General features: G+C 49.9%; 2 protein-coding genes and 1 non-coding gene across 4 annotated transcripts; all 3 read right to left on the bottom strand.

Annotated features, from left to right (window-relative positions):
- Positions 1 to 25,577: 25,577 nt before the first annotated feature.
- OPTC (opticin) lies at positions 25,578 to 31,514 on the bottom strand. Of its 2 annotated transcripts, XM_007166129.2 has the most exons (7): positions 31,214 to 31,514; positions 30,322 to 30,457; positions 28,637 to 28,795; positions 27,733 to 27,935; positions 26,609 to 26,704; positions 25,930 to 26,121; positions 25,578 to 25,650 (listed from the first exon to the last, which is right to left on the bottom strand). In XM_007166129.2, the coding sequence occupies exons 1-6, from the start codon at positions 31,442 to 31,444 to the stop codon at positions 25,951 to 25,953; spliced, it is 996 nt and encodes a 331-aa protein (XP_007166191.1). In that variant the 5' UTR covers positions 31,445 to 31,514; the 3' UTR covers positions 25,578 to 25,650; positions 25,930 to 25,950. The 2 variants fall into 2 exon arrangements, with proteins under 2 accessions (XP_007166191.1, XP_057383321.1); XM_057527338.1 differs by having other exon boundaries at positions 25,595 to 26,121.
- Positions 31,515 to 32,769: 1,255 nt separating this feature from the next.
- On the bottom strand, positions 32,770 to 32,876 carry LOC114238611 (U6 spliceosomal RNA). Its single transcript, XR_003623932.2, has one exon. It is a non-coding gene; the product is annotated as a U6 spliceosomal RNA (small nuclear RNA).
- Positions 32,877 to 36,530: 3,654 nt separating this feature from the next.
- On the bottom strand, positions 36,531 to 50,862 carry PRELP (proline and arginine rich end leucine rich repeat protein). Its single transcript, XM_007166128.2, has 3 exons — positions 50,693 to 50,862; positions 41,745 to 42,730; positions 36,531 to 39,219 (listed from the first exon to the last, which is right to left on the bottom strand). Exons 1-3 carry the CDS (start codon positions 50,746 to 50,748, stop codon positions 39,044 to 39,046), a joined length of 1,218 nt encoding a protein of 405 aa, XP_007166190.1. The 5' UTR covers positions 50,749 to 50,862; the 3' UTR covers positions 36,531 to 39,043.
- Positions 50,863 to 69,996: the final 19,134 nt, after the last annotated feature.

The raw sequence follows: 69,996 nt of genomic DNA, 5'->3' as shown, positions 1-69,996 counted from the left end.
TATACTGGGCCTCTGAATATGTTTAGGAGGAAATGAGATTGGGTGAATAGCCATATCAATAAACACTCAGTGAATGCCTATTATTTGACAATCACAAAGATAGGACCAAGATGTATAGACTAAAATGACCAAAATGTATAGTCTCAGTCCTTCACAAGTCCATGGTCTTCTAGGAGAAAAATGTATAGACAAACAAATTACAAATGCAATGTGGTAAACATGGCAATGGAAGCATGTGTGTGGTGTAGGCTTTTGCTAGGGTAGAGAAAAAATATAGACTGTGCAAGAAGACACACCTAGGTTCCAATTTCTGCTCCACCATTTAGTTGAATGTCTTGGACAACTTATTTATAAAATGAGGTCAGTGCCCTCCTTACTGGTTTTGTGAGTTTGGGAAATAATATATTTAAATCGCTAAATGTAGTAAGTAGCACCTAGTTGGCACTCAATAAATTATAACTATTAATAAGGGGCATTTAAAAAATTCTTTCTTTCTTTCTTTCCTTCTTTCTTTCTTCCTTCCTTCCTTCCTTCCTTTCTTTTTCTTTCCTTCTTTCCTTTCTTTATTTCTTTCTTTTTCTTTCTTTCTCTCTCTCTTTCTTTCTTTCTTTCTTTCTTTCTTCTTAGCTACAAAAAATAACTCATGATAGAATTGCCCTTTGTAATGTATAAGGCACTTTCATTTTTTTAAAAGATCAATCTCAATTACTTTTTTAAAAGATTTTTCTTAATTTTATTTTTTAATTTTTATTATTATTATTTTTATTTTTACTTTTGGCTGTGTTCAGTCTTCATTGCTGCACGTGGGCTTTCTCTAGTTGTGGCAAGCGGGGACTACCCTTCGTTGCGGTTCACTAGCTTCTCATTCAGTGGCTTCTCGTGTTCCATATGTGATGGAGGGGCTCAGTGGCAGAAGACCGCTGGAGCTTTCAGAGAAGTTCTGAGAAAGGTCGAATAGTTGGACATTGGCTGGATCTGCTGCTGGACTAAGAGAGGAGGAAAGCTGGGGAAGATGGCCTAGAGGTTGTCCAGCTCGAAGGTTCCCTGAGGCATGTGCAGAAACACTCTCAGGCAGCAAGACTGGGAAAGTGCTGCATTGTGGGGAGTGGCCTGAGTCCTGGCCCCAGCACTGCCACTAATCTATGCTACTCATTCATACAACTTCCGGTGCCGCAATGTCTTCACTTGTAAAATGGGGACAAATAATTCCAGCCCTAACCATTTCATAGTATTCTGAACAAGGAACAAGAACCAACTGCAGTTAACGGATATAAAAGAACACTGAAAATTGTAACAAATTCTGAAGGACTAGGAGAGAATTTTGTGTGTTTTTGTTTTTAATTAACTAATTAATTTTTAAGACACTAACCCACTAGTGTGGCAATATGTCATTTATTGTGGACTTGGAGCTCTCTGATCCTGGGTGCTCCAGGTGTATGTCCCCATCTAGACTGCATGGTGGCAGAGAAGACTAAAAATCATACCTTTCCATTTTTCTCCCACCCCTGTCCCACCCCCTCATTCCCCCATTCCCCCACCTCCAGCTGCTCAGCAGGGCAGCTGTGCCGCGGCATCTGCTGAGTGGCTGACTAGTCGATAGCTTGGCTGCATGTATGTCGTAATATCCAGTTTTTCTGTGGATTCATAGTCACTGCCTCTTTTTTGGGGGGCCTGGGGTGGGGGTTGGGTACAGGTGAGCAGCCAGTTTCCATGACAGCGAAAGTTAGAACAGAATGGTACATGCTTCATTTGCAACAACATGGATTTAGGCTAGACTTTAGATAGATTAGGTTAGTTGGAAGGCCCAAGGAAAGAAAAGGGAGAGACCGTGTGAAGTTTTGAGAATTCTCTTCTAAGACTTCTTTTTTTTGATCTTTTTTTTTGGAAGCATTTTACAGTAGATCACAGATATTATAATTTTTTATCCTTAGTTATTTCAGTTTGCATCTCTAAAAATTTAGGGCATTTTTGATGATGAAGGTGGGGTGTGTGTGTGTGTGTGTGTGCAAGTGCAGGCAGCTCATTTTGAGAGGATTTGGACACCGCTCTACCCAGAGTCAGGAGAATGAACCATATATATTCTCCTCACATCCCTCCTGGATTTCACTGGCTGCCATCTCATTCTCAGCCTGGGTTTCCCCAAGCTCTCAGGGAGGGGAGGCACCTGGAGCTGGAGACGGGAGCAGACAGGGAAAGCTGACTCAAGGGAAATTCCCCTGTTTCTCTGTCTCCCATCACAGCCTTTCCCTGAGGCACTAAGTATCCATTGCCAGTGACTCCATAATAATCTCTCACTGAGAAACCTGAACAAAAACGAGTGCTGAGTGTGGTACCCAAATTGCAAATCAATGAATTCTGAATTACATATTGATTTCCCCCATTTTCTTTCAGGGAAGATTCTTTAGAGTAATTGCCTTGCTGGTCTTGTTTTTTTTACCTTTAAATAATCATTCTGATCTTTAAACACTCTAGGGCTGAAAGACTAATAATCCTGTAAGGCAGAGCCCCATCTTCCCCACTCCCAGCCCACCCTCCTCCTGACCCTCCTCCCTCCCCCTCTGGTAACTTTCCTCTCCAAAAATGGAATGTCAGGAAGTGGGAGATGTGGCTCATTAGGAAGGACTGTGCACATCAGCCCACAAGGCTGTGCTGGGCAAAGGGCAGCCGCCCCCACCCCCAGGGGCCCTGGCATGGACGCCTAGTCCCAGAAGGAAGAGCAAGGCATCATCCCTGCAATGTTTAAGATGTAATATATAAACTCTAAAATCCTTTAGGATAACTGACAATATATATCAAAAACATAAATATGTTTAAACTATTTTTTCCCTAGTAATTCTCTATTTTGACAATCAAACCCAAGGTAATAATCCTAAATACACATGCACAAAAGCTTGTTGCAAGAGCAAGGCATCATCCCCAAGGTCAAATAAGAGATGCAAACTAAGCCTCAAGGGGGCTTAACTTCAGTGAGATCCCCCTAGACTGCTCTCTTCACACTCCTTCAGGAAGTCTTTCTTGATCTGCCCCTCCTAAATCTCAGGGTTCTCATCCTCGGATGTGGACCTGCCAGAGCCAGAGGAAAATATTTAGGAAGTCCTGAGCCTTAAAAAGACTATGGTGCTTTCTCAACTGCCCCGACATCCTGATATAGCAGAAAATGAAACATGAATTAAGGCAAGAAACTCCCAAAGAGTTCTGACTTTCCCATAATGCTGACTAGAATGTCAAACATGAAGTCACTCGAATTGTTTTTCCTGTGTCTGCTTTACTGGGTGTCCCGTAAGCGTTGGGGCACTGGGTATGGTGAGAGGGCCAGCTTGTTTCTGAGCAGAGGCTGGAATCCCTGCACCGTTGCCTGGTGGCCTGCGATCCTGGGGGCTTCCCCAGCCTCCCTGGAGAAGCTGTCAGTCCCAGGCTCTAGGCAACAGGGAGAGCTCCCCCACCTCCAGATCCACTTTCTCTCCCCGTGTGTGCCAGCAGCTTCCTGGGCCTCCAGCACTTCCAGTCAGCCACTGGCTCTGGCCGCAGAAAAAGAAAACAGCCAGGTCTCTATTCCTAGAGGAGCAGTCTGGAGGCGAGGCTGTTCCAGGACGAGCATGTTCGCAGAGAAATTTAATTACTGCCTCTCACCAGGCCGAAGGTTCTGTTTCCACAGTGCTTCCCTCTCGAGCGCTCCAGTGTTGGTTACGAGCAGGTCTGTGAGTACCAAGGCGCAGGTGTGGAGAATGGGAAGATGGTGCCAGCCCAGGGGATTTCAAAGTTCCCCCAGGAGGAGAATGCAGACTTTGTGCTTCCTCCTGCCCTGTTTCATTCACCTTTGCTGGAAATTCCTCAGACTTCAGAATGGGCCAAATCTGGGTTTGAATGGCAGAGGATGCATTCATTCACTAAACTCTTATTGAGTACCAGGACTCAGGTAAAGGAGTATGGAGATAAAATAACACAGCCTGTGATCTTAGACACCTGGCTAGGGAGACAGACACATATGCAATTACAATATAGCGTGGTAAGTGCTGTGATAGGTTTATCCACTGACACTCGTAAGAGGGACACCAAACCCCATGTGGGGTCAGGTGGGGTGGAGGTACTGGGGGTCAGGGCTGATTCTGAGCTGATTCTTATGAATGGGTTAGACAAACAGAAAAGGTTGGGGAATGTGGATGGGTGTTCCAAGGTTCCAAGAAGAGGAAATGGCGTAGAGTGAAAAAAGGGAGATTTTCGGGAGCTATGCATTGTCTGGAATGGGATGCCTGGTGCTGAGAGATGATGGGACATGCAGGTAAGCCTGGGGGGTGGGTCACACGGTAAGACCAGGCGTCCAGGTTCTGTGATCTTAGGAAGGTAATGAATAAATGAGCACTATATAAAGCACTATACAGATTGCCAACAAACACATGAAAAGCTGCTCAACATCACTAATCATTAGAGAAATGCAAATCAAAACTACAATGAGGTATCACCTCACACCAGTCAGAATGGCCATCATCAAAAAATCTACAAACAACAAATGCTGGAGAGGGTGTGGAGAAAAGGGAACCCTCTTGCACTGTTGGTGGGAATGTAAATTGATACAGCCACTATGGAGAACAGTATGGAAGTTCCTTAAAAAACTAAAAATAGAACTACCATACAAACCCAGCAATCCCGCTACTGGGCATATACCCTGAGAAAACCATAATTCAAAAAGAGTCATGTACCACAATGTTCATTGTAGCTCTATTTACAATAATCAGGACATGGAAGCAACCTAAGTTGTCCATCGACAGATGAATGGATAAAGAAGATGTGGCACATATATACAATGGAATATTACTCAGCCATAAAAAGAAATGAAATGGAGTTGTTTGTAGTGAGGTGGATGGACCTAGAGTCTGTCATACAGAGTGAAGTCAGTCAGAAAGAGAAAAACAAATACCGTACGCTAACACACATATATGGAATCTAAAAAAAAAAAAAAAAAAAAAAAATGGTTCTGAAGAACCTAGGGGCAGGACAGGAATAAAGACGTAGACATAGAGAATGGACTTGAGGACACGGGGAGTGGGAAGGGGAAGCTGGGACAAAGTGAGAGAGTGGCATGGACATATACACACTACCAAATGTAAAATAGATAGCTAGTGGGAAGCAGCCACATAGCACAGGGAGATCAGCTCAGTGCTTTGTGACCACCTAGAGGGGTGGGATAGGGAGGGTGGGAGGGAGATGCAAGAGGGAGGAGATATGGGGATATATGTATCTGTATAGCTGATTCACTTTGTTATAAAGCAGAAACTAACATACCATTGTAAAGCAATTATACTCAAACAAAGACGTTAAAAAAAAACACTATATAACGTGCTTAACACAGTGTCTAGTATGTGGTTAGCCATCTATACATTTTAGTTGCTATTATTACTGATGAGTTGTATGACCTTGCAACGGTTATTTTAACAGCTAACTCTCATCTTTAGTTTTCACTTCTGTAAAAAGGAATTTAAAAATTCTATTCAATTGTGAGCAGATCGAGGGACTGTCTTCTTGACTTGGACCCCCAGGTGCTACAGCAGTGCCCGGTATACAGACGCTGGTTTCTCTTCCTTCCCTTGCTTTTCCTTCTGCCAGCCCCACTTAGGGCCTAAACACTTGAAAACGGTGGCAGCTATTCGTTTTCCTTTCAGTTCAGCGTACATTTTGCTTTATACTCACCTTCCAAAAATAGATCTGATTCTAAGTTCATCCATCTTTCCACTAAACTCCAGTTGCCATGACATATTTTTAGTCTAACAATGACGTATAGGTTTTTGCCTAACAAATTAGCAATGCATTTTTTAAAAATCCAGTGGAGGTAGGAATACAGAGAAATGGGCACATTTTTATGTTGCTGGTGTAATGTTTAAGATGTAATACATTAACTCTAAAATCCTTTAGGATAAGCTGACAATATATAACAAAAACAAAAATATGTTTAAGCTATTTTTTTCCTCAGTAATTCTCGATTTTGACAATCAAACCCAAGGTAATAATCCTAAATACACACACACAAAAGCTAGTTGCACAAATATTCAATATACTTGTTGCTGCATTATTGTTAGGGAAAGACTGGAAACAATCTGTATGATCAATCCTAAGGGAATGGTTAACTAAATTATGACAGAGCCATCTACCCAAACTTGTGCAATTATGAGGGCCCTGTAGCAGTAAAATTCACAGAGGCTGAAATTAGAATGGCGGTTACTAGGAGCTGTGCGGGGGAGGGAATAGGGAGTTATTGTTGAATGGGTATGGAGTTTTAGTTTGGGAAGATGAAAAGAATCTGGAGATGAATAGTGTTGATGATTGTACAACAATGTGAATGTCCTCAGTGCTATTGAACTATACACTTAAAATGGTTAAACAGTCAATTTTATGTTATGTATACCTTACACAATAAAAAAAATGTGCATTGAAGAAAACTAAAAAGACATTAAAAATTCTCTTTCCTAAAACCCAATTCATTTCAGTAGAACTTGCTTGGAGTTTGGAATATGAAATAGCGAATGAGAACAAGGAGAAAACTTGTTCATTCATTTGTTCTTCCGTATCATGAAACACACACCTATGCACCAGGCACTGTGCTCCGAACAGGGCGCACAGTGGGACAAACATGACAGACCTGGATGCTGACCTATTTTCTCCTCAATAATGATCAGAACTAGGGGCATTGCAGTTCTAGGGGAACCAGTTAAACTATCGGAGATAATATGAACTGTGAGGTCTCATGTGCCCTGATTTTGCACGTTGGGGCTGGAGAGGTGGCTAGGTCCCAGGTGGACAAGGTGGGCACGGACATTTCCAACAAACCCCTCTGTACTGTCCCATCTCCAAGAAAACTCTGCCTCTGGAAGATGGCTGCTTCCAGCTCACTTAGCTTTAGGTTTTGAGTGCAGGTGAGATACATGAATGTAACTGTAGAGGGTTTCTGGGTTGGCGTCATGGTCCCACAGCCATGAGGAGGGCATGGCAGTGTTCATGACTTAGCCAGAGCTGGGGAGAAGGGATGAGGCAGTGCTCTCCCACAGGCCTCGCTCCTGTTCACCAATGCTGCTAGAAAGCGTTTTAGAACATGCCCAGACGCTGGGATGGGGTTAGATACAATAAAAGCAGTGGGCAAGTAGTGCTACTACCATAATTGGGAGGGACTGGGGGTAGCTTAATGCTCCAGACAGCCAATGAGTCTGGTGTCTACTATGTGTCAGGCACAGGGGTTACAGAGGCCACATAGAAAAAGGGTTCAGGGCACAGAGAGTAAAGCTGGGCCATCTAGTTCAAGTCCTGGATCTGCCACTTCAGGCTTAGTCACCCTGGGCAAATTATTTAACCAACTCTGTGACTCAGTTTCCTCATCTGCACAGTGAGGACAATAAGAACATCTACTCTGTGGGTTGTTATGAGGATTAAATGAGTTTACATTTGCAAAATGCTTAAACTAATGTGTGGTGCATGGTAAGCACTATGCAAGTTTCTATTAAATGAGATTCAATAAATTATCAGCCCCGTGGAGCTCATGGAGCAAGAAATTCTTGAAGCCTGAACAGACTCACACCTATTAGCAGTCCTGGCCTCCAAGTGAGGGGCTCTCCACGTCCTCTCTTTCCCTCCCCTCCCCGCTGAGATTCACTTTGCCTCCTCCCATCCAGGCAGGGAGCTTTTCTCCAGATCAGTGAATAAAGTGGGTGTTGGGGGCTGCGGCGCCCCCAGAGGCTGGGAACAGGGTGAAGCCAGGCTGCCTGCTTGGGCTGGCATCCCTTGCCCCTCCTGACTGGCTCCTGGCGAGGGCACGCCAACAGCAGGAGGACGCAGAGGGGGATGGAGTCAGATTAATGTAATCGCTGTATTACCAGCCCCACTCACTCCCTCACTCTTTCCCTTAATGGTGATTGTTATACTTTTTAGAGGCGCAGCTGCCAATGGTTATTGATTCTCCCTGCTGCAGCATTTTAATCAGGGATTTGCAGCTATTGTTAGTAATACAAGCCTCTGTGGATCCCAGGACAGAGGCAGAGCTGGGCATTGGGACCTTTTCAGTCAGGAAGGCAGGGTCCCCAGGGTTCCAGAGTCATACAGAGCACTTAACCCAGAAACATCCTGACTCAGTCTGGTGGCGGGGAAGTGGGGGATGGAAAGAGGGATGGGGCCACCCTGGGCTTCCAGTCATAGATGCTGGTAGGCAGTTCTTTCCAGCTGGGGCCTGGCTGTGCCTGGCTCTGCTGGATATGCCACCAGCCCCCTCCCCTAATCAGAGTGCTCTCTCTTCCCTGCCTCCCTTCATGGCCATGCAGCTTCCTCACCCACACTCCTCCCAGATGGTGTGGGGGGTGAACTGAAGAGTGTCTGGGTGTCTGCAGAGCCAGTAAGAAGCAGTGATGGGGGTGAGGTCGGTGTGGCCACGACACCCTGACCATTTCCCAGGGTTAGGGGTGAGGGTGAGAGTGAATGAACGTTTGTTGTACTCCCACTATGTGTCAGTCATAGCATTAGGAGCTTTGCCCATGGTATTCCCTTTAAAGCTCACATCAGCCTTTCCAATGGCACATATGTTAAAACCATTTTATAGAGCAAACTAAGCTCGGAGAATCAGAGTGACTTGCCAAAGGTCACTCAGCTAGGAAAGGGCAGAGCTGGGATTAGACTCAGGTCTTGTACTTTGTAGGTGAGGAAAACTCCGCTTCAGAGATAGGTGGTGGCAGAATCTTCTAGGTCTTTGATGATGTCAGCCCTGCACAGCCCGACCCTGTCCTGTCCAGGCACTGAGGATGCTCAGTGAGCTTCAGGCTCATCATACACTTGAGCCCAGGAGAGTGGAACCTGTCCCATGTGAGAGCCACCTGCCTAGGCTCGGAGGTTGGGCAACAGCCCTGAGTGGCCGGGAAGAGCCCCCATGGCCCCTGCCCTGGGCTTCAGCTCCGGCTCCTGGTGTGCACCCGAGTTCCCCTCCCCCATTGGTGTGCTGAGGGGAAGGCCATTCTGGTTGGCTGAAGCCTCTGTCCATTACTGCCCTGAGAGCCCTCATGGTCCCAGGGTCCTGCTGCAGGCTGGCACCTGGCACTCTCTCACTACCCAGGATGCCATCCTCTCTCCCGGCTGAATTTGTGCAAACAATTACCCTGCTCTGTGAAGCTCTTATAGCAAGTGCAGCGGGGGAGAGTGGCCAATAAAAGTCAAGTGAAAATCCAATAAATCAAAAAATATTAAACATTATGAAAATGGATTTCCTACACCCGCAAACAATGGATGTCTAACGTGAACATTTTTCAGTTCTACTGAAAATATTAAGCAGGTTAGTTGTTAGCAGTTAAAAATGATTGCAGGCCTTTGTGGTTGACACTGGTGAAATCTGGGTTCTTCTGGTGGCCCACCCACTGGCCTGCTTGTGGCAGAGGGGCCAGGAGGACAGTGTCCTAGACACACGGCTGCTGAGTGTCTGTACTAGAAACGTCACAGAAATCCTATAGCGGGGATTTGTCCCTCCACAGAGTTGTGCTCTAGTGATCTTTTGACACCCAGGCTCCTCTACTTTCAGAGAGGACAGGATGGGGGAGGCAGCATAAATGCCTCCAGGGGCACTCCCTCCACCCCGACCCAGGAGGGGGTCCCTTTCCTCCTCAGGGAGCAGGAGAGCTCCAGCTCTCCTCTCTGTTTCCCTGGCTTCCCTTTCCCTTCCCCTTTCCCTGTGTCCTCTGAGTTGCCTCAGGGCCTAGTGCAAGGCTGGTTATGCTGTCATCTCTGGGGTCACACTGGGAGAGCTGCAGGCGGGGCTCCAGTGCTTTCAGCAGGGTGGCCCACATCCCTGTTACTGCGGCTCCCTCTCCAGCGGGGGCGGCCCCGGCCACAGCCAGCCTTCCCAGCCCCAGCCCCCAAGCCTGGGTCTCTTTTGGCATCGGAGCCAGCCCTACTTATTTATTTATTTTTGGCTGCGTTGGGTCTTCGTTGCTGCGCGCAGGCTTTCTCTAGTTGCGGCAAACGGGGGGCTACTCTTCACTGCGGTGCGCGGGCTTCTCATTGTGGTGGCTTCTCTTGTTGCAGAGCACGGGCTCTAGGTGCACGGGCTTCAGTAGTTGCAGCACGCGGGCTCAGTAGTTGCAGCACACGGGCCCTAGAGGGCAGGCTCAGTAGTTGTGACGCAGGGGCTCAGTTGGCCGTGGCATGTTGGATCTTCCTGGACCAGGGCTCAAACCCGTGTCCCCTGCATTGGCAGGCGGATTCTTAACCACTGTGCCACCAGGGAAATCCCCTTTTTTTTTTTTTTTAAATTGGTTGAGCTGTTTTCTCTGCCACTCCCACCACCCCCATCTTTCAGAGAACCACATGGCGCTCTGGGCCCAGCTCCCTACCCAAGGGGCCTCTGGTGCTGATTGTCCCCAGCGCCCAGCCCCCAACCTGTGTGCTGCTCAGGGCCCCTGCCATTCAGGCCCAACCACCACCAGCCCCACTAGCTCACCAAGCTTCACCGTGCTCTTGCCCACTGACCTCCATCACTCCCTTCTTGAACCCCCGGATGCAGCCACCCAGCCGCCCAACATGCTCTTGGTGAGGAAGTATTCCTCCCTAGGAGGGTGCAGCTTGGGCAAGTGGAGGAGTAGGGCTGGAACCCCGCTGATTAGCTGTCTGTCATGTAGCAAACACATCACCCTTCTGAGCCTTAGATTTTTCTTATCTGTAAAACGGAGATACAGCTGATTGAAGGTATGGATCAAATTAGATAGTGGATATACAGTGCCTAACCCAACATCTGGCACACAGGGGGAGTTCATCGGTCTTAGTTCCCCATTTCCCTTTCCTTTTTTTAGCTTATTTGTGCCCTTCTAGCATCTGATTGGGGTGGGGATGCGATAGGCCTGGGAGTCAGTCAGCACCTGGGAGGCCAATGCTGGCTAGAGCTGCCGTCACCTTGGCCTCACCTATGCCACCTGAAGCTTCAGACCTCTGTTCCTGCTTCCCACTTCCAAGATGTGATATATCTGGATCCACATAGCCTCAGTGGCTCCTAATGCACCCTGGGACTTGGAGAATGAGTCACAGAAGTCGATAGCATGGAAATGAGAGAAGCTCATTTGAGCTATGATCTCAGTATGATAATGAGCATCATGAAACTTGGAAATGAGTCAGAGAGGCAGGCTGCTCTGATCCTTGCCCTTACCAATTGGGGTTCCAATACAAAGGGTCTCTATAACCCCTCCCACCACTCCCCTCCTCCCACCGACATGCTGCTCCTAGGCTGTTTCTGTGGCATCAGAGGGAAGTTGGAGGTCTCCTGGGAAGGTAACTTTTCAAGAAAGGGGAGTCTGAGACCCACCCTCCAAGAATTGTCCTGCAGTCTCTCAGAGGCCCCAAAATAGCCCCATGCCTTGGTCACCATGACTGCTTGATGAGCCCCAAAGGGAGTTCAGAGAGGGAGGATTTAGGGCACGTCATACTTCTCTTAAAGCACAATAACAATCACTTCTGTTTGTCAAGCTCTATGTGCCAAATAATGGCAAGCACTATGTGTGCGTACATTACTTAACTTAAGCCTCATAACAACCCCGAGAGGGAGTGGTATTCCCATTTCACAGATGCAAAAAGTGAAACACAAGAAAAATAACTTACCTTGTAGTAGAACTAAGTTTCAAACCCAGATTCATCTCTAAGTTAACCAAACTGGGCCTTGTTCTGGGGCAGCGGTCTAAGGCATCTTTTCTCCCTATTTCCCACTGGTGAGGAGAGCAGGGGCAAAGTATGCATTAGAGGGGCTCCAGCAGGAAAGAGGTGGCATATACACCGCGGCAGGGTTGTGGGACACCAGCAAGGGAAGGTGAAACACCCTGAAGGAATGGGGGAGGGCCTTCCCTGGGACCTGGAGAGCGCTGCAGCGGCAGGAGGAGGCTGCCGGACAGAGGAGAGCTGAGGGCCGGGGAGGAAACGAGGGGACGAGGACGGCACCGTCTCCTCCTGCGCCAGGTCTCCAACAGCTGATCCCACTGGAGGCTGGAGGTCTAGGGGCCTGGCTGGTGCAGGCTTAGAAATCAGTCTTCCAGATACAGGGCTCAGAGCAGGGCAGAGGAGGGTGGAGAGTGTGGGAGCTGGGGCAGAAGGGCGAATGGAGGCTATGCAATGCAAGGTGCCTCTGGAACTTTCTGAGAAACTGGCACTGCCTTGATGCTCTAGGAGCCCGATAAGGGTCGGGCTGGGAAGCACGGAGTGCTAATTTGCCTGCGTCCAGGGCAGCAGCTTCTACCTGATATCCTGGGTGTGAGAGCCAGGGGGGAAGGCTCCCGTTCCTCCCCTCAGGGACACAGGGGATTTGAACAGGGGCCTACCTGGAGATGGGGAGGGAGCCAAGTAGAGATGGGGAGGAGTCAGGGAGAAGATGGCCCCCCTGAAGGAAGGGGTGGAAGAGAGGGACTGCCGAAGGCCAGCTACCCAGGGGGGCCCCTTCATGCATCTTACCTTCAGAAACATACTTTCGCTGCCAGCAGCCTCTTATTCTTTCCATAAATACGTACTGTGCTGTGTGTAAGGCCTGTCCCTGCCACGCACAAGTTGTACTAAACAGCTGCCTCTGCGGGAGTGAGGAGGGGCCATGGCAGGTCACACACTGCCTCCCCGATTCAGGCTTCCAGCTGACTTCAGCCCACGGCACCCTCCTCCCTTGAGCTTCCATGTCTTACACTGTTAGCATTACTGCCTCAGCTATGGCCTCCAGAGTAAACTCTCCAGCACAGGCTCATGTTTGACTTGTCAGCATAACCCTATACCTAGGAGTAAGGGAAGCACAAAGCATGGAGCACTCAGGTTAGAGAAGCTCTGTTACCCTACTGCTCTGTGCTCACCTGTAGAAAAGAGAGTTCAATTGCCCAACCGATAATGCAGTCATTTTTTGTCTGTTGGGCAGGTAAGACTGATAATGCCAGCTGCCCCAGCCCCAGGCCCCCTCCCCCTGTGCCCAGCTTCCTTTCACTTTAGCTGCTTGCAAGGGTGGTTCTCACGAGTTTCTGTTTCTTTGATTCCCCCCTTATCCAGCAGCTGCTGGGGAGTGAGAGGACACTGGTAACCTGCTGGCATCCCTATCGTCCTGTGCGTACATGGGAGGGATGCAGTACATTCCAGAGGCCTGGACAAATGAAATGCAAAGTCTGGAGAAGAGTAGGCTGAGGCCTTACTCATCACATCTATGGGCTGCGGAGCCTGCCAGTCAGCTTAAATGGCAGGCTCAGTTCCCGGAGGGATTGGCTGCCATTCTATTGTACCTTGGACCCTGGGATGGTGTCCTGATTGGATTGAATCCAAGGAGATGTGTCTTTCCCTCTGCTAGCTGCTGGCCCCAGCATCTCCTATGCCTGTAGGAGTGAGGTTGAATGGGAGCTTGAAACTCTACCAGGAGAATCTGGGGCTGGGCCCATTTCTGGGGCACTGGGGCACTGGAACAGGGACCAGGACTTGGCTGCCAGGTGAGCTACTCCTGAGTACACCCAAGAGCTTTCCAAACCCATGACCTTGAAGGGAATAGATGATCCTTTGGAACCTTGATCTTTCACCTTCCCCTCTCAGCTGTCCCTCTGTGTCATTTGTGTCATAGAGCTTAGGACCTGGTTCGAGAGGCAGACAGGTGAATGGAGATGGCTGAGAGAAGGACCTAGCTCCCCGCCACTCCCATCCAGCCCCTGAGTGCCTCTCCTGTTTCTCAGTTGCTCTGCCATAATATTTCTCTCCCTGCTCAGCCCCACTGGTCTCAGCTGCCCTGAGCAGCTCTCTTGCCTCCTCATCCATCATCCTGGCTGTGGGGCACCAGAGTACATCTCACAGAGAAACCTTTCTGCCCTAGGCCTCCGAGGAGAAGGGCTCAGCTGTCAGAGAAGAGAGAGGTTTCCAAAGGGGTCAGAGCACTGGGCCCTCCAGGATTGATTGGCTATGAATTACAGACTTCATGTCCCAGTCGGTCCTGGTGCTGCAGAGCCAGTTGGGGTGTCCGTGCCTTCCTTCTGGAGTCAGCCTCTTCTCTTGGGCATCACTTTAGCATGCATTCATTGACTTTAGGTTCATTCTTGATTGATATTACTTGTTGGTTGCTTTTTTTCTTTTTTTTTGGCTGCCTTGGGTCTTCGTTGCTGCACGCAGACTTTCTCTAGTTGTGGCGAGCAGGGGCTACTCTTCGTTGCAGTGCATGGGCTTCTCATTGCGGTGGCTTCTCTTGTTGCGGAGCATGGGCTCTAGGCACGCGGGCTTCAGTAGTTGTGGTGCACAGGATCAGTAGTTGTGGCGCACAGGCTTAGTTGCTCCATGGCATGTGGGATCTTCCCGGACCAGGGCTCGAACCCATGTCCCCTGCATTGGCAGGCAGATTCTTAACCGCTGCACCACCAGGGAAGTCCCTTGTTGGCTGCTTTTTTAATGGATGGAGATTTTGTGTACATGCTCCCGCAATAGACTGGGAGCTCTCTGAGCATGAGGGCTGTGCTTCTCCCATACGCTACATAGCCTGTAGAAGGGTGGACTGCCAGTTGGTGCTCAATACCAGCAGTCACTGTGATTGATAATGGGGTGGCAGAATGAAGAGTGGTTGTCTCCAGGAAGACCCCAGAGGTGAGGGGAGAGGCAGCAGTGAGCCCAGACTGCTCACACAGGGGTCACCAGGGCCAACGTCACTTCCTCACTGAACAGGGTGTTAACTGTTAGTGATACTCTGCTCTGAGTGAAGCCTGACCCGACTACCTCCCACTTTACCCTCCACCCCTTTTCTTCCCTTCTGGGTTGCCAGTCTCTCCTGCTGCTCTCACCTCTCTGGCTTCTCTTTTGCCTGCACACCCACCCGGCCTGCGGCTCCTCCCATTGGGCAGTGCTCTCTGCCCCCTGGCTGCCTTTCTCACAGCTCATGTGCTTAGTAATCCATCTCATACCCCCTCCTGGATTCAGTTGCCCCTCTGCTGGAGAGTCCCACTCCCCAAAACTATTGCAGGCTCTTCCTTTAATGGCTCCTGGGACTTTTCCTGTCCCACCACTGTTCTCAACTCAGAACTCACTTCATTTTATTTTATTTTATTTTTTTATTCTATTCTATTCTATTCTATTTGGTTGTGCTGGGTCTTAGTTGTGGCAGGCGGCCTCCTTAGTTGTAGCATGTAGCCTCCTTAGTTGTGGCACCTAGGCTCCTTAGTTGTGGCAGGTGAATTCTTGGTTGCGGCATGCGAACTCTTGGTTGCGGCATGTATGTGGGATCAAGTTCCCATGCCCAGGAATGCAGCTCGGGCCCCCTGCACTGGGAGCCCAGAGTCTTATCTACTGCGTCACCAGGGAAGTCCCAGAACTCACTTCTGATTCTCATGGCATTGGCTTCCTAACCAGTCTCCCTCCCCCAGACTCCAGGCTTGTCCCCCTCAAAACTGCCTTTCACAGAACTTCTGAGATACCAGCCTGACCCTTCTGATCCCCCACGTGCCACCCGGCAGGGGTTCCTTTCATAAGCCTCTCCTGCCCCTGCTCCCTCTGCTCACAACGCCTGCTCCAGAATCACCCTGCTCAGCACCACCGCGTGCCCTGGGTACAGGCCTGTAGCGCATCACCCCCCACCCCCCCGCCAGCCCTTGATCCCATGATCCCACTTGGCCTCAGGCTTCCTGCTCTGGCATCCCTATCTTCTCCTTCAGCACACCTTCCGCCTTCCATGGTCTCTGCCCCCACCTTGGTGCTGTGTGCCAGCACTGCTGCCACGGTTACTGCTTTGTACTTTAATGGTTTATTCATGTATCCATGCACCCCCACCCCCACCCCCGGTATCTCATATCCACAGCACCTGGAGTCCCTAGCACATAAAAGCAATGACTCTAAATTGCTGAATGAGTGAAATGACCTGAATGAAGGAATGCTTAGGAGTGGATGGGTCCTGTGGGCAAAGGCTCACAGGTGAGGATTAAGAGAATGGCGGACCCAAAAGGCAGGTCAGAGGAGCAGCCTTTGAGGAAAATGAGAAAACAGTGCCAGATTCAGCCATGGGGGTGGAGGTGAGGGAGTGTGGGGGACGGACAGATGGAGGCTTTGAATATACAAACCACCCTTTACCTAGCTGCTCCTGTCAGCACCTTTACAAAGTGAGGAAAATAAACCTGTTTTCCTCATGACAAAGCCTGATTTGGTGATAAACCCTCTCAGTTTCCCAGGAGGTGGCAATGGCTCTGAGGGGTGGGGAGGAAGCAGGAGAAGGTAAAGGAAGGGGGTGGGGGAGAGACAGAGAGAGAGAGAGAGAGAGAGAGAGAGAGAGAAAGGAGGAAAGAGGCAGGAGGCAGGGGAGGAGGGGAGAGGAGGAGAGGAAGAGCTCTGGGTACGTGTGCTGGTTACTAAGGTGGTAGAAAGCGCTGCAGGTTCTGCAGGAAGGACTTGCTGTGCTGAAGAAAGCAGGCAGCCTGCTAAAGCAGCTATGCCCAGGTTCCTGCAGCCAAGCTAGAAGGAAGGAGCCAGGAAGGAGAGGGCTGACCAGGGTCTGGAGACTCTGCTTGGCCCTGAAGCAGCAGGGTGAGGAGGAGAGAGGGCCTGAACTCTTGGCTCTGCCAGGGTCACAGGTCACCCCAGACCCTCTCCAGAAGGTGAAGAGGCTCTTCCGCTCCCCAGGGGGTATCTCACCCACTGAGGTCATAGCCATCTTCCTTGAGGAGTTGTTTACATGGTCTACCTTGCTGGGGGCTGCACCCAACCCAGTCCTGGCATCGAAAGACAGACGCTGATGAAAACTTCCAGGAGTCTCCGTCCCTGAGGGAGGTCATTTCCTTGGAGAAGGCTGGGCCTGAGCAGCGTGTGGCGGTCAGGGAGCAGGTGTGCCCCTAAAACTGTCCTCTCTTGGCACTAAGGGCAGCAGGACAGCCTGCTGCAAGGGTGAGACAACCTTCTCTGGAGGTCAGGAGGATCTAAGCCCCATCTTCTCAAGACTCTGTTAAGGAAACGAAAGGACATGCGGCATCTTGGAGTCCCAGACTGCTTGCACCTTGGAGGTCATCTAAGTCAGTCCTCTCATGGCCAGAGGAAGGGAACAGAGAAGTGACTTGACTGAGGCTACACAGCAGGCGAGTGTCCCAGCAGGAGCCCTTTTCACCTGTGTTCCAATCTCAACAGTGCACTGAGCACTGGGCCTCTCCTGAGGCCCACTTCAAGTCTCTAGACTTGTCCAAAAGGAGCTGACATCAGACTCTAAAAGCTTTGGGACATAGTGAAGCTCTTAACACAAGGTTTTCTTGAGAGGATAACCAAGGGGAAATTACACTGTGTGAAAGCCAACCAGACTTGCTTAAAATACTCTGTTCCCCTCTATTCCAAGTGCCACAGCTCCTGGGAGCTGCTCATGCCCCCTTCGCTCTTTAAGCTCCAGCCCAGCAAGATTTCCTGCTCTCAGCCCTCCCCTAGCTCCTGCTGTCTCTCTCCTTGCTCCACTTCTATTGCCCATTTCCAGCCATGACCCTCCCCAGGCCTGGTAGCCAAGCAACAGATCCTTCCTCCCTAAAAGGTTATACTGGCTGTGGTCAATGTCATCGCCAGTGAATCACGCTTCCTTCCCCTCCTTCCTTGTGTTTTTAGCATCACTAACAGAGAGACAAGCATGTAAGGGTGTTTGAGTTCCTCGGAAACCAAAAGGGCAAAAGGGAAAAGGACCCATCGCATTTCCAGTAAAATCCTGCAAGACCTTCATGTTCAGGGCCTGCTGCTTCCCCCTACCTCACACCCAGCTCTGGCTGCTTGCATGGATCTCCTCTCTCCTCTTTAAATGTGCTTGTTTCTGCTCAGGGCCTTTGCTTCTTCTCTCCCTTCTGCCTGGAGAGCATTCCCCTCATATTTGGAATGGCTGCTGCCTTCTTGTCATGGAAGTCCAAGCTCAACCATCACCACCTCCAAGAGGCTTTCCTTAATTACCCTTTCTAATGTTGCGGGTGCTATCACCAGTCTCTGTCACATCACCTTCATTTTGCTGCATGTGTCTGAATTATATTGTTGATCTGGTTGTTTGTTTATTCCATTACTGCCTGTCTCCCCCACTGAGAACAGGGACCTTGTCTGTCTATTTATTATAATGTCCCTGATGCTTGGTACTTAATAAAGACTTGTTCAAAGAATCAATGAAGGACACTGGAGATGGTTACAGTTGAGGGAGAGCCTAGTTCTATGTAAATCTCTTGGTTGATGGGCCCTTGCAGACTCAGATGCTCCTTCTCCAGCCTGCTCAGAAAACTGAGGCTCAGGATCCATGTGAGTCAAGAATTAGGGGATCTCCATCATTCTCTGTGATGGAGGAGCTGTGGCCGCCTGCTCTGTTCGGGTGGGTGTGTCTCCCTTCTCCAGTGTTGATGTCTCTGCCATGTTTATTGCTGCTTCTTCGCCGGCTGTCATGGAGGTTACTTGGAAAACACCATTCCCCCACCCACCAGATCTCAGCCTGGGTGTGGGGTGGTAGGAACTTGCTTGGTGATGGCTACAAACAAACAAACAAACAAACACTTTCCCCTTCCCATTCCTCTTCCAGTATTCCAGGCAGGAGCTGAGAGAGCAATTCCTGGGCTCTGAGGAAAAATAGAGGTAGTACATTCGGCGCTGTACCACTTGTCCCCTAAGCTGCAATGTGCAAGAATGGCAGGGGCAGAGAGGCAGGGCATGGGTCAGGCCAGACCACCTCTCTAGTATGTTCTGTCCCCATCAGGAAGAGACTGTGGCATGAGGGGCTCCTTGAGGAGCTGAAACCTGGTCTGGAACACACTGCCCTCAGAATGTTGTGATTCTGTTTACCAACACACGGGAAGGAACCTATTGTATTCAGAGTGAAAGAAGCGGGAAGAAATCGGTGAATAGAAGATCAGGAGCCAAGAAGTTGGGCTCAGAGACAATGGGTAGGAAGGGAGGGGGTGTGGGAAGGGAGATCTAGACTGGAAAGGCTTGAAGGAGAAATCCAGGTGTGCGGGTGCCACCATTGGGGTAGGGAGGGGACAGAAAAGGAGCTATTTAAGGTCAGATTTCTGCAGAAGTCTGCCTCCCTCCCCATGCCGTGTGTGGTGCTCCAAGGACAATGGTGCTTCAAGGACAAAGGACGACCCTGCCTGAAAAAGTGTCAGCGTCACAGTCACACCCCCTACCGGACTCTTAATCGCCCTCCCCACCATGTTGCGATGGTTACGAAATTCCTGAGCCCACCTGGGCGATGCCCACCTGGGCAACGGGACCTGTCCCAAATAAGGAAAGGCATATGCCCTCTCCCACTCCCACCCTATAGAAGGAAGGTATATGTGCCTCGACAGATTAGTAAACAAAATTTTCACCTCGGACCATTCCTTTGTTTTCTGGCTATAAAAACTGATCAATAGCACATGTTCAGGGCTCGACTCTCCCAGACTACTAGGAAGTCGGCCTGCTGTTCTGGCAGCCACCTTCCCTCTAATAAATTCTATCTTCTTTACGTTCTGCCTTATGTCTGGCAGTTCTTTTCCAGCCTGCGTTCAGACCACGACACCATGGAGTTGGCCGCATGGTGTTTATTGGGTGTGTTCCATATGCAAGGCTCCTATGGGAAGCATGAGGTGACCCATGATTTACCAGGAATGTCAGACACCCAGCACCAATCCAAGAGGGTTAGAGGGTTTAACAGTCAGGCCAAGTTTGAATTTCCGTGCAAACTTGCCTCTTACTTGCTGCATAACTTGGACAAGGAACTCCTTGACCTTGGACAAGGAACTTACCCTCTCGGGGTTCTTCTATAAAATTGGGGCACTGCTCACTTCGTCAAGCTACTATGGGGATTAAATGTAACCATGCGTGCAATGCAAAGGGCTCGCCAAGGCCAGGCAACGGTGTCCTGCAAATGGTGGCTGGGTAGCTTTCTGCAGCTTGGACCTCTGGCTCTTACTTAAAACCAGGGGAGGTTTTACCTGCACTAGGTAAAGACCTTCCTGGACACAGGGGCTTGGACTGAAGGTCTGTGAGCAATCTCAAGGCCTTTGGAATACTGAGTTTCTTCCCATCTTTCGCTACCTCCCATAATCTCTGTAGGGATGATGTTCTGATCTGCTGACTTTAAAATGGACCCTATTTTCAGACTGACTTGTTCAAAGGGGTATCAGCATCTGCCTGGGCAAGGTGACTTTAACCCAACTGTACAGATTACCTGGAAGACTTGAATCCCTAAAGACTACATTTTTTTTTTTCTCCTCTGCAGGGTGCTTTAGCGTGAAACATCCGTGTAACTGCTTAACACCTTCCTACTTTGCAGAGCGTTCTGGGCATGGGGCCTGTGGGCATCTCTCTAGCCTGGCATTTTTCATGCATGGCTAGGGTCCCACCTCTCCTCTGCCCATGCCAATCCCCACCTCCCCCAGCACTTTCCCCAAGGTCACAGTCTCACCTGCCATCACTTGTCCCCAAGGTTCAAACCTGCCATCATGTCTGTCTCCCAGAACATGGCTCCATGGGGATTTCTTAGGTCCCCAAGAGAGGTGCTGCTCTTCTTGCAGGCACTGGGCTCCAGGAGCCTGTCCTCGGATGCAGGGTCCCCTCTGGGGGAGGGAAACACCTCTCCTGAGACTGCGTTTCGGTTACCCTCTGGTGAGTGGTTATCCTTAGGTGGGTGAACATTGATCATGGGCAACATGTGATTCTAGAGCTGTTGCCTCTTGTGTCAAGAGGGGTCAGGATGGATGTCCCTGTCCCAGGTTCCTGGGCCTAAGTGGGAGGAGAGCTTGGATTGTTTCCTCTTCTGCAGGACCAGAGAGGGGCTCAGGAAGGCTTGCAGCTAAGCCAGTTTTTGGGTCAAAGTGCAGTTGATCTGGGATCAGAAACCTTGAGTTGGGGGCTAGACATATTCTGGGTGGTGTGTATTTTCTGTCCTTATTCCCCATTGTTTTCCTTTGTTCTCCTTTACCATTAGGTGTCTCTGTCTACGTTGGCCTGTGCTACTGGGAATAGTGGGGGAGGGTTTGGTCTTTGTTCTTAGACTAGAAAAGTAATGGCGGTGGGGAAAGACACCACGCCCACCAGGCTTCTTTATGCTTTGAGCCACAGAAATAGGCTGAGGGGCCCCAAGTGGAAGGCAGGCAGAGTGTGGTGCTGGCATGACTTTTGCCGCGTGTCGCACAGCAAGTCAGGGCCTCAGATGGTCAGACTCAGGGCTCTGGACTCTCATTCCAGTTGCTCGCTCCCTGAACCATGGTTCCTTTGCAGTTGGCTGCAGCACAGAACACTCTGCATTTCCTCCTTTGTGTGAACTGTGTGTTAGATACACACCAGAAACAAGGATTCAGGGCAATGGGGCTGGGACCAGCAGGGCCAGGAAAAGGCTAAGAACTGTTTGCTCCGGTGCCTGGGGCACAGCAGGAGGTATGCGAAGGGAACCAGATTGCAGAGGGGAGGAAAGAAGAGAGCAGATGTAGCACGTTCTGCATGCACGTACTGGACAGTGTGCACATGCATGTCCCAGCCACAGGTTTGGCCACGCCTGGGAGGGATGAACAGGCTCGTCTGAAGATAAGAAGGAGGTCTGAGTTTGGGGGGTTGTGCAGTGAGACAGGAAGGAGGTGGTCCCCTGGCTGCTTTGTCACTCTTGGAGGAGAAGGGAGACATGGGAGCCGTGGGGAAAGAAGCCAGCATCCCCCCTCCTTATGGAGACCCTCCTTTAAGCTGCCGGCAACCACAGGAGGGAGGTCTGTGAGACGGTGAGATGTTGGCTGCTGGGGGATGTGAAGCTGGTCCAGCTGAGAGAGATGACCTTGAAAGAGAGGACAGGCCAAATTGAGTTGGTGTCTAGTGTGGGGGAGAGGGGAGGGGCAGGCAGGAGGAAGGAGAAAGCTGAGAGATCCAGACGGTGGAGGGGGCAGGGCAGAGCCTCATGCACCTCCTGTCTGTCTGCCTCCCTCCTTCTGGCCGGAAGCAAGAAGGACACAGATGGGGGCGTGTGGGTGCTGGGCTGTCCATGTGCCTGCTGGGGTGGGGGCAGAGATGGGGGGCAGTGTGTCCTTGAGTCCTGGGGTTTTCCTGCGCTGAGATTCACAGAAGCTGCCTTCTCCTCATTACCTCCTGTGCACCATCAGGATGCAGGCCCACAGCCCTGTGGGTGGCACGCATTTTGCCAGTCTGAGAGATGCTCTCCCTGTTCCTTGCTTTTCAAAGAGCTCTTGGGGAGTGGGGAGGGGGATACTAATCCATTGCTCCAGCAGCTGGTGATGGGATTTCCATTTCTCCTGCAGAAATTCCCAAGAAATGATGGTTGTCTCCCCCCATCTCCCTTGTGCTTCTATATGTTAAGTCAACTTTCTCTTGAACAAATCACTTAGCCTCCCATTTTCTATCTGTAGAGATAATAATACCGTCTGCAGAGTTATTGGGACCATAAATTCAATCCCATATATCAAAGAGATCTGTAAAGTGAAAATTTACAGCATAAGCATAAGAGATTATTATTCAGGGAGGAAATTAAAGGGAAAAGGAAGAAGCAAGGCAAGGTCAGGGTGAGGAAACACTCCCTGGCTCCTGAATGGATTTAGCTCCAGCCCCTCCAGCAGCCCCTCCCTCCCTCCATTCCCTACGAGCCTCTTCCTGCCCTGGGCCTGGCTGTGGAGCTGAGGATGGGCAGGTGGACGGGCAGTCATGCAAACTTACCCTGGCCTCTTTGCCTCCTCCCACAACAGTCACAGGACTGGTCAGGGCGCTTGCCTGGAGCTAGAACCATCCTGAGGCCATGGGGTGCAACGGTGGGGGGTGCTCCCCTCTGCTCAGGGCTGGCAGGAGGGCCACCAGGGAGCCACCCAAGAGCAAGGGTCCTCACCAAGGTTGCCAAGGTGGAGCACAGGTGCTGAGTGCCATTAAGGACCTGGATGAGTGAGGCTAGAAAAGACTGGCTCTTTGAAGAGGTGGATTTAAATCCCACCTAGCACTGCCCGCTGCATCAGCAGTGAGGCCCCTTCCCCACCTGACTGGACCCCCGCAGCCCACTCTTCTCTGCTCTCCCTTTTTTCCTCAGGGCTAGTTCACACCCGTCTTTACCATTCCACCGGACAGGAGACCCTCAGTCTGGATAAAGAGGTGCTCTCTCTTTCCCCTGCCAAGTGTCCGACCCTAACTTCTTTAGGTCCCTGAGAAGAACCCCAGCTCCTTCAGTCAAGATGTAAGAGCTGCTGGGAGCCACTTGGATTTCTCTTCCCGCCCCACTCCCTGGATCATGGGAGGGGCCAAGGGACAGATGCACTATTTATAATTTCTTCAGGGAGGCGGCCAACAAGGGCGTTCTTTCTATTCCTTGGGTTTCCCTAGCCAAAAATGGGGCATTAGTTAGGAGACAGCTGCAAAGGCAGCAGGCCCTTGGGGAAATCCTACCCAGCGCAGCAGCCATGGCCTCAGGAAAGGAACCTGCCTACTTTGACTGGTCTTGAAAGTAGTGCCTACATCGAAGTGTGCTGTGACAGCGGGACTCCATAACCTATGCTTAGAGGGACCTGGGTTTGAATCCTGGCTCTGCCACTTATTAGCTGTGTGAATTTGGGTACCTCCCTTTCATAAACTTGTTTCCTCATCCACAATGTGGAGATAAACATCTCTACTATCTAGAGTGGTGGTTGGGATTAAGTGAGTTGATGTGCATAAAAACTTCTAATACAGTGTCTGGCAAATTCCAGGAGTCCAGAAATTGTGAGTCCCCTTCTCCCACAATAGAACAGGGGTCAGATGACTTTCTGTACTTAGCACATATTAATCTTGGGGCATATGGGTATGATGTGGTTTCTAGCACACGGGAGCCCCAGTTCTGGAAAATTTCTTCTGTTTTTTTCATTGGATTATTTCAAATCAGGGTTTCTTGCACTTGTGGATCTTGAGGTTTCCAACTGTTGCATGCCTCGGCCTGGTCATAATCAAATAAAGTGGGATATGGAAAGGATGGGACTGGGGAATGAGAGAGATCGTGTATGTGAGAGAGATAGAAAGAGCAAGAGAGAGACAGAGACAGAGAGAAAGAAACAGAGAGAGAGAGAGGGAGCTTGTTGGGTCCTGGAATACTTGGGTTCTTGGGGAGAGGGAGGGTGGACACAGCAGCAACTGCACCAGGCCCCTCTCACCGCCTTTGAGACTTCCCACTCCTAGTTTGCAGCCTGTGTGTGGAGTCTTCTCTAGTTCTCAAATTCTTCATCTGAAGAATGTGAATAATGATCCCTGACTGGTCTGCTTACAGGACTGTCCTGAGCATCCACAGTACTTGGAGAGGTCTAGATAGAGGTGGGGGAGGCAGATGAATGGGTTCCCTTCCAGGTGGGCCCCAAGACACACCTGTCCATCCAGACTTGGGGACCACCGGGGGCCTTGAGTGGTTGCCTTGGCTAACTCCTATTCCTTCAGCTTTCAGCTTAGACATTGATTCTTCAAGGTCTCCTGGACCCTTAAACTGTGTCCCCCTCCTGTAAGTTCTCATAGCGTTTTGTATATTCCTTTTACAGTATTTATCATGAGTTGAATAGTGTGGTTATTTGTGTGATTATTTGTTTCACACATGTCTTCCACACTCAACTTTAAGCTCCATGAAGAAAAGGAGTATGTCTATTGCATACTATCTGCACATAGCAGGTAGGTGCTCAATAAAATCCTTGCTGAATGAATACATGAATTGCCTGCCTCGCCCTTCTTCTATGCCCTAGTCAACACCTGATGCCAAGCACCCATCTATTACACCCCTCCTTGCCCAACATGTCCTTATAAGAAGGAGAAAGATGACATCTCTCCTCCCATTATAGTTCAAGGGGCAAGTTGGCTAGATCATAGTTGCCCTTCTTCCCATTCGCCCAGTACAGCAGGCCCAGCCCAGGATCCAAGAAGGTTGCAGGTAGGTAATTGCTATATTTATTTATTTATCTTTGCACAAGGCTGCCCTCTGGTGGTTAAACATCAAGAGAGCATGGCTAGGAACCAGCTGGCTGAGCCATCCGTGCTCAGAAGCTGGTCACTGAGCCAGGAATAGGTAAGCGCTACAAGGAGGCATCCAGATGAAGATTCATGTCAGTTCTCCATCCTTATGAATGGCTCCCTCCAAATATAACAGGAAGCTCTGGCATAGAAAAAGTAAGAAAAATTTAAAAGCCCCACAGAAACCCCACCCTACCCCCCTGGAAGTAGGGGGAAGGGTACTTTAAACAGCTGTTCTTTTTCCTCAGTGGTGTGCTGGCAAATGCTTAACGACAGGCTTTCTCTCTTTCTCAAAAAAATCCTAATGTGTAGTGTTTACCGATGTGCATGGTATAAATACTCCCAACATGGCCAATTTCAGACTACCAATGTGATGTCACTGAAAGCAGAGTTGGGAAGAGATGGGTAGTAGTAGCATGTCATTATATAGTATTTCCACCACACAAGTACCGTGGACGTAAATAAGTTCAAGAACATGGTTAACAATAAAACATAGTAAAATAATTGGGAAGTGATGAGTTTGAATATTTATTACATTTGTTTTCAACATAATATATTTAATTGTGAGTTTATATAATTTAGTTTTTGATAATGGCTGTATTTAACAACGGGCTTGCAAAATTCTGGAAGATTTTAATAATCAGTTCTTGCAAGCCTAGTAATAAGAGCTGGCTCCAGCCCGCCACTGCTTCTCCCCACTTCCTCCTTCTCTTTCTGTTCCTCCTCTTCCTCTTACATGATTTTCTTGGCATTCTGTATGGGTAGGAGGGATGGGGGATATGGGAAAGAGTTTTGCTGCAGACGTCGCTATTCTCTGAGCCAGGAGCCATAAGGTGTTAAGGAAAGAGGATGGAGAAATACAAATCTGGCTCCTGGAAGACATTTCCGTGTGTGTGTTGGGGGAGGGGTGTGTGTGGATTTTTGCAATCGGATCTTGAGGGTGATTAATGCCTGGATGAAAGACCACTGACAGGGATCGGGCCCTATGGCCCAGGAGGCCCGTGCCCTCGGTGGTCCTCCAAGGGCTCTTACTTGGGAGCAGTGGAAGGTGAGCTAGGTGAAGCGGCCCGTGGGGAGCCGAGGCAGGCAGAAGTAGGCACTGGGGAAGAGGCTCAGATTGATGGGATTGCCGTCCAGGCGGATGTCTTCCAGCTGCCTCCGGGTGTGTTTGTGCTCCTCAGCGTCACAGAAGGTGTCCCTCTGCATGGTCTCTATCATGTTATTCTGGAAAGAACACACTGACAAGCCTCCTCCGCCTGGAGATTCTGCCCTCAGGCAGCACTGAAGGCAGGCTCAGTCCGCTCTCCCTACCAGCTCGCCTCCCCTTTACAACTGGAGAAACCGAGGCACAGAAAGCCAACGCCCCATACAAGGAAAGAGGAGAGGAGACCCACTGAGGACAGATGGAGTGAGAGGGGAGATTGAGAGGGATGAAGGGAAGACGGGAGACAGAGGGTAAGGGAAGGGGGAGAGGAACAAGCAATTGGGTGAGATGGGAAAAGGACATGGAGGGGAAGTGTTTCAAAGAGCAGCAAGGGGAAGAAATCAAACTGAGTCTGTGCACAGTGGTCTGAACAAGACCTACCAATCCTTGTCTCCAGTGAGCTCTCAGTGATGTAGACCCACCGCTACCTAAGGGGGCGGGCTCCCTGCAATCTGACCTCCACTTTCTGTGCTGTTCAATGCTCTTGTTCTTGGGGAGGCCGCTCACCTGCAGGTGTAGTGAGCGCAGGCTCAGGGGCAGGGACCTGGGGATGGAGTCCAGCAGGTTATTGGCCAGGTAGAGGAACTGCAGCTTCTCCAGCGCCTGGGGAGGAGGCAAATGGTGCGGGAGGCTGGTGGGTGCTGTGGGGCCCTGGCAGTGATGGGTGCCTGATGTGACCCCGTTCGCTCACTCAGGGTCTCCTGGGCCTCAGCCAGGTGCCAGGTTCCGCGCTGGGTGCTGTGGGGGAGGCCCATTTCTTCCCACTGGATGCAGAAGGAAAAGCTGCTGCCACTGAGGCACCAGCAGCTGGGGGAGTGTGAAGGCACTCGGCAGTGTCAGTGGGGACTCTGGGAAGAGCAGGCAAGGGGCAGAGGTGGGTGGGAGGCAGGACGCAGGACATTTCGGCCCAGCCTCAGCGTCTCTGCTATCAGAGGGGACTTTCCCAAATGAAAAGTCTCCAGATGCTAAATCTGGAGCAGCTATGGAGAGCATGGTCGGGAAATACTCGGACTAGCATAATGAGAGCCACAGGCACAATGGAAGCAAATTGCATATGTGAGTGCGACAGAGCTGGGGTGTCAATCTCATCCACACCCCTCTTCATTTCCTCACTGGAACTGTCCCCAGGACTCTTCCTGGCCCTGCTGAGTGGGCAGCCCAGGGGGCCATATTTGTGCCATGTGTTTAGCCCTTCCCATCAAAACTGGCCAGCCAGTGACCAGATTTTCTCTCCTGAGAATTTGCTCCTAGAAAGACAGTGATTAGTCAGTCAGTGATGGGTTTTGGAAATAAAAGAATATGTAGAGTGAGAACTGGAGCCAGTACCACTGCAAGTCCAGTCACATGTAAGTCAAAGTTTTAGGGGAGCAGAAACTGAGTGTGCGAGGATGTTGGTGCAGAGGGAGGTGATTGGGCAGTTGCACAGAAAGAAGCCAAGAGACCAGGTGCCCCACAGAGGGAGAGGGGGGGCTGCTGATGGTTTAGATGAGGGAAATGGGGTTTGATTTTCACGCTCCAGAACAGGGTTGGAGCAGAGATACCCCGTGAGGGTCAGGGGTGTGTGTGTGTGTTTGTGTGGTCGTAGGCATGGGTGGCAGGTGGTAGATGGGGGACTTAAGGCCCTGGCTCACCCTGAAGGCTTCAGGCTGTATCCCTGAGCTCCGGAGCTGGTTCAGGCGGATGTCCAGGACCTCAATGCCAGTGGGCAGCACAGGTAGCGCTGCCAGCTTGTTCTCAGGGAGGATCAGATCCTGCAGAGCAGGCAGCAGGAGGAGGGCATCGTCATCGATGGAGGAGATGAAATTGCTAGAGAGGTCAATCCTCTTCAGTTTTGCTAAGAGGTGCAGGGCAGAACACAGAGAGATGAGGGACGTACCATCTTCCCTTGCTCCTGCTGGAGCTGCCTGTGACCTGCTCCCTGCCTCTCAGGATAGGGGATGCTAGCCAGCTCTCCACCTGCACCAGGTCCAAACCAGAAGGAATAACTTTATAAACCTGGAAAAGCCCTCAGATTCTGTAATACCTTTCCCTGGAGTTCTGTCCTATGTGGATTGGCTTGGAAGAAGCTTTTTGAGGGTAAGACCCAACAGGCTCAGGAATCCCTGGATCCATCCCACTTCTACCTGTTAGTTTACACAAAAGAACAATGAGGCCCAGGAAGGCTGTCAGTAATTAGTGGAAGAATCTGGATTAGAGACAAGAGTTAACATGGTCTTGTCCAGAGGCCAGGACGGCAGAGAGCTACAGTTGCTGGGACAGCCTGAAAACGTAGGCTTGATCATACTTTCTCCTCCCCTGCTTCCCATAGCTTCGGGGAGAACATACAAGAACAGGTCACTTCTGCCATCTAAAAATCTTCAAGGAAAGGAATTCAAGAGACTGGGACTATTTCCATTTGATAGCTGGAGAGACTGAAAGCCAACAGGGAAAGGCACTTTGTCTGGTGACTGTTCAATGTGGCTGGGTGGCAAGGGAAAGAACCCTGGGGGTTCCCTCTGCCCACCCACTCTTTTCTGTTGCCAGGACATTACATACTCAGCCCTTTGAAGTCTCCAGCCCGAATATGGCTGATGCGGTTGAAGCGGGCGTACAGGTAAGCGGTTGTCTGGGGAAGAGGAGGGATGTCCTCTAGGTCAGCATCGTCACAGTACACAGAGGAACCAAGGCACACGCAGATCAGACAGGTTGGCAGGCCTGGCCCAGGTGGAAGACAGAACAAAGGGAGACCCCCCTCCTCAGTCAGACTCCCTTCAGCCTCTGGGACCAATAGCCCCGGCCCCAGGGAGTGTCTGAGCCGTGGTTGTCTGTGTCTTGTTGGGTTGCTGCCCAGACCGACTGTCACAATGTACCCAGGAGTGCTGTTGGCCGCTGCCAGCCTGGCACTCAGCCCTTGACCTAAGAGAAGCAGATCCACCCTCAGTTATTACCCATTACAATCCAAGCCCATTAGTGCCTTCATCAGACCCTGGTCCTGTGTAGGTTTTTCTGGACCTATGTGGGTGTTTCTAGGACATCTATCAGTCTCTTTTCCATAGGGCTCCTCTCTAGTCCTAAAAGGTGCAATGAAGATGAAATAAAGCCAGAATTCAGTGGAATGGCCAATGGCTGCCGGCTCTGCCATCTGCCTTGTGGGCGAGGAGTTAGACATGTTCTGTATGGCTCCAAAAACCATAATAGAGCCAAGGTGGAGTGTACGCTGTCTGCCCAGGATTCATTTCCCCTTCTTATGGTATCAGCATCTCAGTTTTCTGTTGGAAAACATCCCTCCCCTGTTCTCAGTCCATGACCAGTGGTCATGAGACTTAGGCCAGGCCATTGAGCTCAGACTGGCTTTACAAAGTTGGGAAGGTTTTACTGAATACTGCAGGAGGTTTCCATCCCTTGTTATTAGAAAGGACAGAGATTACTGGAGATCACGGCTAGTCCAACTCAAGGGGGAACTCTGTTGGTAGTGACACAGACCCAAGATTAAGAGATAGCTCTTCTTCACCAGCCGTGACCAGACTGTGTACTTATCCCCAGGCCTTGAATGGCAAGTCCAGCTGAGGCCCTTTATGGCCTCTTTAAGCCTGGGAGGTCATGGATTCCTGACAGAAGTGTTTTCTCTACAGATGCCCCATTATCCTACACCCACCCAAGGCAAACATCTCAAGAGGAGAACAGGAACCGAGAGCAAGCAAGTCAGGAGTTAACTGCATCCTCCTCTGCCTCAGTTCTGATCCCCAGCAGAGTGCCAACCCCCTACCGGCGGATATGCCAGCATCCCAGAGTCTCCAGGAGGGCCTCAAGGAGGGGGGAAAGCTGCTAACGAGGGAATTCAAGCTGAAAAGCAGTATGACTGCTTCATTTGCCCCCATGCCAAATGACAGCCACAAAGTTATTTATTCTTCTCTACAGGCCTTTAATTGTCTCTAATCTAATTACCACTCAACCTGCTCCCCCAGCGATGCTATTAATTAAGGTAGGTGGCTTTTCTAGGCACAGCGGAGTTCTTGCATTTCTTTGCTTCCTATCCAGTTTGTGCACTCAGGCAGAAGCATTAGGAACAGCCAGCCTCTCCCTTTGTTTTGTTTTTTTTTCTCCCCTGCAGCTGTTTCCCCTTCTCTCCCTGATCCTCCACTCCCTAGCTCTGACTACACTCCTCTTTGGCACCCCTGGTGCTGGGTCATGGCTGCCGGCCCATGACCTGTGGCTATTGAGACCTGTGCCTGTGAACTTACCGTGGCTGGTCGGGGAAACCAGCAGGCCCAGCGTCCTAGGCCTGGCCATTGTGGGGTTTGAAGGGGGTGTCCTTGGAGCCTTTGTGCTCTGAGTGAAACTTGTCCTGGTTGGAGAAGCCAGGCTGGTCCCTTTAACCTGGAGACACAGTATACAGTAAGCCAGCTTTGAGGGACTGAGAGGGACTTCACTTTGGATTCTGGGAACTTCAGCAACCAATTTTAAGCTTGCAAAGAGTCACTGTGGAGAACGAGGGGAGGATGGCAGAAAGAGTGAGGAAGGCAAGGACCTTCTGAGAATCTGGCCCCTCATCATGACATGGATGAGGAAACTGAGGTCCAGATAGGGGAGGGACTGAGCTCAAGGGGCCAGCTGGTGGCTAAGCTGGTGGCAGAGCTAGAACCACATCTCCAGACCCCCCAGGCTGGGCTTTTCCCTTGCCCGCACAGACCAAGGTCAGACAGCAGATGAGTGTAGACTTAAGATCAGTCCCTGCAAAGGCCAGAAAGGGCTGAGAGATGAACTTCAGAACTGAAGATAGTCTAAGAAAAGACAGGTTGTAGCATTCCTTTCTTCAAGGGAGAATGTGAGGACATTGCTGTTGTCCCAGTGAGATACACCTTATGGTCTTGAAGGCAGAGGGAAGGAGGGATGTATGACTTCTAAGGGAAGTCCCACAAAATTTGCTACAAACAGACAAAGAACTTGAAGTTTTGTGTCCTCTTTCGTAGTATTATCTAAATGACAAGTTCCTGTGGAGGGACAAGAATTTCCACCTCCTAGAGAAAGTTGGAGGCTTGAGATACCTGCATTATGGAACAGGTAGAGAGGGACCAGGCCTCAGGCTCCCAGTTTCTTGCAGGGAATGCAATGGGTCTGCTGCATGCCCCTCACCTTGGGGAGCTGGTCCATGTAGTCTGTGAGTTCATCATAGTTGCTCAGGTCAATGACCTGATCGTAGTTGTCCAGGCTCAGGACATAGTCCCCCAGATGCAGAACTGCATAAGAATCACCTTCCCCTTGTGGCTGGTCTCCTTCCCTCTCCCTCTCCGTCTTTGGGAGAGATGCTGTCCCTGCTTCCTGCAGCATCAGGGCCAGCAGGCTGAGTAAGGCCAGGAGCTTCATGGAAGTCCTGGCAGGTGGCAGATGGGATGAGAATGGGGCCGAATCACTTAGGTATCCAGTCCTGGGGGAACAGCTCACAAACTCACCCCACTTCCCACCCCCACACTTGCAGATTCTTAAGCCATTTGTCACACACTTAGTGCCTTCATTCATGTGCAGGCTCCTTCAAGGCTGGGGCTACATCTAGGGGGATATCTCCTGCCAGCCCCCCTCACTGCTCGCCAGTTCAGTCTCTTCACATGCTCATGCACACACTGATATTCACTCACGCAGGAATGTGCAGGCACCTGGCAAAGGCTCATTTACTTATCTCAACACAGACACACTCATGCATGTCCCCTTGTCTACATACCTCCCTACTAACTAGGCACACGCTCGTGAATTTACACAGATGTTCTCTCTTATACAACCACCCACTCAGAGTACAACCATTAGCCACTAAACTAGATTTAGAGAAACTTCACCATTAAGGAATCCTGTGGTTTTTAAAAGATCATTCATTCATTCATGCCTTTGCTTGACAAACATTTATGAGATATCTTAATAGTCCCAGGCACTGTATTTGTCTCTGGGGGCACAGAAATAAATAAGGCATGCCTAGTTCCAGGAATGACTAGTCCATTTAGAGAACATAGGCTTAAAAATTGATTACGGTGTAAAAAAGCATGTTAGTTTTAAAATCTATTTATAAATGCAGCTTTTTAGAAACAAATGATTATGGAAACAGAAGAGCTCTTTGTGTTTGGTTGTACACACCCGGAAAATTCCTTAGGTTTCTGTGTACAGGTGAATTCAAATGTTCATACAAGTTCATCCACATATGCACAGATGGGTCAAGGAATGTGTGCAGTGTGGGTGTGAGGTACCCAGTGTATTTCTGATAATGCAGCTCTCCCCAAAGCCGGCTACACAAGTCTCTAGTAGACTCTCCCTCTTTTTTTCTTCATTTTTAAAAATTGAAGTATAGTTGATTTACAATGTTGTGCCAATCTCTGCTGTACAGCAAAGTGACTCAATTATAAAAAATATGGGGCTCCCCTGGTGGCACAGTGGTTAAGAATCCGCCTGCCAATGCAGGGGACACGGGTTCGAGCCCTGGTCCCAGAAGATCCCACATGCCGCGAGCAACTAGGCCCGTACGCCACAACTACTGAGCCAGCGTGCTGCAACTACTGAAGCCCGTGCACCTAGAGCCCATGCTCCGCAACAAGAGAAGCCACTGCAATGAGAAGCCCGCGCACCGCAACGAAGAGCAGCCCCTGCTCACCGCAATTAGAGAAAGCCCGCGCACAGCGACAAAGACTCAATGCAGCCAAAAAAAAAAAAAAAAAATGGAAAGCTTCACAAATTTGCGTGTAACCCTTGTGCACGGGACATGCTAATCTTCTTTGTAGCGTTCCAATTTTAGTATGTGTGCTGCCAAAGGAAGCACGCTCCCTTTCTTAATTTTAGCTGGGCAAGGGGGTAAGCCCCCATCCTAGCAAGAGGTGTCTCTTCATCTTACCTCCCATACATTACTCCAAACCAAATTATATAATCAAAAAAATCTTAAAGCAAAAGCCCTAAGACAGTTTACTGCCTCCCTCCAACCTCAATCCCCTGTCTCAACCCAGACACCCCACCCCACTGCACCCCTGTGCCCTCCTCCCCACAAGCACTCTCCCTCATTTGCATACCAATGGGCCTAACACCTCAAAGCCTTGAACCTTACCCCTGTAGACTCTTTTGGTTCCAAATGGAGGCTCACAGCTTCCAGAGAGGTGGGGAGTCTGATGGAGAAGTCATGACCCACGGAGGGGTCTGGGTAGACAGTCGCCTGGGGAGGGCAGGGGAGCCAGCCAAGGCAGGCGTGTAGCCAATCAGACTTCTCTTTTTCCTGACGTCCAGCTGTTTCTTCTCCTCCTTCCTCAGCAGGTCCCTCATCCCACTCCTTTGCTTGGTTGGAAAGAATTTTTTTCTCCCTCCCTCCACCTCTTCTACTCTCAGCCCCCTATATGTACCCCTCCCCACCTCCCATCATCTTTTCCTCTCTTTCTCTGTCTGCTACGTCTCTCTTTTTCTGGCCCACCGTCTTTGAGGGGGCAGGTGGTTCCCACCTCCTGAGGGTAGATCAACCCCTCAGATTCTGTACTCTCCAAGAAGAGAAGGCAGCAGTGGGGGTATGTGGAGGGATAGAGCTTGGCTTTCCAGCTTTTTTCTCCAGCCAGAGAGTGATAAGGCTTTGGTTTCATAGACAGAATCCAAAGATTAAAAGAGGCTCAGCTGAGGTACTCCGACCAGCACCACTACCCACCACCTGGACCTCTAATCCAGGACCATAACTGAACAAAGATCACCACAGGGAGAGAGATTCAAAGAGAAGGTGAATGGGGGATGGAGCAGGATTTGATAGCCAGCTTCAAGCTCTCTGACGATGATGGGGAGGAAGATATAGGAAATTCTCCAAATCTATAAGATTGGGCCCTAGAAAAAAACTTCCTGATCATAAACACCAGGAGGCATTGTGTGGGGTCCTCAGGGGGCTGAGGAGAATCCCCCCCCCACTCCATGGTCCCCTACCAAAGATGTATGTGTCAGGAAAGACTCTCCTTTCCCTGGTGCCTTAGGTTGCTGCAGGGCAAGTCCTTGCTGAAGGCACGGGTAAGGGGCTAAGACATCGTCCCCAGGAGTCTGCCAGCCTGCATACGTGTTTGTCCAGGTTCTTAGGTGACGCCCCTTCTCCCTACTTCCTCCCACTAACCAGAGACCGAATCCCAGCTGCATGGTTCTCCTTGGGATCGTTTAATCCAAAACTTTCATAGTGCATGTGGGGAAACCGAGGCCCAGCAAGGTGAGGTGACTTGCCCAAGGTCACACAGAGCCAGGGCCAGGTCCTAGATTTCCTGATTCTCAGGCCAGAGAGTTCTCCTTTATTCATATGACCCTCCCCTTCTTTGCCTCACCCCTGAGGTCCTGAGGCCATGTGTCTCTGTGCCCTCAGAAGAGATGGCCTTGGCAGAACTCATCTCTGCCCTGGCACAACAGGTGAAGGGGCAGAGCTAACAGCCTGGCTCCAGGGGCAGTGCTCCTGGGCACCAGCTGGTGTGGAGAGGGCTTCCCCAGCCCAAGAAACTTGTCACCAGAGCAACACTTATTCCTGTGCCCCAGACGGCCCCCGACGTGTGCAGAGACACGCAGGGCTCTGCTGGTGGAGGGAGGGAGCCCCTGGAGCCAGGAAGGTGCCCAGGAAACAGAATGCATATGTGGCGGGCTGTCCTCCTCTACTTTCTCTCTACAGCCTAGGCTCCGCAGCCAGAAACCCTCGCCCCCGCCCCGCCCCCGAGTCAGCCTGGGCGTCACCCCTCCCCACCCCACACCATTTATTCCCTGCGAAGAATGCAGATGTGACGGTTCATTCATTCCCCCCTGCAGTCTGCTCCCACTCTCCTTCCCCGCTTTCTCGGTGACGCACACCCGCCAGCCCTCCTGCTCTCTGGGCTCTATCGCTGTGGCCCCTACAGTCGGTATTCTCCCACGCACTCGGCCAGCTTGGCCAGATTTGCGGTCACTCCACGCATGAGCTGGCTCCACCCTCCCCACGCCCCCCTCCACCCCCGCCCCCGGCCCCCAGTGGAGCAGCTTCTGGTTTAGGCTGCACGTCTTAGACCCTCTCCCAGCTTCTGCTCTCGGTTTCACAAATACACCGGCACACACTCTGGTTACCATGGATTTCTGGGAGGGTCCATGGGATGTGTGCGTGTGTGTGACCTACGTGGGAACCGTCTAACGATCATGCTGTTGTTCCAGGCAGCTCAGCTCCCAGAGAGCCCGCAAAAGGTGGCGGGAGGTGCAGGAGCTGGTCTAATCCGAATCTCATTAGGAGAAGCAGGAGGCATGATGATGGAACGGAGGTGGCAGGCCCTGGGGACAGAAGTCTGGCCAGCTGACCCTGTTGCTTCCCTGTTCGTGGGCAGAGAGAGAGGCAGGGGTGGAAGTTTCAGGAACCCTCCTGCTTTTTGGACAGCAAGGGTATATTCCCTGCTGAGGGCTTGTAGCTACATAACTCCATGACTGGAACTCATTTCTCTTCCTCTCTCAGGCACACACACACACACACACACCTCATACAGGGTAGACTCCATGTCTCCCAATCTTTTTCTCATGCTGCTTCCCTTCTTTCCTGTTTATGTGCTTTTTCCTCCTTCTCCCACCTGGCAAAATCTGATTCAAACCTTAAGATCCAGCTCAAATGATAGGAGCCATTCTGGTTTCTCCCAGGCAGAAGTAGAGGCCCTCTCCACTATGCTTTCTGTACCCAACATTATTGCAAACACTTAAGACATGCAATTACTAATTCATGGATTTTTTCCTGTATGAATTCCTCAGTGGCATGGGGTATATATTACTTATCCTTGAATTCTTAGCTGGGAACCTTGCACATGGTTGATATATGCTGAAAACTTGCTGAATTGAACTGAAGCAGGAATTTAGGGGGCAGGGTGGGAGGGGTGGGACAGCATCTGGCAGTTTTCATTGGAAAGAAGATGGTGTAGTCCGGGAGGATCACAGGGTTGGTTCTGGAACAAACCTTCCACCTGAAGACAGATTCCAGGGTACCCTGTTTTTGCCCTTCTGTGAACATCTGCATAGCATGTAGACCATTCCAGATGTTGTGGCTGGCCCTTTGCTCACTGCCCTTGATACACCTCTGCCACTGTTTTGTGTATCTTACACTACCTGTCCTCAACTAGTCTGTTATCTTTTCCTGGTCAGGAGTGGTGTCTGTTTTCTGTCTTTCAGTACAGAGCATTTGGGAGACCTCAACAATTTGGTATCTGCGGGTTAAAAAGAACTTGGAGATTTGGGCTTCAAATGTAGCTGTCAAATTTCTTGTCTGACTTTAGGGATTATTTTTGTAACAATTGTGAGTTTGGGGGAAATTCACCAGAAAAACTTTTGGAATAATTTTCCTAGAGCTTCTTAAGGATAGGATCCTTTCTCCACCAGTCTTCTCAGAGCAAGGAAGGTGGGAGGCAGGGGGAGAGGGGTGGCAAAGTGACTTTAAGGTACTATTCTCATCTGTTTACATTGTCAATTTCAAGCAGGATATTTTTCATATCACTTTATTTTCTCTGCTGTGAAGCGTGCTGGAATGTCAAAGTTGTTGCACAAAGTTAATATGGTCTTCAAGAAAGAATAGATATATGTACAGAGTACACATACATACACACCTACTTACACACCTGTATGTGCATATGTCAGCAGCACTGAGAGAATTAACTTGTATATGGAGGAGGGGGCTTCCTTAAACCCGAGGGAAAACAGCACATTGTATGTGGGAGGGTGGTGCTGTAAAGCCAATTTAATTTCCTCTGGTTTACAGATACAGGGAGTAATGGAGGAAGCAGAAATATTCTAGATGTGGCAATAGGATGATGGTGATTTTGTTGCTGCTGAAACAAAACACTTCAGGTTGGCAGGAGCTGGGGAATGACCCCTCCTCCCCGGGGAGCCCCAGGAGCTATGCTCCCCTGAGGGCCTCATCAGAGGGGCTGAGGGCGCAAGGTGGGAATAAGGTGCAGAAGGGGCTTATCCAGGCCATAGCACCAGGTTGCTTACAGCCACAATAATATCTTGACTCTAAGCAGGAGCCTTGGAGAAACCAGCTGCAGCCTCGAAGAAACCAGCTGCAGCCTCGAGGAATGAAGCAGTTGTATGCGAGCATGGGGGAAGGAGGCTGTAATGAAATGGGCCCATTTTCTGTAAATTAGCAAAAGGGAAAAATAAGAGTATAATGGGAATTTCTTGAGGTTAGGGACCTAGCTTAATCCAATTTCTTAAACATCGCTGTAACTTTTTTCAGCCTAACTTGGGAGTGGGCACTGTATCCTGCTCATTTCTACGACATATGCCCCCACCCCCACCAACATACACTCAGAGGCTGTAGAGGGGCAGCATCCCCTAGAGGGAGTTAAGGGGAAGATGAGGTTGAGTCAGCCCTGTGGAACCCAGGCTTCCCTTAGAGGCCTGTCACACTGCTCACCTGGGCCAGACAGGGTGGGGTGGGAACTCTGGGGGAAGGACAGTCCATACAGGGAATAAATTATTGCAAGGGAAAGGGATAATATTTAGGACTTGTCCTGCATTAGAACATGGTCTAAAGGATGGAGCTGCATACAGGAACATGAGCGCCAGAGGGTCCTTGGAGGGGTATCTTATCCACCTCCTTGGTGTACCACATGAAAGCTGAGAGCAGAGGGGACCCATAAGGTAAGAGAGCAGATCGGAACAAACTGTATCCTCAACTGGTTTCCTGAAGGTTCCCACTTGTGTTCACTCATGATGGGAATCAGATCCCCCACCTTGGGGCCTCTGTACCTTTGTGCCCTTTAGACCCCAGAGGAGAGAGAGACCATGCACATCGCCCATGGCTCTCCAAGTTGGAACCTGAGGCCAACTCCTTGATCTTGGAAAATCACACCAGAGAGATGAGCAGGAACGTGGGAGCCAGCTGTGGCAAGCACCAGCCACCAGGTGTCACTGCTGTGTCTGTCTTAGAAGGGGAGGCCAATCTGCGCAAGTGGAAGAGGCTTCTGGGAGATTTCCAGGTGCTCCACCCCTTCTTGAGCAGTTTCTCAGGAACTGCTTCCCGGGAGTGGAAAGAATTGGGCCATCCTCACTGATAGAGAACAGATGGCGGGGGGGGGTTGGTGGCTGTGTACACTCCACTGTGGGTGCTGTGTTCCGCAGGGCATCAGGCCTCTTATCCAGAGTGGCCAAGGGGGCAGCAGGATCCATCTGCACCCACACGGGCCCATCCTGGGTCTCTGACTCCCACCCCTCTCCCACCAGCTGATTCCTAGTTTTTTGAGCCATTCTTCTCCTGGATTGTTCCTCCCTGCTCTTACTCTTGGAACAGAGAGGACCAGCCAGGAGGCTGTGTTCTGAGAAGGAGGGCCCCATCTCATCCCTATGAAGAGACAGCTGGATGCAGGCCCTTGTGAATCTCTGACCCTCTGCCCTCCCTCAGCCATTCCCTTGCACTTCCTTTCCAGAGAACACGGGCTGGCACAGAGCTGGTGCGCTGTCTGGTGCCAGTGAATGGGGTGGTGGAGTAGCAGTTTTGGAAGATGGGATCCTCAGCCAGGGAGACACGGGTTTCTTAGCCTCTTTGGGCCAGAGCTGCCCACCATGGAGGAGTTTCCAGCAGGACTTCCCAAACCTCACCTCTAGGCTGCCCCTGACCATCTTCTGCTTGCTTTGGCCAGGACAAGATCCAGATGTCGGTTCATAGCCCAGACTTACCCAGGAGTGATGAGGGGGGGAGGAGAGAGAAGAGAATATGAAGTCTTTAGACACACCTCTGTGCTTCTGGGTCCAGAAGTTTGGATGTGCAGTGGATGTCTTTGAGCTGAGTGGACCAAATCAAGCCTTTGGAAGTCTTGCTCTAGAAGCTGCAGGGGCAGCAGAGTACGTGGCTTATCCTTGCATCAGGAGGGTGGGATAAGAAAGGCAAAGCTGAGAGCAAGAAAAGGAGACAGAGAAAACAAATGGTGGGCACAGGCACCTGGGCCACTGTATTCAAGTGTGGCCAGAGGAGCTCCAGGGGCAGGGTAAGGCCTAGATGACCACAGATTGCAGCAGGCGGAAGCACATCATGAGGTCCAGTGGGATGGGCGGCTTCAGGTAGTTTCCATCCAGCCGCAGGTAGCGGAGGTGTGGCACATTCTCCAGATCCGAGGAGAAGTCGTGGAAGGCAACTAGATTGTTGGGGCAAATCTGGGTCCCATTGATTTCTATGGAGAAAAAGGGGAGAAGTCAGCAGGAGAGATGGGCAGGGGGTCAGGCCTGACGGGGCTGGAGGCAAAGACAAAGAGGAAGAAGAGGGTAGACAGGGACAAGGACTCTAGAGTTTTCCTCTCTGGAACTGGCTGATGAGTTCTTGGGAACGTGTGACCATGAATGAGTCGACCCTAACCTCCAGGCTCCGTTTACCCATTTGTGAAACAAATTAAGTTGGAATTGATCAACAATGGTTATGGAAAATTTACTCAGAAGAGTCATAGAGGAAGTAAACTTTCAGCTGAACCTTCAAAGATAGGATTACAGCAGGTAGAGACCTGGGGATGGTGTTCTGATGCTGTGACCTATTTGAATGATATTGTGGAGGCCAAAAAGCTCATGACAGAGTTTGGGACCAGTAAATAGTACAATGTGATATACTAGGAAGACTAAACTGGAGAGGTAAGTTGTGGCCACCAGTTATGGTAGGCTTTCAAATATTTCACTAAGGATGGGGTCTTTGATTCCCAGTCTGAGGAATGGCACTGAGCAGGACTGTTGCTATGAGGCGGATGGTGGGATATATGAACCATAGTGTCCTGGAGTGTTAAACCTGGAAGGGTCCTATGATCAGGTTTATACTATAGAAAGATGAATCTGGCTACAGTGTGGAGAAACAATAGGGGGAAGCAAGATCTGAAGCCAGCAGGTGGATGGATTACTCTGGAGGTTTTCCTGTGAACAGGATGTGAGGCATGATGATGAGCAGGAGATGGTTACATTAGCTGAAATAGGGATGACAGGAAGAGGAAAGGGGGCCTGGGAAGGGCATGCGGTCCTAGGACACGATGAATCTGTTGATTCAGAAGTTGATTACCGATTCTGGGGAAAGTAAGCTGGAAAGGTAAGTTATGGCCAAATTGTGGTAGGCTTTCAAATGGAAAATGAGTTTCCATTTTCTCCTTCACCTCTTATTAGATGACATGAGGTATGTCATCTTCTAAATGGAGCTTTTTATTCTCCCTAAGCCTTGCTTGTTTTATCTTCTGTGGGTTGTTGTTGTGGTTGCTCTTCATCTCCTTCTTCCTCTTCCTCGTCTTCCCTCTCTCCCCTTTCTTCTCTCTTCAACATTGGAGTAGCAGAAAGAGCCCTGACATAGATGGATTTTCTTCCTATGACCTTTGTGACTTTGGACTTTACCACCCTGATGCTTAGTCCTCAAATCTGAAATGGTGAGAGTGGGTGTGATCTTTCTGTCTTCAACCTCAGAAGGCTGGATAATATACTCCCTTACCCACCCCACCCCTGCAGCCTGTTCTTCCACAATGTGGTAGAAACTTGTCAGCCATGTATTAATCAAGGTATCCTTTCTGTCTAGATTTGTGGCCTATCCAGCCTCCTGGGGGTAATGTGTTCCATTAGTTTGCTACCTGCAGGGTAAAATTAGACAGTAGTTTTCCCTTTTCCTGAATTTGTTTCTTACAAGATTTTAAGAAGCCTTCCCCTACCTTTGTGTAATTATCTCAGATGAGTGAATAAGCCTGTTCTCCCACCTGCTTGTTTCACTATTATAGAAATTCAAAAATCTTCCTCTCATCCTTTGGCTTGAAAACTAAGGATTACTAATATTATTTTAGGAGTGCTTCTCTTTCCTCGTGCTGTCCTTTATCTGCGCAGCTGCTGCGTTCCTTGTGTGAATGTAGCCTGATTTTGTCCACGGACCAGATAATATTCTCTCTTTTGTTTTCAAACTGTTCTGCTGATGCTCTACTCAGACCTGACATTTTTGATTGAAGTAAAACTGTGACTTCGAGCCTCTTTTCTGGCCTGCGATTTTTTTATCCCAATCCTGGGACCCTGTAAATGTAGCTTAGGCAAATTCTGCCTTAAGTGTACTATCTTATATGACTAAATCTTCCAGCCTTCCAGATAGATTCAGAAAGCACCTGCATACGGACATGTTATTCTGGCTGCACATTTCTACCGGTTGTATACTCTGAGTATATAGTTGCCTCTCTGTGTATGCTTTTTACAGACTCTTTAAAACCTAGGCTTAGGCTTGGGAAGAAGACTCTTTCCTCACAGCTGCCAGTTTCTGCAGTGGACAGGCCCAGGACATTTCAGAGTCAACATTTAAATATCACCATTCTGCTTTTAGGAGAATGTCCAGGGCTATATTCCATGTCTACCTTACCTATAGATCTGGAGGGCAAAAGAGCTGGGGCTGATGGGAAGGGGTGGAGGGAGAAAAGCTATTACCCTCCAAGCATGGTATTCTCACTTTATCCATATTAAACTATTAAATCTTCATGTCAACTTTGTGCCATTCTCATTTTACAAATGAGGAAACTTCCCAGAGAGGTCAGATATCCTTTTAAGGTCACATAGATAGTAAGTGGAAAGACCAAGGTTTGAAGACCAGGGCCACATTGGGTGCTTTTTGCACCCACCCCGCCATGAGGCTCATGAGAAAGTGTTGAGGCAGAAGAGACTCCAGCTTCCCTCCCAGTGGCTGCACCCCAGCCCTGCCCCCACTCACTCTCGATGCTGTTGTTGTTCAGGTACAGGTGCTCCAGTTTGTTGTTGATGGCGGGCACGTTGCTGATCTTGTTGTGCGACAGGTGGAGCACGAGTAGGTTGGAGATGTTAAAGGAGTTCTTGGGGAGGCCCCTGTCTGAGAGCTTGTTGTAGTTGAGGCGAATGAAGGCCAGGTTGGGGAAGCCCTTGAAGTATCCACTGGGGATGGTCTCAATTTTGTTGCTGTCCAGGTAGAGTTGGTGAATGGCCACGGGGATCTTGGGTGGCATCTTTCTCAAGATGTTGTGGGCCAGGTTGAGCTGCATGAGGCTTTTAAGGCCCTGAAAGGTGTCGGGCTTGAAGACACCGTCGCTTAGCCTGTTGTGTTGGAGATCCAGGAGCAGCAGTTTCTCCAGCTTGCTGAAGACGCCGGGTGGGATTCTGGAGATATGGTTCTGGCTTAGCCTCAGCTGCTCCAAGTTCTGGGGCAGAGCCGAGGGCACCTCTTCAAGGTGGTTCTTTTCCATGTAGAGGAACACCAGGCTGGGTAGTTTCTCTAGCACTTTCTGGTCCACCTTGCGAATTCGGTTGTTGTCCAGATTGATCCACCTCAGGCCCGTGGCATTCTTGAAGGACTCCACTGGGAGCTCAGTTATGAAGTTGTTCTGGAGATAGAGGTAATGGATGCGGGATGGGATGAGAGGGACCTTTCGAAGATTGCGGCTGTCACAGTAGAGGGCAGATGGGAAATCAGGGGGGCAATAGCACTCCCGGGGACAGTCAGGAAAGATAGATGGAGGGCCTGGTGGGAGGGGAGGAGGCAGGTCTGTAGGCTCCGATGGCTCATCGGGCTGAGGAAAGCTGGGTGTGGGCCTGAGTCTGGGTCTGGGCTGGGGCCTTGGTCTGGGTCTTGGTCGTCTTGTTGGCTGGCCTTGGGCCTCTGAGGCCAAGATGAGGAGAAGTGGGAGGAGCCAGCAGAGGGATGACCTCATGATCCAGGTGACGCCCCTGTGGGGAGGAATACAGGAACTCATCAGCCTGCTGGGCCTCAGTAATGAGAGGACATGTCTTTGCAGCTAGAGTTGGTCAGGATGGGCTCCAGGGGCAGCTGTGGGAGGGACCTGTGGAAGCATCTCCTTGTTTGCCTGTATCCAGCAGGTGAGAAAGTAACAAGGGCTGGAGGGTCTGGATCCCTCTCCCAGAGGCCTAGCCACTGAATGTGTTAAGCTTGCTCTGGAGAGTGTGAGCCATCTTGGCAGAAAGCACATTGGGCTGTGAATCAGGAGTCCCGGGGTTTCCTGGAGAAGACCCTTAACCTCTCTAGCCCGTGGTCTCCCCATTTGCATCATGAGAAAATCATCCCTCCACTTATACTCCCCTTATAGGAGGGATGTTAGAATATGTGAGCCATAGAGTCCTGGGGTGTTACATCTGCAGGGTCCTTACGGATCCCATAACTCGGTGGTTTTCAAACTGTGCCCCCATTTCTGTGGAGTCCTCCTGAGAGAGGGAGACCAAGGGGATGGCCCTGGGGTACCCCCAACCCACCCCTGTGCCAACCTGAGCAGCTCTGTGTTTTTTTAATGTTATGTATATTGAGGTTTAGCCAAAGCATTCATTTGAAAAAAAAGTTGCATTGCTAAAAATGTTTTGAAATCCACCAATCAAGTCCAGACTTGACTATTTATAAAAATTGAGTACTGGAGGAAAGAAGTAGCTTGTGAAGGCCAGGAAGCTATGTAACAGCAGACCCAGGACAAAACCCCAGGTCTCCATGGGCTCACAGAGCTCTTGGGAAGGAAGTGCTGCAGATACCCTTGTGTCTGCCCCTGATCGCCCCTCACCCGCAGTGCTCAGCTCAGAGAATGCTGGTCTTTGCCAGCAGGATACACACCAAGAATTTCTCCCCAGATGTGGAGGCTCCTGGGGAAGTAAACAAGGATGGAACTGAAAGCTATAGGGGATCCAGGAAACTAGTGAATATAACAAAAAGGAAGCAGACTCATAGGTATATAGAACAAACTAGTGGTTACTAGTGGGGAGAGAGAGGCAGGAAGGGGCAATACAGGGGTAGGGGATTAAAAGCTATAAACTATTATGTATAAAATAAACTAGGATATATTGTACAACATGCAGAATATAGCCAATATTTTATAATAACTATAAATGGAGTATAACCTTTAAAAACTGTGCATCACTGTATTGTACACCTGTAACATATAATATTGTACATCAACTATACTTCAATTAAAAAAAAAGCTGTGGGGGTCATTTCTTCTGACCTGGTATTGCTGCTTTCCATATCCATTGGAGTTGGTGGGATTGAGGTGGGATATAAAGAAGAACTTCCTGCCTCAGAGACATAGTGGAATAGGTTGCTAAAGGATGTTTTCGGGTTGCCCTTCCCCTTGGTCCTGATGACACCTCAGACAGGGCCATGTAGTTTGAGTTGAATTAAGCTGGGGAAATTGCAGTAGACCCAAGTCTGCAGATGGAAATTGGCTTCTCCCATAGACTTGCTCCCCTGGCCTGGCTGGGTTACCTGTACTTTCCCCTCCCAGGGCCATCATCCCTGTGACAGCCCCTCTGGTCTCCCTCCAGGGTCTCTGTTTCCACGTTGCTTCCAATGGCCCTCCTTGCTGCTGCTTCACAGTTGTGGTGGTCTGTCCCTCTCCTTCCTGGGGTCTGGGGCACATTGGAGATGCAGGTTTCTTGGGGTGCCCTGTGAAAGAGTGGGCTGGAGTGTATCCCCAGCTGCATCTGGACCCTGTGAAGCCTCTGTTCCAGGCTTCCCCTCTCTTTCCTTGGAGCCCACATCTTTCCTTGTGTGACCCAGTGCCGGCTTCCTGCTGGCTTTGCTCAAAGGAAGACGATAGAAGCCCCTCACCAGCTACTTAGTCCTGAGTCCGATCGGGAGGAGCTGAATGCGACAAGAAACAGGAAAGAGAGCAGAGCTCACCCTGGAGGCGCAGAGGGCGTCTCCCCACACCTTTCACACATACCCCCTGGACACCCAGCCTGCACACTCTCACACACACACCACTCCTCTCCCCGTACCACACACATAAGCAAACGCACGCTCCCCTGTCGTCTGTGTGCATGAGTGAGTCCTCATAGAGGATACTGAGTATGGGAAGGAAGGAGAGGAAGAAGGAAGGAAGACAGATGAGGAAGGAGGAGGGAGGAGACTGCCCTGCAGCTTCTGTTGCTTCTTCACCTCCCTCTAAGGTGGTCTCTTCCCAGGCAGACCTCTCCAAGGGGTCCCGGAGTACCATGTCCCCTGGGCCTCCCATCACAAAGGATCTTGCAGTTAGATTCTTGGCTTTATCTCCAGTTGAGTATGTAACAGCCTTGGGGATACACCAAAAGGACTGAGAAGAAAAGACATTCATTGTAAAACTAAACTTGAGTCTTGTTGCCGGACCCCACACCACTTGTACCTGGTGAACCATGAATTAATATGTTACAAGTCCTGTAATTTTCTTGAAAATAGCACAACCATATTGCACATAGATTTTAAACATGTGGTTAAAACATTAGTGTACTAAAATCAAACATTTTTAAGAGCCCCAATTTTTGTGACCTTGAATTTTTTTGCTTTGGCGTTTTTTATTTCCTGATCGCCCAGAAGCCTGACAATAAGCAAGAGCTCTCTCGTGGTGTGAGAAGCCCTGCCCTGGGGAGGCTTCCCAGGCTGGCTGGGCCCTCTTTCCCTTCATTGCCTTCGTCACCAAGAGCATCTACCTGGTGCTGGGCCCTGAGGGAAGCAAGTAAAGCTCGTCCAGAGTGGAAGCCTGCTCTGTGAGGCCCTGTGACTCAGGCAGCTGGCCCTCACTCAGGGGTGTTTCTTGGTGGCTCAGGGCCTGGGCAGCACTTGGCATCATTGTCAGGGGTGACAGGATCACAGGTTAGTCACAGCTCCACCTGGCAGGCCTGCCTCCCACTCCTTCCCCACCTCCTATGCCAGACCTTTTGGGAACTTCTCTTATCTTCCCATGGGTCCTCTGACCCTTCTACACTCTAGACGTCTGGGGCTGGCCAAGCTCCTCTCAGAGCTGAGAGGCTGTTCCCAAGGAGAAGCTCCTGGGGCTGTTCCGTGGAGAAACGGGATCTGTTCAATTCCCCTTCTCTTAGCCCTGTGGCTGAACCATTCTGTGTGTGTGTGTGTGTGTGTGTGTGTGTGTGTGTGTGTTCGCATGGGCATGCACTTCCTTCTTTAGGAAATAGTGCTCATCTCTAAGGCTTTTCTCATCAGGCAGTGCCCCATCCTGCTGGAGCCTGGGCAGCCCCCAGAGTCTAAGTCTCCAAACCAGAATCTGTGACAGACTGGAGGTCCTTGGACTCCAAGGGGAGCCATAGTCTTCCTCACAAAGCCCAGAGTCACACCTTCTTATGCTCCTGTCTTCCAGAACCTTCTGTCCAGTCATAACAGTGCCTTAGGCTGGGTCGTAAGTGTGTGTGAGTTTTAAATTTCGTATGCCTTTGCAAGCACGCCTCCCAGCTTTCTGCTGGGCTGTGCTCACTGCTTGCTCTGTGAACGCATGTGGACCACCTATAACCATTGACTTCCTGCAGCCTGTTCACCAGCATCCGTTCTCAAAAAGCTGCTCGTTTGTGGGGGGAAAGCAATTGCTTTGACTGACCCAAAATTCACTCTCTCATTTAAGAACATTTTCTTTTTTTCTTTTTAATAAATTTATTTATTTATCTTTTGGCTGCGTTGGGTCCTCGTTGCTGCGCGCGGGCTTTCTCTAGTTGTGGTGAGCGGGGGCTGCTCTTTGGTGTGGTGCGTGGGCTTCTCATTGCGGTGGCTTCTCTTGTTGTGGAGCACGGGCTCTAGGCACGCGGGCTTCAGTAGTTGTGGTGCACGGGCTCAGTAGTTGTGGCTCGCAGGCTCTAGAGCGCAGGCTCAGTAGTTGTGGCTCACGGGCTTAGTTGCTCCGCGGCATGTGGGATCTTCCTGGACCAGGGCTCGAACCCGTGTCCCCTGCATTGGCAGGTGGATTCTTAACCACTGTGCCACCAGGGAAGCCCTAAGAACATTTTCTAAGAGAGTTTTAAATTCAAATTTCAGTTCCAAGTATTAGAGATTTGGGCTTGAATCCTGGCTCTGACCCTGTTCCTCAGGCCCCAGGCTCCTCAACTGTGTGAGGATCAAATGAGATCACACACATTGAGGTGTGTTGTAGAGCATAAAATCTCTACTGATGGCAGTGGTTTCGTTTATTCATTTATTTGTTTATAAAAGAGCATATTCTCTAGAGAGACTCTGACCTATTTATTTATTTTTTTAAGGCCGTGCTGTGTGGCATGCGGGATCTTAGTTCCCCAACCAGGGATCGAGCCCATGCCCTCTGCACTGGGAGCACAGAGTCTCAACCTCTGGACCACCAGGGAAGTCTGAGAGACTGATTTTTAAAGTGAGATAGCCCTGTCCCTGCTTAGCTCATAAATTCATTCATTCAAGGTTCAAACTCCCAGGACCCTTGCAATGTTTAGCCTCAGGACTGGGGGTGGGGGGGGCGGGGTTGAGGTCCACATGGGTTTGCCAAGTCATTAGGGCAAGTTTACGGGTAATTGGCTTTGTATGGAGAGAGTCTAGGATTGGGGCTGGGCTGGGAGTGAGGTTGGGTGTGTCTCCCCCTGTTAAAGAAGGATGACTCCACACACTTCCTGGTGTTCTTCTTTCTTGTCAGATTTCCCATCTAGCTTGTCACCCCTGAGCCTCCATGGCTTAACACAGCCAGTGACCCTACCATGGAGGATGGGGCTGCCCCTGGACACACCCATGGACATTGGGATGACCCTCTTTCTTTGTTCCCTTCCTTCTGTCCTAAACTCAGACTTCTGAAAGCCATCCTGTTCCCTTTATCTCTTCCTGAAGCCCAGAAGAGAGTTGGAAGCTAGGTGAATCAGGTGGTGTCTGATCAGCTATTAGCAGAGGAGTGAGGCAGGCCCAGCCAGGCTGCCTGAGACTCTTTCAAGGCCTCCAAGTAGGGCTTGTGGGGTCCTGAGGTAAGGAAAAGGTTAACATGGAGGCATGATAAATTCAGCACATCACTGATGCACTGTCCGTTTCCTGGGGAGTGAAATCAGAGTAAGGGTGAGCCTGATTGGGGGCAGAGGCAGGGAGCGCATCATGGTGCATATTAGATAGGGGACGTGGGGTCACAACCCGTCTACCTCGACCTAGTGACGTGACCCTGTTCTTGCCTCAGTTTCCTTATCTGTAAAATGGAGATAACGAAATCTTCCCTATCCCTATCTTCCTCATCCAGTTGTTTTCAGAAGTAAGTGTGATAAGCAACTTTAAAATGTGCTGCAGATCAGAAAGTGCTAAAAATCAATATAACACTATTATGGAGAGACAATCTGTCTCCCCAGTGTCTACCACCAGGCAAAGTGTAAACACAATGTTTTTTTGGCCTCAGGCCACTAGTCCAGAAGAGCAAGTTTTCCATTCCAAGGGCCTGGGGAAGAAACAAGGGCTCTAGTCCTCTGACAGCCTGTCACCTCACCATATCCTTCTCTCTGCCTCCATCCCCTAACATCTCCAAGCCCTGAAAAAAGCATACAAGAATCTGTCTGATGCACTGGGTGCTTGTAGATGTGGGTCTCAACCCTGCAACTCTTCAGCTGTTTAGCTGGGTACTCTTGAGAAATCTCTTACCTCTACTAAGCTTCAGTTTCCTCATCTGTAAAATGGGCATACTAACACCTTCTTATCAGATCATTTTGAAGGTTAAGTGAGGAAATGTGTGAAAAGTGAGTGCTCAGTGAATGTTAAGCTATTATTGACATTATTTCAAAGTGATGGGGTCTCTTTCCCTTCAGCTTGGCCAGAGGACAGCCCTGCCCTCCACCGAAAGGCTGATCCTTGCAAGTGGGCACATGGATTTTCCCCAGCTCTCCTACACAGAGAAATTTCCTCCTCTTTGGGGCCTGTGAGACCACACTTGGGTCTCAGAACCAACAAATTAGAGAGAACACAGATGCCCCCGGCCATTCAGGGAACGTTTACTCTGTCCCTCCAATTCAGTAACCCCCACCCCTAGCCTTTCTGAAGCAGGTGAGGGGATGCTGACCAGGGACGGTGCACTCTCCTGTCCTCAGCAGGCTGTGGAGTCCCACTGTGACCCATGACTTCCCATCCCAACCTGTTGCACCTTTCTGCCCCTTCCAGCTTCTCCCACAGGCCCAATAAATAGGGCTGCCGCCCCCTCCCCCAGGAAGGCGAAGGGGGAGTGTTCAGCCCATCCTCTGTGTGAGCCCATCAGAACAGACAGCTGTTGGACAGGGGAGCGGGGGGGATCTAGAAGGGATGGAGAGGAGCCCCACGCATGCCCCTGGGGGCCCAGGGCAGGCAGGTTAGCAGGTAAGAGGAAACATAAACTCTTTGGAGCTATCTTGGGGGAAATTTCTTTCTGGAATGTTCCCCCACGACATACCTGTCAGTGCTTACAAGGAGAAGGGAGGGTGAAAGCTCACAGGAGGTCTTCCCTGTTCCCTCAGGTGCTTGCTTCTACTCCGCAAAAGAGGGTGGCCCACTTGGGACGCTCTGGAGCTCCTCCACCAGACGGTCCTGGTCCAGGAAGCCACACAGCCCTCCTGCGCAGCTAACTGCCAGAATCCTGGGCTCATCAATTCCACACAGGTCTCCTTCAGGCCCCTGGTTCAGGTTTTCAAGCCCTAGATGACCCTCAAGTCCTAAGACAACAATAGATTCCTGGGTCTTGATCCAGTGGGTCTGGAGCAAGGGGTCCAGACATCTATATTTTTAGTAAGCACCCTTCTCCCCCTCCCCTGCACTCAGAGGATTTGGAAGATCAACCATATTTGGAGACCCTGCTCTAGCCCATGCCCTGCGTGCTTTGGGACAGCGCTCTGTGTCGTCGAAGAGGAATGAGTCGGGGAGATGGAGAGGGACCATCCTATTCGGAAACAAGCCCCATTCAGTTGGCCACTTCAGTTTTCCCCTCCCTGACTGATTAAGGAACTACTGTCTTTTTTCCTCTCCCACGGGGACCCCTTACCAATGTGGGATAATTTTGAAGTGGCTTTAAAGAGAAATCTTATCTAGCTGCCTGCAGAAAAAAAGAAATGAATTGCCCCCAGAGCTGGGAATTAGTACCTCCAAAGTCAGAGCTACTGGGAAGACACCGTGCAGGTTGGAAACCTGCTTTTCTCTCTCCCGCTCAATTAAGTTCTAAAGAACGAAGAAATCCTTCCAGCTCCTGCTGTTGTTCAGCCCCTTCCTACTCCGCCTGGACTCAGGACACATGATTTCTTTTGGCTCTGCCATCTCAGTGGGGAAACACACTTTCTCTTTTCTCTTACAGTTGGGGAGGCGTGTGAGAGGGCAGGAGACAAGATGCAGTGTGTGTGCGTGTGCCTGTGTGTGTCCCTGCCAGTGTCTCATCCTTATGTGCTCTAGTCCTGCATGTCAAATGCAGAAGAGTGGAGGTGAATGGACAGGATGCCTTCATATTGTGTGTGTATTCGTGGGTGTGCATGTGGAGTGAGAGTGCAGCCTCTGTGTGACACGTGTGTGTGCCTGTGACAGTGTGTGACAAAACGTGAAAGGTGCAGAGAAATGGGTTCTAGAGTAGGGTTTCTATGGGAACTTGATCTGTAGAAATACTGTGTGCAGCATAACTCTGTGCTACAACAAGCGTCTGTACCAAGAAAGTTTAGCTTTTGCAACAAGCAAATACATGGGTACAGAATGATGCAGAGGAGGAAGAGGGTGGAGAAGAAATGAGGAAGACTAATTTGAGCTCCTTTGAAAGGAGAAAAATTTGGTGGAAGGAAGGAAAGAAGGATGGAAGGAAGGAAGGGAGGGAGGGAGGGAGGAAGGAAGGAAGGAAGGAAGGAGAGGATACAGACTAGATCAATAAACTAGCTTGGATGGAGCAGGAAGAAACCGGCTGGAGGCAGGAGCCTTCCTCCCCATCTCCAGACTGGACTTACCTGCACCACCTGCCTCTCCTCTCAGCTCTGGGTTTAGTCGGTAAGGCTCCCTCCATTTCCCCCCGCCCTTTGGTGGAGCTGTGGCAGCAGAGAGCCAGCTAGAAGTTCTGATCTCCCAGTGGTGTGTGCCTGCTTGTGTTTGCATGGCTTTTCTTCCACCGGATCCTATTGGGGTGGGGAGGTTAGGTTGGGGGAGGGCCGGGCAAATTGTAAGGAGGGAGGGGAGGAGTGAGGAAGGGAGGGGAGTGAGGAAGGGAGGGGAGGGAGGGAGGGGAGAAGGAAGGGAGGAGAGGAGAGAGGGAGGGAGCTTGGGAAAGGAGGAATGACAACAATAAAGTCTTTATTTAGCAGCCAAAACTCCCAAAGACTTCATCCACACACCATGCCCACTAACGGACCCGTTTTTAATAACATTTCCTTCTGCTGCTGCTGGTTCTGGGAGGGAGACTGTTTGACCCATGTTTGGAAAACAGGCCAAATTAACAGAGGAAAAGGAACGAAAAGCGCCAGACTCTTTCATTCCTCCTCCTAACAATTGCCTTGCTTCTAATGCCCCTCACTCCCCTGCTGTTACATTCCCAAATGTGAGGGGTGTGGGATGTGTCCTCTGAGCAATGACAATCCTTCCCTGGGTCACCTTGTCTAGGAGGTTGCTAAGGGAATGGAGTCTTGCTGTGTGTGACTTAGCACAAGAGACAGCCTTGGTTTGGCTGCCAGGATGCTCTGAGGACCAGAGAGGGAAAAGTCTGGCCTGGGATCACACTGCAAAGGGAAGGCAGAATAAAGATTTTCTGTAAGACCTAAAGTGGTAAGGTCTGACAGTGGTCGGTGTGAACAACGTCAGTGTCTTCTTTCAGCTTCTCCATGTATATCACACTCAGGAGAGAGTTGAAGGCTGTATGGTCATCACACAAAGTACATGAGGAAACCCAAATGTCCCCTGTCCATGTCATCCCAGAAGACCCATTCAAGTAAGACCATTACCTCCAACAATTCTCCTCAGTTAAAAAACTGCAACACACTTGTAGCTAAGTGTTAAGTAGCAGCCCATCAAAACTTCCTGCCACCTCAGCTGATTACTTAGAAAATTTGATGATGTTTACTTTTTCTATCATCAGGTCCCTGGAGAGCTGCTTCATTGGAAGCATTTTGCGATTCACTGGCTTCATATAGCCGGCGGACCCTTAGCCTCCTCCATAAAGAGGTGTCTCCTCCAGAAAGAGCTTCCCTTCCTGGAGTCTCGGGGGCACCAATTGGTGTAGCTTCACCCCAAGGGAGGTATTTATCTCTTTTTGGTGCGTCAAGGACAATATGAGGTGAAGGCTGGGAAAAGTGGTGGGAAGTCAAGATACTTGGGTTGCTGCTGCAGTTGCCCACTCCTAGGATGGAGCGAGGGGGCGGAATGTGGGGACAGAAAAGTGCAGGGAAGGCAAGGCAGTGGGGAGGTGGCTCTCCAATGTGGTGGATTACAGCTACATTTCCAGAGAGTCAGGACCTGCTCACACTTCCCACCCAGGTTGAAATCCCATCTCGGGGGCTCACTGCGTATTTGATCTGCACAGTAACTGCTGCTTGATTACAAGCAGTGAGTGCTTAACGCAAGAGAAGAAAGGGCACGATTGTCTATGATCCGTTCCACAGGGAGGCAGCTCAGGCTCCCCACCTCCCCGCTGCCCTGTCTGGAGACTCTGCCAGGAAGGAGAGGTGTGGCCCTGAGCAGTTTGGGCTCAACTGCCCCGTGGTCATCAGGCCCACAGGGGCTGGATCTGGGTCAGACCCTCACCCCTCACAAACTGAGGCTCACAGCCTCGGGTGGCTGGGGGTCCGGGCAAATGCGCAAGAGGGAGGAGCTGTGGAAGTCCTGTGGTAGCGCACCCCTCAGCCAGCCTGGGGGGGTCTGGGTCGCCTGGGGTGAGTGGCTCCTGGTGGGTAGAGACAGCATCCTGCCCGTCGTGGTATAACCCGCAGCACCCACCTGAGGCTTGGCACAGCCTGGGTGCTCAGTAGGAGTCTGTTTCATCACATTTAAGAGGGTTGAACAAGGACGTTCTCTGTCGATCTCTTTTTTAAAAATGTTATTATTGTAAAAATATGAAAAGCTAATACCTTCTCTTGATTCAAAATCCAAAAGGTACAAAAGATTGCACCAGGAAAAAGTCTTCTCCCCCTGCCTGTTTCCCCGTAACCCAGTTTCCTTCAGGACACAATCAGCATACCAGTTTCTTCCGTGCTACCAGATTTAACTTAATGCACATACAAGCAGTAGGTTCAAGCAACTATGCACTTTTATTTTTACTCAGTAGGATATCTTGATGATCACTCCATATTGGTGCAAAAGGCTCTCTCTCACTCTCTGCCCCATATCTGTCTGAGCAGCCCCTCCTGATGGACATTTGGGCTTGTTGCCACCTCCTGACCCATTTTTAAGGTAAGGAGTGCTGGGCTTGGAGTCTCACGAACTTGGGTCCAGTTCTGGCTCTGCCTCCTTTCCATGCTAACCAGGTGGCCTTGGGCTACTCATTTGCCCCTCCTGAGCCTCAGTTTTCCCATCTGTGTGTGGCAGGTATCAATTGCAGTCTACTGAATAAGTAGTTAAATTATTTTATAATTTAAACTTGCTTCTATAATTTAACTTAGTTTCTGAATCTGAGCACTCTTGTCACTGGGACAGTGGAAAACTCCACCTCAATCCTGGGTGTCCCTCCCCTAGGGGTTGTCCAGCTGCTGAGGCAGTTAACGTTTCACCTCCAGCGCTGCAGGACACGCCCTTCATCCTGGGGGGCCCCTCTGGCCTAGAAGCCCTCTGACACTTTCTAAGGCTGTGTACCGAGGCCAGAAACCTTCTGCAAAGCTGTCATTTCCTTTCTGGAGACAGGCTGGCTCCTGGCACTCTGCCAGGGGCTCTGGTCCCCCAGACCCCACATTCTCCCCTGGTCTGGCCCCAACCAGGGACCATTTCTTCTCGGGGAAGAAGCTTCCTTATCCTCTTTACTTCTGGCCAAGACACTGCATGTATACTCAGAAACCCCCAAGGGCTCTGGTTGTCAACCAAAGGGAGGGGCAAAGACAGGGAGGGGAGAAATGAACCGTGTCTGCAGCCACACAGGGAGTGCAGTTGTACTGGAGGACCCTGAAGTCCCTTCCTGCTCATTGTTCATGATCCTGTCTAGAGGTTGCCAATTTGTGGGCCAGCTGATCAGTCCTGCTACACCATCAGCTGGCATGACCAGACAACACTGGTCAGGGGGCTGTTCAGTCAGCATTGCTTCCAGAGTTCCTCAGGTCCTCGAGAAGCCAAGCTCAGGGGAGTGGTAATGGCATTTTGCCTTCCAAGGTGAGGTCCTCCAAGGTTCTGGGATGCCTCTTCCACCCTCCAATTACATCATCCTGGAACTCCAGTCTAACTTAATATTTAGGTTGTAAAAATTGCCTTTTGCAAGTCACAACACCTAGATCTAATATCCAAGTTCCAGATATAATTCTGATAAGTCACCGATGGCATCCTGCTCCATGCAATGGAATATTGGGTAATGGCACTGCCTTACATAGGCACAGTCACACTGCCTCCATGTGATGATGACACGTGGGCATATGTAGTTAATTATGCCCCATGTTGCAAAGTTCAGGAGGGCAGGAGCAACTCAGGCCAACCTGGGACCACCACACATGACCTTGGGCGTCCTCACATCCACATGTGCACCAAGCATCATTTTAACCTGAATAAAAGTTATAGTAATAGCTAAAGCTCATTGAAGTTTACCATACCTCAAGCCTTCTTCTCAGCCCTCTACATGAACAACACTTCAATCCTAGTACAACTCCATGATGTGGTACTGCTGAAACACCCATCGGACAGGTGAGGGACGGAGGCACAGATAGTTCATGTGCCCAAGGTCACACGTCTAGTAATGGTAGAGATAAGATTGGAATCCAGGTTGTTCTGCTTCCAATGTTCTTGTTCATGTATATATCTATGCTGTTGTGATGAATAAAATGCAAGTTCTTTAAAATGATCTAGAGATCATTTTAGAAATCCATGTAGCTGGTGACCTTAGGTATTTTCTATTAATGCAAGTTTAACTATCATCACATTTTTTTTTTATGTTGAAAAGAAATCCTCACCCTCAAAACTGTTGAGAACCACTGATCCAGGCCTCAGTTTCTCATCCCTAAAATACAGAGTTACTCTCAACTCCTCTCCTTCTCCCCCACCAACCGTATGGACTCCTCAAGTTCTGTCAGTTCTATTTCCTTAATGGCTTTGGCACCTTCCCCCCTCACCTGCCATGGTACTACACCACTACTGGGGCTCCCGAACGAGTGTCCCTGCCTCACCCCTCCCTCTGCCCTCCACCTTCCACCTGGATCTTCCTAAGGCGTGGATCTGACCAGGTCACCTTTCAGTGACTCCCTGTCCCCATAACCATGGTTCTTAGCCTATGGTGCAGGTCAGATTCACCAGAGAGCTCTTAAAAATGTCTGAGCTCACCCCCACCCCCCGCCCACTCCACCACTTAGAGATGCTGATTCAAATAGATGTGTATTTTTTTTTTTTTTTTTTTGGCTGTGTTGGGTCTTTGTTTCTGTGCTAGGGCTTTCTCTAGTTGTGGCAAGCGAGGGCCACTCTTCATCGCGGTGCCTGGGCCTCTCACTGTCGTGGCCTCTCTTGTTGCGGAGCACAGGCTCCAGACGTGCAGGCTCAGTAGTTGTGGCTCACGGGCCCAGTTGCTCCGCGGCATGTGGGATCTTCCCAGACCAGGGATTGAACCCGTGTCCCCTGCATTGGCAGGCGGATTCTTAACCACTGCGCCACCAGGGGAGCCCTAGATCTGTATTTTTAAAGGCTGCCACCGTGAGAGATTGGGATCCACACCTTTGGCTGAGCTCTGACTCCTCCTTACTTCTTCAGCCCCATTCTCAAACTCTAGACCCTAACCATGTGACTGTCTCACAATAACCAGAATCCTCCAGGCTATTTCACATCTCCACATCTTTGCTCTCTGACCCTTCTGTCTGCCAGCTGTTGCATCCTCTAGGATGATCTCCTGACAGCACTTTCCTCTCCAACCCCATGGGTAGCCACAAGCACTCTGTCCATGTGTTCCAGCGGCCCCCTAGTGTGTGTCCAGCCCAAGACCTGTGCCACTTCCCTGCCCTCCTCTGTTCTCCTCTCTGCCTGCTCTACAAACTCCCCAGTGGCCTGTGTCAAATCTGATTCTTACTTGGAGCCCTGGGACCTGGCACAGTTCTGACACACAGTAGGTGTCAGTACCCTGCACCCTGGCCTCAGTGTAATCTGGCAGCCAGTCCAGAAGCACTAAAATACTTTCTCCTCCTTTGTGTTTGCCCAAGCCATTGCAAAATCCTCCTGTGTGTGTTTTTCTGCAGGCTTCTCAATTTCTAATCTATTTTCCATGACCCACAAGTGTGTTATTTCCCAAAACACAAACTTGATCATGCGATCCCCTTGCTTAAAATTCTATAGTGAGTCTCAGGTTTTTACAGAACAAAATTCAAATGCCTTAACATGACACGAGGCCCTGCAGTCTGACCTGGCTTTCCTGCCATTCTCATTTCCTTCTATAATTCCTACAGAACTTGAGAGCCAGATTCAAGAGGTCATGTATCCCAGGTTTTCATGTCTCTAAGCTTTTGCCCAATCTAGGTTCAGATGTCCTTCTTTCCTTATTCGTCATTTGGGGAACTCCTATTCACCCTGCAGGACCCAAATCAAATATTATCTCCTGTATGAAGCTCTCCCTGATTTCCACAGGCAGAGTGAGCTTGCTCTTGTCCGTGCTCCCCTGGGCCACAGCTCTCTTACTGCACTTACCGCACCGTGCAGTTACTGCTTGTACCTCCTTTGTATGATCGGAGGGTCTCCAAGGCAGAAACCCAGCTCCTGGCAAAGGACCTGGCAGAGGACTAATAATGGTCAGAATAGCTAACATTTCCAAGAGTTTACTATGTGCCATGCATGTACTTTACAGTGCATTAGCTCATTTAATCCTCATAACAACCACAGGACTAGGTACTATTATTATTATCCCCATTTTACAGAGTATTATACAGTCTCTAAGTGTCAAAGTCAGGATTTGAACCCAGGCAGCCTGGCTCCAGGGTCCATGCTACACTATACTGATAATGCTTGCTGAGCGAATGGTAATCCACAGTGAGTTATGTGTGTGTGGGAGTGTGGGGGGCGGTGTTAGTTAATAAAACATGATATGACTCGACTCCTACCCACACTACTCCCGGTGTCAGGCTGTGTTGGAACCCTGGTCTCCCGAGACCTGGTCTGTGGCTTTTACTGAGATAACAGAGCTGTTATCTCTTTTCCAGCAGCTGACACAATGCTCGCCCACTCCTCTCATTATCCCCATGAGTATCAGCCTCCTTTGTTTTTATTTTTCTTGTGTTTTGCTCTGCTTGCCCAGTCTGGAAAAATGACTGGTTGGCCTGCAGCTCAGGGAACGGTGCCCCATCTCCCTCTTGCTTCCTGGCCCCCCTCCGCCTACCTCCCGTGCACACCCCTGGCCTCACTCAGAGCCAGATCACAGGGCTCAGGGGCTGAGCCACGTGGCTGCCCACCCTTAGCTCCCTCCTGATTCCGGCACCATCAGAGGGAAAGGATCCAGACAGAGGCAAAGACGGAAGCCAATGTTCTCAGCTCCAGTTTTCTCCTTTCTCAGCCTGCAATGTTCAGAAGTGCTACTGTAGGATGTCACAGCACTGTGTGCATGCGCTCCCACCCACTGCCTGAGGCTTCTGTTGCCTCCAGGGGTTCTCCCTCTGTAGGCTGAAGCAGAGGGAGAGAGAGAACGCCCTTTGGTAGCTGTCTGTGGGCCCCAGCTTGCTTCTCCAGAGTGGAGCCACTATCCTGCCCTGGAAATTGTGTCAAAGCACCCTTCCGGAAGGGAGGGCGGCCCACCCGAGCAGATCCCTGGAACCTCTCTGTTCCTACATTCACCCTGCCTTCTGTTCACCCTTGCGTGCCTGTGGTTTGTTCTTGGATCTCCTTTGTCTTTTCTTCACATGGTGTGGTTCTGCCCCTGACAGAGGCTGCGTCTCCCCATCAGACTGGCATTGGCATTTCCCAAGAGCAGTGTGAGAAGGGATTCTCCCAGCTGATGGTGTGGGGAAGAGGAGCCATGATTGGCTTCATCCTTGTTCTCCCTCCCCAGTCAGTGCGCAGGGAGGGTAGCAGGGGAACTTAGGGCTTATTTGAAGTGTTCCATGGGCTCTCAGTCTAAAATGGGCAATACACACATAGACAGGACAATCGGGGCAACAAGACCCATAACGACTGTCTGAACCCAAAGATTCACAGTGAAGGATAAATATTTTTTATGGCCGTAGCTCATGAAACAGCATCGTGGAAGAATCCCGAGCTTTGTTATGAAGTGTCCTTGCCAAGAGACACTGTGTTTCCTTTGTAGTGTTTACACTGGTCTTGGCGGCCATAGACAGAGGATTTAGCCAAGGGAGCTCTGGGCCGAGGGCTGCAATCTGGGAAGAAATTTACTGGGCACAAATGATGCCCCTTTGATCCAGTCACCTCTTGGCAGTGAGCTGATGGGGCCGCTCCAGCCAGGTCTTAGAAGACCACCGTAGATGCTCTTTCATGGGAGGCACTCTGGGGGTGGCACTAGGGGCTGTGCAGCAAGACCCCAGAGACTCTGAACCACGGCCTCTGGATGCCCCTCCCCCCATGTGGTCCTGGAAGCTGCCCCTCGCTGCTTTTGGAGACTGAAGACCTGCTGTCCCATCCCATAAGGCTGTTCTGAGGACAGAGCAGGGCATTCAGGCTGGAAACAGTGATGTTAATGGTGGAGCATCCCATCTTGGCCTACCCCAGGTGTGGGGAATTTTCAGGCCCAGTTGAGCCAAGCCACAGAATGAAGGCAAAAAGGCAAAACATGTTTTGGAAGGTGGCTGGCAGCCCCGAATGTCTGCTCCATGGGCCAGGGCTCAATGAGAGGCTCTGGCGTTAGCAAAGTGGTGTGGTGAGTTGGGAGGAGGCAGTCTGGGATAGTGGTGGCTCTGCTTTCACTAGATACCCCCAGAAATGAAGGCTTTCCACCCCACCTTGCCTTCATACCCCCAGTCTTCATTAGCCTAGCACTTTAAGCTTAAATGACCTTGTGAGGAAGTTCTTCCTTCAGTCTACCTTGCCTCTCTCATGCTGGAATTCAGGTTCCTTTTTTATATTCAGATCCTTATTGGAGGACAGAGAAGCCCCCTCCCACCTTAAGCAGAACTTGGATTTGAAGAGAGCCTTGGGTTCTGGAGACAGGTGCTGGGTAAACGGTGGCATTGTCATTAGGGCTATTACATCATGAACATGACTCGTCTGTCTGTCCTTCTGAGTGCAGGAGCTCTCTGGACAGGCAGCCACCCTCCTTCCCATTTGTTCTGGGGAGAGGGAGAAAGAGGGGAGATGGGGAGGTGTGGGGAGGAGGGCGCACAAGGAGGAAGGCAAGGACGGGCTCAGAGGGGAGCCAGCTATGTTCTTCTTATAACGTGGCTCTGCCCTTAGACTACATGTTCTCCCAGAAAGAGGCTGTGTCACCCCATCAGACTGGCATTTATGAACCTGATTTATGATGGTCACCACCCGTGGAGGTACAAGGGTGTGATATGGGTCATTTGGTCCGTGAGGTTGTCACACTGATTCTTGTTGTCAGGAGACCCTGCTCCTCCCTCCCACTCTTCTCTCCCCCTCCTTTCTCCTCTGGTCCTCCCTCCCCTTCACCCATCCCCCCATTTCCTCTCCTTTTCCTCGTCTTCAGGCTGCTCACTTTATTCTCCCATCCTGCTCCCAGCTTCTTCCTCTCTCCCCCAGCCTTGGGCTCCTCTTGTGGCTGAGCTCAGGGAGGGGATATGAAATTCATTAGCCGTCACATTGCCGTGGGATTAAATCATCCTGGCCGCTCCGCTCCAGCAGCACTCTCCTCTGCACCAGGCCCTCACTGAGCCCCAGGCGTCTCCGAGCCCTGCAGCTCTGCCAGGACTCTCCCAACCCTTCCGTGCAGCTCCAGGCTGCCTCGACTCCACCCGGTCCCTGTGACCCAGAGCTGGGTCCCTTCCCTCCACCCAAGCCCCTGGCGGGTTGGGGCGGAGGTGGCTCCAGGCCACTCCCTTTTCAGCCTCCCTCTTGCAAGCTTCACCCTCACCCTCCTGGCCCCGCTCCTGGCTTCTAGGCCCAGCGTTGGGCCCTTTCTCCTGCTCCTTTCACCCCAGCCCATCTCTGGTGCCCCTGCTGCCTTCCTGTCAGTGCTCATGTGCCTGTCATCTTCCTCCACTGCCTTGTCCCTCTCTCCTCATTTCAGGCCCCTTGCCTGATACCTTCTGCTCTCACAAAGATCTCAAAACTGCCCTCAGAGAATTATTTAAGTTATTCCAGCTTCCCCTTGAGATGAAATGCTCTATGAAGTCTTACAGTGTATCACAGCACCCTGCCCAGGCCTGGCATTCATCCCACAAATGCTTATTGAGCACCGACTATGTGGTTGGCACTATATTAGGCTCTGAGAACACAGCTGTGAACAAAACAGACACGGTCCCTGCCCTCCTGGAGATACAGGAGATACAGAAAATAACCTCAAAAAAATCACATTGTGTAACCCAAATATATATAATTTTTATTTGTCAATCATACCTCAATAGAACTGGAAAAAAAATAAACAAACGCATAAATAAATCTAAGTATATCACAAATGGTGGTTGTACTATGAAGGGGGGAAAAAGATACAGAGTAGGCCCCTTATACATATTTATGTAATGCATGAATGATGCATTAACTCCAATTTTATTTTTCCCCTTTTCTTGGCCCTACTTGCTTCCAAGATTGAAGGCTGATCTGGTCTATACCACCTAAAAATATCCTTAATTATATCTTACCCTAAATTAATCTTTCATTTTTTCCCCTTGTTTTAGTCTTGTCATATTAATAATAATAATAATTTTCACACATTAAATGGCTACTATGTGCCAGGCAATATGTTAAGAACCTTAATGTATTGCCTTGTTGTCATTTTTATCCCCACTTTAAATACAAAAAAACTGAGACTCAGATTAAATAACCTGTCAAAAGCCACACAGCTACCAGCCATAGAAGATCTGTGTCTTACAATTCTTCATTGCCCCATGGGCAGGGGTACCCAAGATCCCACAAAAGCGGTTGGATAGCCAAGCTGGTGGGGAAGAATGGACCTGGAAGCGTAACTCTGCCTCCAGGCCCCTGCTGAATCCAGCAAGAGTGGGGTTGACATCCTTCCTGCCCCTTGGAGGGCTCCAGGCCTGGTGCTCTCACACACCGCTCTGTACCTGTTAGGAATGGAAATCAGCCACCACCCTGCAAGAGCTGGTTGTTCAGCCTTTACTAGCACACCACTGGGCTTACCCACAAAATATGTCCAGAATCTGATCACTTCTCACTACCCTCACAGCCCGCTCTGTGACCCCAGCCACCACGATCTCCTTACCCAGATTATCACACTAGCCTTTTAAATTTATTTATTTATTTATTTATTTATTTATGGCTGTGTTGGGTCTTCGTTTCTGTGCGAGGGCTTTCTCTAGTTGTGGCAAGCGGGGGCCACTCTTCATCGCGGTGCGCGGGACTCTCACTGTCGCGGCCTCTCCTGTTGCGGAGCACAGGCTCCAGACGCGCAGGCTCAGTAGTTGTGGCTCACAGGGCCCAGTTGCTCCGCGGCATGTGGGACCTTCCCAGACCGGGGCACGAACCCGTGTCCCCTGCATTGGCAGGCGGATTCCTAACCACTGCGCCACCAGGGAAGCCCCACACTAGCCTTTTAAAAGCTCTTTCTGCTTCATTCCTTGCTTCTCTTCAACCGATCCTCAACACTGCAGCAAGAATGACCCTGTCACTCCAATGGCTTCCAGTCTCACTCCAAGTGAGACCCAAAGCCCTAGGTACTTTGGCTTTCTCCTCCTCACTCCTCTTACTTCTTACCTCTCTCACCTCTAATACTACTATTCACCCCTCTCCCGGCCACTCTTGCTCCCTTCCTGTTTCTCAACCACTCCGGTACTCTCCTTAGGCCTCAGGGCCTTTGTACGTGCTATTCCCTCTTTCTGCCTGTTCTCCCTGCAGATATCTACATAACTCCCTCGCCTCTCAACTTCAAGTCTTTATCACATTTCACCTTCTCAGTGGCTGTCTCTGGCCACCCTGCCTGAAACTGAAATACCTGCACAAAACTTCGTAAGTCCCTTTTCTGCCTTCTTCTTCTCCTTAGCAGTTGTTATTAACACATCCTAAATTTCACAAATTTATCTTTATCATATGTCTCCCAATTAGAATATAACTCCATGAGTTTGGTGTTTTTTCTGTTTTTCTTGAGATATATCCTGTATCCCTAAAACTAAGTCTGACATATAGGCATTCAGTAAATAATTCCTCACTCACTGGTTTGTGTTGACTTACATGTGTATGACCTACCGGGGGCATTTGAACATTTTAATTCAATTAAGGAGGATGGGGCTTATCCCAGCCTTATTGGCATCTTAAAGGCAGTGTGCAGGCCCAAGTCTGCAAATTGGCAGCCTGAGTCAAGTCCAGCCCAAGAATGTGTTTTGTTTAGCCCACTAGACTTTTTTAAAAATAATTAATTTATTTATTTGTTTTTGGCCACGTTGGGTCTTTGTTGCTGCTCGCAGGCTTTCTCTAGTTGTGGCGAGTGGGGGCTACTCTTTGTTGTGGGCTTCTCATTGCGGTGGCTTCTTCTCTTGTTGTGGAGCACGGGCTCTAGAGCGCAGGCTCAGTAGTTGTGGTGTACGGACTTCGTTGCTCCGCAGCATGTGGGATCTTCCCAGGCCAGGGCTGGAACCCACGTCCCCTGCATTGGCAGGCGGATTCTTAACCACTGCGCCACCAGAGAAGCCTGCTAGACAGTTTAAACTAAATAAAATTAGTTGCCAACATTAAAAACTGGGAAATTTCACATTTAAAAAATGCAGATTTCCAGCTTCTCCGGAAAAATCCAAAGATCCTGTAATCCTGAGGCTGCATTCCCACCAGGCAACGATCAGAAGGCACTGAGCAGAGCCTGCTCTCCAGTCTCTACCCCACTGCCCACCAGCGTCACCCGCTCACATACGCGTCTGGATCCTGCCTGGTCTCCTGACTTAGGTTTGTGTCTGTTCAACGGTGAGGTTAGTAGCAAGACCCCTAAATTGGAGACAGGAGCTCTGAGTTTCAGTTCTTCACTTGTAACTGGAGATAATAACAATATCTACCTGAGAGGACGGTTATGAGACTTAGTGAGGCAACAGCTGTGTTGAAGGGACTGGGTGAGCTGCAAAGCCCAGGACACCCTGAAGGGATCAGCATTCACGCTGCAGCTCGTGTGTCTCTGTCCAGGTCTCTCCTGTCTGCGGATCCCACCCAAATCTTCTGTGCAACATCTTTCAGATAGCATCTGGCTCCCATGCAGAGCAAGCTCCTCAACCCACTCTCTGTCCTCTCTGCCTGTCCAAGGACACCTACCCAGCCACCTTCGTGGCCCATCAGCTCTACCAAGCTGCCTCAGGGGCAGAGTCCTGTGTTCTCGGACACCCCCCTCGGACAGGCTCCACTGCACTGGGCCCTGGGCAGCTGTGTCAGCAAAGCCTGGCAGGATGACACCACGAGATAATCTATAGGATCCTGTGTAGGTTGGGTCCTGCGAGAGCCAAATGAGGGCCGTGGCTCCTGCCTGCTCACAGCACCCACCAGCACTGTCAACTGAGCCCAGAGTGGTTCATGAATGTCTCTCTGCCCAAGATCAGAAAAGTAGGAGTGTGGCGGGCGAGGGGGACACCATTCCCCCAGCCCACAGTGGGTTTGGGGTAAGAAAGCCAACTGTTATTGCGAAGCTTCAAGAATGTGTGGGAAGGCCACAGGAATGCCAGGGGAGGGGAAGTTGGAGGGACAGTAGGGATGCCAGAGTCCAGGGCCTTTTTATGCCATGTCTGTGGAGCTCAGAATCCTGGCTTTGAGAAACTATGTGCTCATGTATTAGCTGTGTTGTCGGAGGCAAGTCACATAACTTCTCTGAGACTGGTCTCCTCTTCTGTGAAGAGGAGAGATCTTTACCTACTTTCTAGTGTTGTGAGAATCACAAGAGGTCATGTGAGAATCACATCAATTTAATTAATGAGAGGATCCCGTTATGAGCTCCTGCTTGTGTGGCAGACACTGTCCTAAGTACTTTACACTAACTCATCCACTCCTCACACCAGCCCTATGACCAGGTGCTATTTTTATACCCATTTTAGGGATGAGGAAACTGAGGAACAGCAAGGTTAAGGAACTTGCCTGTGAATTTACAGCTAATAAGGTGCAGAGCTGGAATTTGAACCCAAGGGGTCTAAGTCTAGAATTCAGGACCATTTTAAACTCTTGTTGTGTTACACCTCTAAAAAACTGTGCTGGGACAACTCTAAAATCTACGTTAAAATGTAAGGGCAAATTGTTCACTCAAATAACTGGATGTTATTTTACTGGGAGGGTTTTAATTTTTTCAGACTTGTTGGTAAGCGGAATAGTCAGGCTGTTTACTCTTGAGCTCCCAGTGGGGTGCTAGCTCCTATGGGAGGTCTGTGATGTCTGAGGGGCTCATGGCTCCCTGGGGAAGCTGGGACTAGCAGCCTGGGAAGAGAGAAGTGTTATGAGGGAAAGCCCTGGGGTTGAGTTGGGTGTGGATGCCTGAGAGAGGACACAGTGTGCAATTTCTGGGAAGGCTTCTGGAGGGTTAGGGTTAAGATGGTCCCTGAAGAGCAGGACCTTGAAAAACGGGAAGAGAACAGGGTTGGGTCACCCCGGTGCCATGGTTGTGGTGTGACTGAGGGCCTGCCCGCCACCTTTCCGCATTGTTTTCTGAATCCTACTTGCGCTTTCTGGCTGGGAGTGGTCCTCCCATTACTTCCGTGGTAAGGAGCAGGATTCTGTGATCTCAGAGGCCTTGTTCAGCTTGCAGGTGGCTGTGAATGGACACAGAGGCCTGCTTCCTATGTAGGCAAGGGCTTTATAATAATTTCATGATTTAAACTATACTCCTGATCACTTTGCTCCCAAGAGAGCAAATGGCAGCTAGAGACTGGGCCTTGGGGCTAACGGCCATGAGAAGGAAGAGGCAGGAGACAGGAATGCTGCCCTCCCTCCCCTGGTGACCCTCTTAGTCTGCCCTGTGCCAAGCCCCTCATGTTTGGGAAGAGGCAGGCTCAGCCTGGGCTGTGTTGGGGCTTCTTGGGTGAGTTTCTGGCAGCCCTGGTCTGGTTCTGTCACCACCCGAGTAGTTCTGTTTTCCAGAAAATCATCACATCTCTTCCCGGATTCTCTCTTTCTCCCCTCCCTGGACATGATCAGAGCAGAGTGAGACATTTCTTGCCCCTGTAAAAAGTCATGTTTATGAACTAAATCATACTCAGATTTATCTAAACCGATCAGCTTTCTAGAAAGTATGATTCACTTGTTCACTCATTCACAAATATTTCTTCATCTCTAAAGGGGATCAATGATGTAACTCATGAGAAAATTGTAGGTGCTGAATGGCAGTATATGGAAATCCCTAGAATGGTACCTGGCACCCAGTAGGCCAGTGCTGAGATTGGCTCATTCTACTGTGCACTGTCACTGTTCTAAGTGCCACGGGGATTGGGGAAGTGACTGAGACAAGATCCCTGCTCTCAAGGAGTTCATAGTCTGGTGCATCCAAGTAATATGGACCCAAAAAAGGCCCTACAACTGTGGTTTAGCATGCAGCGTGTGCCTCAGAGTCCCCTGGGGGCCTCTCTCCTTCACAGTTTTGATTCACTGGGGAGGAAGCAAGGCTGGAGCATCTGCATTTTATTAAAAGATGAGCAGGGGATTCTGAGGCACACGCAGGGTGCAAGAGGCTGTCCTACACTATGATGGATGCCATATGGAGGTGGGGCACTAGGGAAGGGCTGATCAGCTCTGCCTGGGTCAGGCAAGGGAGGCTTCCCAGAGGAGGTACTGCCTGAAAGTTGCAGAAAAAGAGGGTGGGAACACCCTTCAGTAGAAGAACCAGCATACATTAAACTGATGGCATTTTCCAGGAACTCCAAGAGTCAGTCACTGCCCGTGAGCATAGGTTCAGGAGATGTGGGGCTTGGGGGTCAAAGCAGGACTGCCAACAGATGAAGTCAGAGAAACAGACGGGGGCTTGACTCTCTAGTTCAGGGGTCACAGTCAGGTTCTGAAAAACCTGCCATCTCTTTCTGCAGGAAGAAAACACATGTACACACAAAATCTTGCATAAAATTTCAAGAGGTTCATATACACGCCCTTTCCCCCCCCCCCCAATCCATCCACTGACGTACATGGACCGAAATGTGACACCTCAGAATATGGAACACAAAGGAGCCTCAGGTTTATGAAAGAAATTAAGGAGTCCACTTTTGGAGAACTTGAATTTGAGTTGTTTCAAATTTGACCTCCAAGTGGAAGGTGGGTGCTTAGGCAGATGGGTGGTTAGGTGTGGGGTTTAGTGAGAAATGTAGGCTGGACACAGAGACTGGGTCATCTGCAGATAGGTGGTAGCTGAAGTCATGGGAGTGGCTGGGATGACCCTGGGGCGGTGTGGGGGGAGAGAAAAGCAGGGGGGCTTGGGTGTGACTCTTATACACATGACACTCACCTTTATTTCTCTAAGAACATACTAGGTAAACCAAGCCCCGATTATAAGCTATTTACATACTAGGAAATGCTAGTACAGGATGCTATACTTGGGGAGAAGGGACAAGAAGAGAACAAAATGAGTGGGGTGTGAGATATGTAGTTGTCACTACTCCAAGTTCAGGCATGAGCTGCTTGGGAGATCATTTTGGAAACAGTCCTTGAAGCAGATAGGATTCCACAATTCTCTGGATGAGGGGCGAGCTGCCCTGCTAGGCTTGGGGAACCAGGCAGCACATGCACTGTCCTTTGGGAGTGGGAGGTGCTCAGGGACACTCCCCAGTTCTTTGGAAGGGTTTCTGAGCAATGTCTTCTTCCAATCCAGGCGGCACAAGGGGACTCTGGACACCTCCACTTGGCCATGATGCATTCCACCTGCACAAGAAAGCGAGGCCGACCTCAGGGTCCTCCCACCCTCTCCCATCTTTAATGTATCTATATGGAAAGCCCTCCCAAAGGATGCAATTTAAAACAAACTTAGCTACAGATTTAACACTGAGTCTCCTTTTAAAGAATAAAATTACTCAAACTGGGGACCGTCATAGGAAATACTGGACATATGGTCAACATATTAAAGTGCTGTGAGTCTTTATGCTGAGCAGGAAAACTTTCAGAACTATTAACATGCTTCCCCCTGCCCCCACCCCTTGTTTCCATCTCCTCTTTGCCCTTCCTCTCCAAAGCTAAGGCTTTCTCAGTTCATTACCTCGGGCAGTGTTGTATCAGCAGAGCAAAAATCACCCTCTGCCCAGTTTTGTCCCCTTGACTAGAATATAGATTAGATACAAGACTTGGGAGAGAAATATATTAATAATATTATATATTTTTATGTAAGAAATATAAGACTCTCCTCACCCTGCTCAGAGGGACAGCTCCTAAAATTCAGATGTACAGGGTTGGGGGAGGGGGACAAGAGAGCACAGACATTGATGAGTTTTGGAAAAGCTGACCCTGCACACATTTCTTCACTCAATGACCCCAGAGAGGGGAAAATACCAGGGAGATAAGAGGGATCCAAGAACAGGGGGGTATGGGGCTTCCCTGGTGGCGCAGTGGTTGAGAATCTGCCTGCTAATTCAGGGGACACGGGTTCGAGCCCTGGTCTGGGAAGATCCCACATGCCGCGGAGCAACTAGGCCCGTGAGCCACAACTACTGAGCTTGTGTGTCTGGAGCCTGTGCTCCGCAACAGGAGAGGCCACGACAGTGAGAGGCCCGTGCACCGTGATGAGGAGTGGCCCCCGCTTGCCGCAACTAGAGAAAGCCCTCGCACAGAAACGAAGACCCAACACAGCCAAAAATATAAATAAATAAATAAATAATTAATTTAAAAAAAAAAAAGAAAAGGAGTGGTGGATACGCGGTTTGGGAAAAGATTCTTAAAAAAAAAAAAAAAAAAAAGAACAGGGGGTGTGGGCCTCATCAACTGGGACAGCTCCAGGCAGCAACAAGTGTGTAGAGAAATGCTACACCTAGGCAGGTAAACTGCCTAGGCAGGTAAAGGCCTTATAGAAGCTCCTGTTTGTTCCAGCACATGGTTGGAGCTTCAGAATCATTGGAGAGTAGCAGAGAATAACAGAGAGAGCCATCAGCCTGAAGGGACCATGGGGCAGAACAAAGGACATCTACTCACTATCTGAGGGTCCCATCCACCAAGACCAGGTAGGGTGGCTGAGGTCCCAGAGGAGGTTTCTTCTGCAAACAGGCCATGTTGAGAATCAGACCAGGCACATTAGACACCACCCTGGGGAAGGGGAGTGGTTCTTGAAGATTCTGCCAACCCAACTGAATAAAAAGTCAAAACAGAAATGAAAGAAAATGAGTCACACTTCTAGTACACATGAGTTTGTGAATAATGATTCATAAAATTTAAATCATATTTATGTGAAGATTACACAAATTACATTTAAAAAACTGGGGCTTTCTGAGAAAATATAAGACAGGTGGTCACTGTACTACAAATCTAAATCTCTAGTACCTTTTAGAAGAAGAAAAAATTATTCCAACCCCACTCCCTTTAAAAAAAAAAGGGAGAAAGAGGATCACTGTAATGTTAGCAGTAATTTTCCAAACATTTCACCAAAAAAACAAACAAAAAAAGCCAAACAAAACTCCTGAATCTAGTCATTCATTCATCTCAGGCAAATATGGAAGAACGAGAAGTACTAGCCACGAAGAGTGAAGTTACCAGAACAGGGCTGAGGATGGAAAATATTTTGCAATTTCATAGCTGTCGCCACCTTGGGTGGTGTAATGGGTCATGAACACAGTGTGCCTTGGTGGCTGCTGCTCAGGGGAGCCCAGAGGAGGCTCCAGACACAGGCTCCGTTGACCTTTATGTGTTTAACGCCCTAGCAGCCTTGACGTCTGGAACAGCTGCCTCACCCGCTCCTCTGAAGGGCGGCCCGGCGAGTCCCGTACCCACCGCTCCCCCAGCACTTTGTGAGGTGGAGCCATGGAACCTCCTGCCTTCAGTGGCTTCCCACTGGGATGAGCTGCCACCATGGACTTGGAAAATGTTCTTGCTAAGGAAGAGGGGGCCCTCTGACTGCCTGCTCACTGTCTTGACCTCTCGGAAGGAAGAACAGGGTTTAGGCTGGCTGCAGGAGGAGGGATTTACATTAAACATCGGGGAGCATTTCCACATCATCTGGACCAAAAAATACTGGCTCATGTCCCAAGGGAAACTGGGGATTTACCTATTTATCGGGAGTCAGGTCAGATGCCTGCAAGCAGGGGGTGACTCAGTTAATGCCATCATTCAGTTCTGCATTTTTTCATGTGTCTTCCACTTTCAAATACACCCACAGATACGGACATGGGCATATATTTTTATTCTCCCAGTTCTCTAAATGGTGCTCAGTCCTCCGAAGCCAGCTCTCTCTAAGCCTTCCCTTGAGGAATTTTCTCCTACCCTGTGGAGTATGAGACTGAGGCTGGAAGGCTTGTCACTAGAGCAGAGAAATGAACAGAACAGAGAGAATGACAGCCTACCCCAAGCCCCAGGGTCTCTCATCAAATTCAGGTATATTTCTGAACTCATTAGCCCACCCCTCTGACCTTACCCACAGTGGAAATGGAGAACAGAAATGCCTTGGGTCGAGGTCCTTCGTGCCTATCTCCCCATCTCCCCAGATTCTTGTCTTCTAGATAAAGAACCAGGGAACAAGTCAGTTGTGTAATGACTTATTCAGAGCTAACCATGCAATGAGTGTCTAAATAACAATTGCTACAGCACTTATTATATGCCCTTGATGTGGTCTGTCTTATTTAATTCCTCAAATAGCCCTATGAGGTAAGGGCAATAATTCACTCCATTCTTCAGAAAAGAAAGCCAAGGCTTACAGAGGTTAAGTAACTCACCTGCATAGCTGTTAAGAGGCAAGCTGGGATTTAAACCCAGGTCTATCTGACTCCAGAGCCCACAGCCTTAACAACTCCTAGACTCTGCCATTTCCTAGAGAGAATGCAGAGTGATGCATAACATATATATATGGGAAATAGCTGGGAAATAGCTAGACTAGTGCGTTAAAAGAGGGGAGGTGGAAAACCTATTTTTAAATTATAGATAGCATCTTTTGGGAAAGGTTGAAAATTTC

This window comes from Balaenoptera acutorostrata, chromosome 1, assembly GCF_949987535.1.
Source record: "Balaenoptera acutorostrata chromosome 1, mBalAcu1.1, whole genome shotgun sequence".
Lineage (NCBI taxonomy): Eukaryota > Metazoa > Chordata > Mammalia > Artiodactyla > Balaenopteridae > Balaenoptera > Balaenoptera acutorostrata.
Note: the sequence above shows the minus strand (reverse complement) of the source record. Positions and strands in the feature narration are given on the sequence as shown.

Coding starts and splice junctions, on each gene's coding strand:
- OPTC (XM_007166129.2), bottom strand. CDS start 31,444: ATGAAGCTCCTGGCCTTACTCAGCCTGCTGGCCCTGATGCTGCAGGAA. Junction 28,796..30,321: donor GGTTTCCCCGACCAGCCACG/GTAAGTTCACAG, acceptor CACCTGGGCCAG/GCCTGCCAACCTGTCTGATC. Junction 27,936..28,636: donor TGGAGACTTCAAAGGGCTGA/GTATGTAATGTC, acceptor TGCACCTCTTAG/CAAAACTGAAGAGGATTGAC.
- PRELP (XM_007166128.2), bottom strand. CDS start 50,748: ATGGAGGGAGCCTTACCGACTAAACCCAGAGCTGAGAGGAGAGGCAGG. Junction 42,731..50,692: donor AGGAGAGGCAGGTGGTGCAG/GTAAGTCCAGTC, acceptor TCCTCCCCACAG/GGGCGTCACCTGGATCATGA. Junction 39,220..41,744: donor GAACAACAACAGCATCGAGA/GTGAGTGGGGGC, acceptor TTTTCTCCATAG/AAATCAATGGGACCCAGATT.